At 53.6% G+C, this 70,310-nt stretch overlaps 2 long non-coding RNA genes and 1 pseudogene across 3 annotated transcripts; all 3 read left to right on the plus strand.

Annotated features, from left to right (window-relative positions):
- The first annotated feature begins 30,893 nt into the window (after positions 1-30,893).
- LOC115894024 lies at positions 30,894-32,132 on the plus strand (annotated as a pseudogene).
- A 31-nt stretch (positions 32,133-32,163) lies between these two features.
- LOC115894025 lies at positions 32,164-44,375 on the plus strand. The gene is made up of 7 exons (XR_004054079.1): positions 32,164-32,435; positions 32,565-32,806; positions 34,849-34,965; positions 35,887-36,091; positions 37,070-37,492; positions 37,625-38,069; positions 44,327-44,375. It is a non-coding gene; the product is annotated as an uncharacterized LOC115894025 (long non-coding RNA).
- Positions 44,376-44,948: 573 nt separating this feature from the next.
- On the plus strand, positions 44,949-50,864 carry LOC104660531. Of its 2 annotated transcripts, XR_004054081.1 has the most exons (4): positions 44,949-45,430; positions 45,503-45,743; positions 48,064-48,275; positions 50,498-50,864. It is a non-coding gene; the product is annotated as an uncharacterized LOC104660531 (long non-coding RNA). The 2 variants fall into 2 exon arrangements; XR_004054080.1 differs by lacking the exons at positions 48,064-48,275; positions 50,498-50,864 and having other exon boundaries at positions 45,503-46,182.
- Positions 50,865-70,310: the final 19,446 nt, after the last annotated feature.

A 70,310-nucleotide genomic window follows, 5' to 3' on the forward strand; every position in this document is an offset into this window, starting at 1 on the left:
TGGGAAGGCTGGGCGTGGACCAGAACTTTCCTCCACCTGGTTGCCAGCTAGTGGCGGTTGTGGGGTGAGGGGCTGTCCCAGGGGCCAAGCTCGGGGCCTTGACACTGTAAACAAGATTCCCAGCCTCAGTTTTCCCATCTGGGGAATGGCGGAATCAAGGCTGCTGCGGAGGCAGGAGGGCTGTCCTGTGAGCCAGAGAGCACTGGGGACCTGCCATTCTCTCACAGTCCCCTCACCTCTCCACGAGGGAGGACTCGTGGGAGCATCCCGGGAGGGGCTAGGGGTGGGCGCCAGAGAATCTGTCCAGGTCAGTTCCCTGACTAACCCTCCCCGGGGTCAGCGGCTTTTCCCTCCCCCAACCACTGTGCTGCCGGCCGCTCCCTCCTCTCTCCCGCCTTCTGACTGCCAGCTCCTCCCCGCAAAGGCCCCAGACCCCAGCTGCAGGGATTTTACAGCTTTGACCAGCAGCTCAGCCTCCCCCTGCTCCTCCTCCCTCCTCCCCCGCTTGCATCTCCCCCCTCCAGCCTCCTTCCCTCCTCCTCTCCATCTTTCCCCTCCATTCTCCTCCTCCCTCCCTCCTCCCTCCTCCTCCCCCGTCTCTCCTCCCCTCCCTTCCTGCCTCCGCCCTCCCGCTCCCTCCCTCCCGCTCTCCGGGGGAAGAAAGGTCACCGTGCAGCTGATTACTCAGAGCTCAGTTGCTGTAGCAACCGGCGGGGGAAGTGGGACAGGCTGGCTTTGAGGACGCGCGAGGTCGGCCGCGGGCGGCTGGAGCCGGCGCGGGCCTCTGTGCGCCGCGAGAGGGAGGCCGCCTGCAGCCCGGCTGCTCGGCCGCCGCGGGCCCGGCTCCGGGGGTTCAGTTTTAATGAAGAATCCCTGCTCCCTTCTCGCCCCCCTCCCGACTTCTGCCCACCTCCCTGGGGTCTGGAAGGAGAGGGTCGCCCCTCCCCGCTTTGGCTGCTAAACTCTCTGGCTGTCGCCACCGCCGCTGCCTGCGTTCTGCTGGCTTTCTTCCTCCTTGCCTGTCGGGGCTCAAGGGACAAGCCCTTTCCCTGGCGCGTGCCCGGTGAAACCCTCGCACCCTTCCCCACCCCCACAAGCTTTTGGCATTGGCCTGGGAGACCCCAGGCGTCTTCAACCCGGCCAGGGACAAGGGTCCGCGGAGGGTCTGGAGCCCCTCGTGGGCCTGGTGCCCATGGTGTGCCCACCCCTGCCCTCCAGGAGCCCCTGGGCCCTGGGAAGGCAGCACTCTGTTCAAGGAGGAAGCCAGACCCAGCTACAGGGAGGGGCCCCCGGCTGATGCAGAGAGGCCGGAACCCGCATCCCAGGCCCCGGCAGTCTGCTGGTTCCTTCTCCAAGGCCAGTGGAGAGAGGATCCCTGAAGCTTGGCAGTGACAGTCACAGGTTCTGGAGTGGGCTGGGCCTGGGTTCAAATCCCACACCCCAGTGGGACCCTCCTCTACCGCTGATAGGAATGAGAAGTGGTTCGACCACTTTTGGAAAATATTTGGCACCTTTTTAAAAAGTTGAACATACACTTACCACAGATCTGACCATAGCACTCCTGGGCATTTATCTCCAAGAAATGAAATCTCTGCCGGTGTGGTGGCTCAGGCCTGTAATCCCAGCACTGTGGGAGGCTGAGGCGGGTGGATCACGAGGTCAGGAGATTGAGACCATCCTGGCTAACACCGTGAAACTCCGTCTCTACTAAAAATACAAAAAATTAACCGGGCATGGTGGCGGGCACCTGTAGTCCCAGCTACTTGGGAGGCTGAGGCAGGAGAATGGTGTGAACCCGGGAGGCGGAGCTTGCAGTGAATGGAGATACTCCACTGCACCCCAGCCTAGGCGACAGGCTGGGCGTGATGGCTCACAGCCGTAACCTCAGCACTTTGGGAGGCCAAGGCAGGCAAATCACCTGAGGTCAGGAGTTCAAGACCAAGGGACGGTGAGACCCCATCTCTACAAAAAATACAAAAATTAGCCAGGCATGGTGGCATGTGTCTGTAATCCCAGCTACTTGGGAGGCTGAGACAGGAGAATCGCTTGAACCCAGGAGGTGGAGGTTGCAGTGAGCCGAGATCACGCCACTGCACTCCAGCCTGCACAGCAAAGGCGAAACTCCGTCTCAATTAAAAAAAAAAAAAAGAATTAACCAGTCATGGTGCACACCTGCAGTCCCAGCTACTCAGGAGGCCGAGGTAAGCGGATCGCTTGAGCCAGGGAGGTCGAGGCTGCAGTGAGCCATAATTGCGCCTCTGCACTCCAGCCTGGGTGACAGAGCGAGACCATGTCAAAAAAAAAAAAAAAAGAAAGAAAAAACAATGAAACTCACGTCCACACAAAGACTTGCACATGTTCACAGCAGCTTTATTTGTAAAAGGCGGAAACTGGAGACAACACAGTGTTGCTCCGTCTTGCTGGCAAAGGGAGCAACAAGTTGTGGCACATCCGTCCCATGGAAGGCGACTCAGCCACAGGAACAACTGTGCACACAGCATCACAGCACCATGACCGGGAGAGGAGCTGGCAGCCACCAGCACACACGTGAGGGATTCTGTTGGTGTGAGGTCCCGGAAGATGCATGCGAGTCGGTAATGACAGAAAGCAGCTCTGTGGTAGCCTGCAGATGCTGGGGGCCAGGAAAGACTGAAAATTGTCACCAGGAAACTTTTTCTTTCCTTCCTTCCTTCCTTCCTTCCTTCCTTCCTTCCTTCCTTCCTTCCTTCCTTCCTTCCTTCCTTCCTTCCTTCCTTCCTTCCTTCCTTCCTTCCTTCCCTCCCTCCCTCCCTCCTTCCTTCCCTCCTTCCTTCCTTTCAAGACAGGGTCTCAATGTCACCCATGCTGGAGTGCAGTGGCGCAGTCATAGCTCACTGTGCACCCTCCATCTCTTGGCTTCAGGTCTCAGCCTCCCAAGTAGCTGGGATCACAGACACATGCCACCATGCTTGGCTAATTTTTGTTTGTATGTATGTATGTATGTATCTATGTATTGTAGAGACGGGATCTCCCTATGTTGTCCAGGCTGGTCTCAAACTCCTGGCTTCGGATGATCCTCCTGCCTTGGCCTCCCAAAGCACTGAGATGACAGGGGTGAGCCACTGTGCCCAGCCAGCATGAGGAAACTTTTGCAGGGATAGGGGGCAATGGGGTGGGGTGGGGGTGGATGTGTTCACCGTCTTGATGGTAGGGATGGTTTTAGGGGTGTGCTACACCTATGCCAAAGCTCATCAAGCTGTGCGATTGAAATATGTGCAGTTATCTGGTGTCCGTTATGACTCAATACATTGAAAAAGCAAATTGCTGCTCTCCCATGTTGATGTTGGGTGGGTTTCCTCATTTCTCACTCAAGACAATGGAGGAAGGATGGTACCAGCCTCCTGGGTTGGCTCTGAGAATTCAGTTACACAGTATTGGTAGATTGTTCGGCTCCACCCTAGGCAAATCATGGGTGCCTGATCCAGGGCAGAGAACAGGACTGTAGGGCTGCAAGACAAAGCCGCTTCAGCTCAGCCTCCACCACTCCTTCACGGCCCCCCATCAGAAGGGGAGCCCCTGCTCTGTGCCAGGCCTGGCTACTCCCTGGGCAAATAAGGGGGGAACAAGCCCTAGCTCCATCCTCGTGGGCTGGCTGGAGTGACAGAGACAAACAGTGACAATTACGATATAAGGAAGAGTGTTCCAGGCATGTGCAAAGGGCCTGTGGCTGGTGGGACTATGGCATGTCCCCGAATCTATAGGAAGGGACTTCATGGCTGAAGTGGGGGCAGCACACAGGGCACAGACTGGCCCTGCCATGCAGCTTCTTGTGGGCCTTGCTCAGGGGCGAGCACGGAACTTTGTGAGGGTGCCAAGCCTCTGAACGCGGCTTGGAGGAGGCCGTGGCGTTGGCTCTGCATTGGTAGAAATTCCAGTGTCCGTCTTCACTGCCACTTACTTCCTGTAAGCCTCAGATTCCCTGTCTGGCAAATGGGGGTGAGGACTCGCGATGAGATCTGACACAGAGCTCAGTGCCTGGAGGTCTGGGTTGTGTCCAACTCCCTTGTGTCGGTCACGTTGTGTTATAGTTTTCAGCCTCTGGGGTAGCTTTTCCAACCCAACTGTGGGTTCCTGGGGGCAGTGCCTGCAGCCCCTCCTCTCTGAGCCCCTGCACTTGGCACAGAGGCACAGCCCAGAGACCCAAGAACTGTCTCAGGAGGTGAACCGAGTCCCCTGTGCAGCAGGAACAAAGCCCCTCCCTCCACAGGGTTCCCTGTCTGCTTGGAAGACAAAGAGATAACTTCTTCCACGGTGGGCAGGTGCAGATCCCAGGAGCTCTCCAGAGGTGTTGAGACCTTTATAACCTCCACCCTCAGCTCCTGGTTGGGGCCTCTCTCAAGTTTAGAGCCAGCGTGGGCTATTTTCTTGGTTTTCTGAGCTGTAATTATGAACAGCTTTGACCAGCCAGTTTTCAGCCTTTGCTCATTTGAGAATGAGCCTCAGCCTGACGTTGTAGCTCTCACCTGTAATCCCAGCACTTTGGGAGGCCAAGGGGGGAAGATCACCTGAGGCCAGGAGTTTGAAACCAGCTTGGCCAACATGGTGAAACCCTGTTTCCACTAAAAAAATAAATAAATTAGCCAGGCGTGGTGGCACATGCCTGTAATCCCAGCTACTTGGGAGGCTGAGGCAGGAGAATTGCTTGAACTCTAGAGGCAGAGGTTGCAGTTAGCAGAGATCACGCCACCACACTCCAGTCTGGGCAACAGAGCAAGACTCCATCTCAAAAAAAAAAAAAAAAAAAAAAAAAGAGGGAGAGAGAGAATGAAGCCTTGAAGAGGAGGGGATTTTCTGAAGCCCCAGAACCAGCTACCCAGATTGCCTTACAGACAATCCCATCCCTCACCAGAGCCAGCAAGGTGGGATGGGGTTGAACTAAGATTCCCACGGGGACCAGGCCAGGAGGGGCTTGGCCAGCTCCTACTCCATGCCGGAGAGGGGCATGACTGGGCCAGGTGACACGGCAGGACCAGCCCAGAGCCCACCTTGGGGTCACATCCCAGTGCTCATCTCACAGGGCTGGGCCAGGCTGCAGATGCTCTGGATTCCTTTCCTGTAGCTGAGGCTCACACCAGCGCCTCCCGGATTTGTGCCAGGGGAGGAGGATAAAGCACTAGGTTGAGACCCCGGCAGCATTTGCCAAGAAGGAGAGCTCTGGCCTTGGAGTGGCCGGGGTCTCCACGGCCCCCTTCCGAGCTCCCTTCACCAGCAGAGTGGCCATGCACCCTCCCCTCCCGCCAAAGCCACAGCCCTGACACCACTGAGCCTCTCAGACTCTCTCCAATGACATGGCTGAACCGGCCCACCCACGTGGCCAGCCCCGCGCCTGTGATTTCAGAGAGAAGCTTAACGGAGATCTCACCAAATTCCACCCCTCAGAGGCTGAGCCAAATGCCCATGCCCTGTGACCACGGCCATCTCACTGCCCCTCTCTGAATCTCCTCTTCTGAAAACTGCCTGCCGGCCGGGTGCAGTGACTCAAACCTGTAATCCCAGCACTTTAGGAGGCCGAGACGGGCCGATCACGAGGTCAGGAGATCAAGACCATCCTAGCTAACACAGTGAAACCCCGTCTCCACTAAAAAAATACAAAAAACTAGCCAGGCGAGGTGGCGGGCGCCTGTAGTCCCAGCTACTCGGGAGGCTGAGGCAGGAGAATGGCGTGAACCCGGGAGGCGGAGCTTGCAGTGAGCTGAGATCCGGCCACTGCACTCCAGCCTGGGTGACAGAGCGAGACTCTGTCTCAAAAAAAAAAAAAAGAAAGAAAAAGGAAACTGCCTGCCATCACACCAACCTGCCAGGCACTTTTGAGCAGCTGATTTCACAAATCTTAATTATTGTTAAGATGTCAGTTTTACAGAATAACAACTGAAGCCAGAGAGTCTAGGTGGAGCACCCAAAGCCACCCAGGTGGTGACCAGTGACTTGGGCAGCCAGAGGCCTGGGCTAGTGCCTGGATTCCCATCCCAGCTGCACTGTGACCCAGCGGCCTGGGGCAAGTCACCCACCCGCACAGCCTCGGTTTTCTCCTCTGTAAAGTGGGGGTGATAAGGGCACAGAATGAGCTTGAGCAGGTGTAGCTCTCAGCACAGGGTGTGGGGTTCTGTGGGCAGTGCTCTCCAGGCGCCTCCTCCGTTGGTGGTGATGGATGGAGATCTTGCATGGAACTGTGTTGGGAACATATAGATGAGAAATTCCATTTTGCTATGACAATGATAATTCAATGGCTCCCCGAATCTGAGGAATGTAGGTCCTGCCCACGCAGGAGCTGGGTCTCCAGTGTGAGCTCCAGGGTCCCTCCGTCTCTGCCCTCCACATGCAGCGCGGAGGTCTGAGCAGGGTTTGTTTTTCAGCAATCCCCCAACCCTTCCCTGGAGGCTTCTCCGATATCCACAACTCCTTGCTGAGCACCTACTGTGTGCCAGGCATGGAGAGGCACCAGAGGAGAAGACGGACCCAGTGTGGTCAGGGCTATAATGGAGGCACCAGGGTCTATGGGAGGCTGGAAGCAGCTCCTGACCTCGCCTATCGTTAGGGGGAGGAAGCACAAAAGGCTTCTAGAAGAGCAGGTCTAACCTGAGACTCAAAACTTCAATAGGAGTCAGCCAGGCTGAGGGTGTGGGAGGCTCTGGCAAGGGGCACACAGTGTGCACAAAGGCCTGGGGCGAGAAGAACAGGACTCATTAGAACAGGGCTTGCAGGCATGTTAGTTTCAATATCCCACGGGGTGGGAGGGGTCATGGGGAGCCATGGAAAGTTTTAGGCAGGAAGTGACATATTCAGAAGCACCTTCCTTAAAGACTGCTCTGGCTATCCTTAGGAAGAAGGATTGCAGGGCAAAGCAGAAGCAGGGAGACCACCATGGTGGCTGCTGCAGACATCCGGGTGATAATGGGGGTCTGGACCAGGGTGGCAAAAGGCGGGGAAAGGAAGTGGTTAAAAAGATGTAGGCCAGGCACGGTGGCTTACAACTGTAATCCCAGCACTTTGGGAGGCCGCGGCGAGAGGATTGCTTGAGCCCAGGAGTTCAAGACCAGCCTGGGCAACGTAGCAAAACCTTGTCTCTACAAAAAGTACAAAAATTAGCCAGGTGTGGTGGTGTGGTCCTGTAGTCCCAGCTACCTGGGAGGCTGAAATGGAAGCAATGCTTGAGCCCAGGGGGTTGAGGCTTTTGGGACCTGTGATGGTGCCACTGCACTCACTCCAGCCTGGGTGACAGAGTGAAACCCTGTCTGGAAAAAAAAAAAAAAAAAAGATATAGAGGGTAGATCTGACAGGACAAGGGGGTGAGGGCCAAAGAGAGGAGGCCATGGGCTGGATGGTGGGGCCATCTCTGAGTCAGCCCACAGAAGAGAAGTGGGTGGGGGGATTCTCCATGGCCCTGAGTCCCTACAGCTTTCCTGGGTGCCTCAGTACAGTCCTGCCCCTAGAACTGCCCTTCTTAGGCTGCACAGGGGAGCTGCGCTGGATGGAAAACCACAGGTCTGTGGCAAGCAGAGGCCTTGTGGGTAGACAGCTGACAGTCCTGGGGCCAAGTCCCAGGACATGGGGTCCTGCCTGCCGCCAGCAGAGGATGGAAGCCTGGGCCTGGACTTCCCACTTCCCGGATGAGGCATCTCAAGCTCCGCAGAGGAGGGCCTGGCCCCCGGCAGTGGGGGGGTGGGGGTTTCTCTCTCTGCCCCGCCTCCCCATTCTTGTTCCTTAGGTTTCCTCGTCTCTGCGACGGGCAGATGCAGATGGACAGGCTCGGCCAGAGGGCCTGGCAGCTGAGCAAACACTGCATGGGGACTTGATCAGTCACAGGAGAATGAGGGCGTGGAGGGTGGCAGAGGTCAGAGCCCACAGGCCCTAAGAGAGTCTGTAGACAAGAAGCGGAACGGCAGTCCTGGGGGCACCCAGTCTATGGCTGCTTCCTCACCCCAACCCCCTGCCCTCCTCACCTCCCCTGCTCCTTGGTTCCAAGTGCTGAAAAGTGAAGCTCCCAAAATGTGGGGTCCTCCATGACTCCCTCTCCCCACACCCAATCATAATCAAGTCCTGCTGCCTCTGCCACCAAATCTGTCCCCCTCTCTCCCCCCAGCCACACCCAAGTACAGCTGGACCATCTCTCCCAGGACGCCAGCCTCCCTGGGCCTCCTGCCTCCTTCTTCCCTCCCACCTTCTCAGTGCAGCCCAGGGAAGCCTAGGGACCCTTTAAAGATGTAGTCCCAGCTACTCCGGAGGCTGAGGCAGGAGAATGGCGTGAACCTGGGAGGCGGAGCTTGCAGTGAGCTGAGATCCGACCACTGCACTCCAGCCTGGGCGACAGAGCCAGACTGAGTCTCAAAAAAAATAAATAAATAAAAAAGAAGATGCACCGGGCTTGCGTCAGGCACCGGCCCCACCCGACTGCTTCGCCGAGGTCATCTCCCAGCACTGACCCGCTCCTCCCCACAGTCCCGGGCCTCCTTCTGTTTCCACAGATCCGCCCCTTCCTCTCCTCCAGTCTTGCACTTGCCGCTCCTGCCACTTGGGTGTCCCCAGCTCTTCCTAGGGCTGCCCCTACCTTCAGATCTCAGCTTGGATGTCACTTCCCCCAGGGAGGCCTTGGCCCAGGCCACGAGCTCTGCCTTCCGCCCATCATTGCAGCATTCAAAACACTTCTGAAACTTGAACTACTTGGGGCTGCCCTTCAGGAAGCTCCCTGAGGGCAGGCACTGGCCTCTCTAGCTCGATTGTGCACGATGTTGCTGGGTGCCTGAGTGAAGGGAGCACATAAATTGGTGGCCGCTGCCTTAGGGATGGAGAAGGCTCTGATTTTGCAGCCAGTGGATGGTCACAGAATGCAACACCAGTGGCACATGTGCAGGGTGTGGGTGTGTGTACGTGTGAATATATGTGTGCATGTGTGTGTGCAGTGTGCACCATGTGTGCAGGCGAGGAGTGCATGTGTGTGCGAGTGTGCCTGTGTGTCTTATGTAGGTGTGTGCACGGACAGTGTGCACCTGTGTGCGAGTGTGCGCGGTGTCTCTGCATGTGCACAGTGTACCTGTGTGTGTGCGTGTGGACTGTGTGCACTGGCATGACATTGTGTCCAGTGTGTGTGCACACGTGCACACATGTCTAGACTGCCTGAGTGCAGCCATGCGTCCTTTCCTGTGGGTAAGGGGGAGGAACCGGGGGACAGATCCTGGCATGGGGACAGAGTCACTGGCTGGTGAGATGTGCCAAGTCCTCCAGTCTGGAGGCCAACGTCCTAGCCCTGGCCCTTCCCTGCTGTGGGACCCTGGTCCTGGCCCTTTCTTCTCTGCGCCTCCACGGACCACAGGTTACCTGAAACTCACAGGTGAGCAGTGCACCTGATGAAAACTGCAGCTTCCCAGACAGCCCAGAGGCTCATTCTGCTGATGGGGAGGGGCCCAGGAATGCCAGGAATGGGCATTTAGCAACCCCTCCCCCTTCCCTATGCAATTGTGATATGCTCTTGGGAGCTGTGACACTTGGTGACCTGGCCCCTGTGAGCCTGTTTTCCCACCCACCAAGTGGGGATAAAAACAGGACTGCCCCAGGAGGTCACTGTGAGGGTCAGCCAGCTGGGGCTCCAGGAAGGCCTGATACACAGTAGGTGCTTCATCCCTGGGCACTGGCGTTGCTCCTGCTGTGCCCAGGGTTGGCGAGGCTGCCAAAGATGCTGGAAGGGTCTGCAACCACAGTAGGGTGGGTGGGGCTCTGGGGCCTCTGGATGGCAGGGACTCTTTTCCAGCACAAACTGCACCCCGCCAGGGATGCATAGTTTGGTACCTGCAGGGAGGGTGTGAGGTCGCGAGACCCAGAGCCACTCTCCTCCCCTGAGAACGTGGTCTCAGCCTCGCCACAGGGTGTGTGAAGCACCCCTGCTCCTCCAGGACCTGGAGGTCCTCCCATCCCACAGCTTGCTCCTGGGTCTGGGCATTGCAAGAGAGACGTGATATGGTTTGGGCAGGCACTCCTGCACAGAAGAAAAGAGACCCACAGACGGTGCTCCCTCTGACCAAGGTCACACAGCAAGTCCAGGCTGAGGCGAGGCAGGGCTTCTGGTCTCTGCCATTCGGTAGGACCCGAATCCGTGGGGGGGTGTGCGGGGAAAGGGGAGCAGTGGGGCTGCATGGGCTGGGGCGGGACAAGTCAGCCACAAGCACCTTGGAGAAAATGGACTCTTCATTCATTCATTCATTCATTCAACAATTATTCACTGGGAGGCTGAGGCAGGTGGATCACGTGAGGTCAGGAGCTTGAGACCAGCCTGGCCAACGTGGTGAAACCCCATCTCTACTAAAATACAAAAATAAGCCGGGTGTGGTGGTGCATCTGCAGTCCCAGCTACTCGGGAGGCTGAGGCAGGAGAATCGCTTGCACCCGGGAGGCATAGATTGCAGTGAGGTGAGATCGTGTCACTGCACTCCAGCCTGGGCGACAGAGCGAGACTCCATCTCAAACCAAACCAAAACAAACCAAACAAAAACACAAAAACAAAAACAAACACAAAAACAAAAACAATTGTTCCTAAAGGACCTGCTGTGAGGCAGTAAAGCCCAGGGGGCCAGAAGGTAGACACTAAGGATAGGGCTAGAAATCCAGGCAGGCAGGACAAGCACTCCCTGCAGGTGGTCCCTGGGTCACGGTTTTGTATTTTGTTTTGTTTTGTTTCTTTGAGATGGGATCTCACTCTGTCTCCCAGGCGGGAGTGCAGTGATGCAATCACAGTTCACGGCAGCCTTGACCTCCCCAGACTTAGGTGATCCTCCTACCTCTAGGTGCTGGGACTATAGGCATGTGCCACCGCGCCCAGCTAATTTTTGTATTTTTCATAGAGATGGGATTTCGCCATGTTGCCCAGGCTGGTTTTATTTTTTATTTTTTATTTTTATTTTTTTGAGACGGAGTCTCGCTCTGTCGCCCAGGCTGGAGTGCAGTGGCCGGATCTCAGCTCACTGCAAGCTCCACCTCCCGGATTTACGCCATTCTCCTGCCTCAGCCTCCCGAGTAGCTGGGACTACAGGCGCCCGCCACCTCGCCTGGCTAGTTTTTTGTATTTTCTTTTAGTAGAGACGGGGTTTCACCGTGTTAGCCAGGATGGTCTCCATCTCCTGACCTCGTGATCCGCCCATCTCGGCCTCCCAAAGTGCTGGGATTACAGGCTTGAGCCACCACGCCCGGCCCCAGGCTGGTTTTAAACTCCTAGGCGAAAGCAATCGGCCCTTGTCAGCCTCCCAAAGTGCTGGGATTACAGGTGTGAGCCACGGTGCTTGGCCTCCCTGGATCACTGGATAAGACACCTAAGTGTTTTTGTGCCTTGACTTGCTTATCTGTAAAGTGGGGGTAAGAACAGTCCCAGGTGCTGATGAGGGTTGTCACGCACATGGCATGAGGCCTGGCATAGACAAAATGCTGGCTGGAAGAGGCTGGTATTGCTGTACTATCAACAACGAGCACACGCTTGCAGGTTTCCGCAGTACGAGTCGCAGTGTGTGTAGGAAGGGGCATCAGATGCAGAGGAGGCACTGACAGAGGAGGGATCAAGTCCTCATAGGGAGGTTGAGGGGCACCTGAGCAGGGTGTTGAGGGCTCTATAGGAGTCCATCACACCAAGAACTGGGAGACACTCAGTCATTTGCAGTTCCCAAAAGGGCTTGAGGGAGCTGGCGCCAGCCTTGCTGAGACTCCAGGAGCCCTGGAGGGTGGGTGGAGAAGCCAATCTAGAAGTCCCTACAGCTGTCCTCTGAAGGACTTCCTGTGGCAGGTGGGCCTCCTGCTGCTTTCTCTGACTGTTTTCCACCCTCTGGAGGAAAGGAGGTGAACCACCCAGCCACCCGGCTGGAACTACTGAGGCAGACCCCGGAAAGGGCAAGTCTGCTATCTTGTGTAACCCAGCATCCTGAGGCCTGGAGGTCCCCCCATTCAGTCATCAGGGGACAGAACAGTGTGGGGGCTAAAGCCAGGCAAACAGGGTTCAAAACCCAGCTGTGGCATCTGCAAGCTGTGGGACTCTGGGCAATCTTCATCTCTCCGTGCCTCCCTGTTCTCATCTGTGAAATGGGAACGATTGCACCTGCTTCATAGGACCAAAGTGGGGATTCCATGGATTCACGCCTGACACAAAGAGCTCAGCCCAGCATCCCTAGCACATAGTAAGTGCTCAATAAATGCTAGCCCCTTCCCAGCATCGGCTGAACTCCTGTCCTGAGCTGGCTGTGGAGGTCCCATACAAGATAAAGAGAAGAGGTTTGTTGTATTTGGGGCTAAGGCTCTATTCACTTTCTGATCAACAATGTGTATTCTTACTGTTGCATCAACAGTATTAAATAAAAAAGAAAAAAATTAAAATGACAATGTGTATTCCATCTCCCATTAAACTGGGCCCCCTACACTTCTGGCCTCACCCTGCCTCTCTGCTGGGCCCAGAACCCCCTTCCTGCATCCAGGAAGCTCACTGTAGCGGTGTCCTGGCCACACCGCATCTTCTCACAGTCTTTGAGCTTGGAAGGCATTAGGGAATGTGGGATCCAGCCCCTCCGCAAGTACCCAGTATGGAACTGGGGCTTGGGAGTAAAGACACTCGCCAGAGGCTGGGACGTGAAGTCCAGCGCCCCTGTCCAGGTCCTTAGATTGCTATTGCTGTGGGAATTTTGAGAGGAGCCCCTTGGCGTGGGATAAGCTGCTGTCCCTTGGGCTGGAGCTCCATGAGGGCAGGGACCATGGCTGACTTGCTTACTTTGTGGCCCCCGGGCCCAGCACAGAGCCTGGAACCTGTGAATGAATAAATGAATGAGCGAATGAACAAATGTGGTCAGAATCCATCTGCCTCCCAGAGCAGGATTCCAAGTGAAGCCCATTTTGGGTACAGCTCCTGTGGGGTCACCAGCCCCAGCCCAGCAGACAGGGTTACCAATGGCTCAGAGGCTTCCAAGAGTCTTCTGACAAAAGGATCAAAGGAAGCAGATGACAGAAGGGCAGGAAATGGTTGCAGGGTGGGGTGGGGGTGCTGAGCCCCCTGCCCAAGCCAAGATGAAAGAGGTTCAGGAAAAGGACACAGATGGACCAGCCAGTGGGGGGATGGGGGTGACAGGATGCGGGCAGAGGGCTCAGTCACTTCCCTTTGCACAGAGGATAAACCGATGGCTTCCCCTCAGCCCAGGACCCTCCTTTCTGCCTCCAACACCAGCACCTAGTCCTGGGCCGGTCCCCTCGGGGACAATGTGAATTCACTGTGTGCATCAATGAATGAATGATTCAGTGGCTCATGCTGAATCCCAGCACTTTGGGAGGATTGCCTGAGGCCAGGATTTCAAGGCCAGCCTGGGCAACATAGCAAGACCCCTGCCTCTACAAAACATTTTAAAAAATATATTAGCTTGTCTGGGCACACTGGCTCACATCTGTAATCCCAGCATTTTCAAAGGCCAAGGCACGTGGATCACCTGAGGTCAGGAGTTCAAGACCAGCCTGACCAACATGGTGAAACCCCATCTCTACTAAATACAAAAAATTAGCTGGGTGTGGTGGCGAATGCCTCTAATCCCAGCTACTTGGGAGGCTGAGGCAGGAGAATTGCTTGAACCTCAGAGGTGGAGGTTGCAATGAGCCCGATCACACCATTGCACTCCAGCCTGGGTGACAGAGTGAAACTCTGTCTCAAAAAAAAAAAAAAAAAAAGGGAGGAAGGGAGGAAGGAAATAGAAATAACTTTTATCAGCCATTCCTGGCCTTTCCAATAGTCAGGCAGTGTGGGTCAGTCCAGTGGATTTTGACATGAAAGGGCAGACCAAACTCCTGTTGTTGTTTCAGGGAGAACAATAACAGTAACAATTGCCCAAATAAGACTCTTACTACAGCCAGAGGCTATTGAACAACTGCTAGATGCCCAGTGCTCAAAATATCTCTGTGTCATAGCCCCAATATCTCAACGACTCCTTGCCATTCTCTATGAGGGCACCGCTAACCCCATTTTACAGATGAGGCAACTGAGGCTAAGAGAAGAAGGATGCTGCTCTAGGTCACCCAGAAAGTAAATGACAGAGGTGGAGAGTCAAATTAATCTAGCCCTGAGTAAATGAATGAATGGCTAGGTGAACGAAAGACCCATTCCACAGCATTCACCGTGAATCTTTGCCACACCACGCCCTTCACTGGGCATGAGTTCTATGGCAACAAATGAAACAATCAGGCCGGGCGCGGTGGCTCAAGCCTGTAATCCCAGCACTTTGGGAGGCCGAGGCGGGCAGATCACGAGGTCAGGAGATCGAGACCCTCCTGGCTAACACGGTGAAACCCCTGTCTTTACTAAAAATACAAAAAATTAGCCGGGCGCGGTGGTGGGCGCCTGTAGTCCCAGCTACTCAGGAGGCTGAGGCAGGAGAATGGCGTGAACCCGTGAACCCGTGAACCCGGGAGGCGGAGCTTGCAGTGAGCCAAGATTGCGCCACCGCACTCCAGCCTGGGGGACAGAGCGAGACTCCGTCTCAAAAAAAAAAAAAAAAAAAAAAAAAAAACAAATGAAATAATCACAGTCCCTGCTGTCACAAGATTCCTTGCCTGGAGGGCAGCACTCCACCCAAATAATGAATTCATCATGATTTTGGAAAGTGTTGGGAAGAAGAAAGCCAGAGTGCATAGGGCATGCAGGGGACCCGCCCAGTCTTAGGGACTCAGAAAAGGCCTAGAGTAAACTGCCGGATGGGAGGGTGTTGCCTGCCGGGAGGTGTGTGCAGGAGGCAGAACGTCAAGGTCTGTGGCATGGGTTAGAAAAGCAAGTCATAGTCATGACTGGAGCAGGCACTGTCCTTTGAGCCATTTCTCCCCACAAGCACCTTGCATGGGTTATTTTATAAATCTTTACAATAAGATGGAGATGTGGTTCCCCATATCATTCCCACTATAACTGGAGAGACGGAGACTCACACAGCTGCTAAGAGGAAGAGCCAGGATCTAAGTCTATCTGATCTGGGGTCTCAGCTCCTGATCCTGAACCCAGTGTCCATAGGGCAGAGAGATCCTCTCTCTCAGCTCCCGGGTGAGCTGGCCCTGCTGGGACACTGTGTGTGTTGGAGGTCATGCTTCCCCTTCCTGTCACCCACCAGTTCTCCTTGGGCTGGGGGAGCTTCAGATGCAGAGGGGAAATTTTAGAGAGGAGCCATTTCTGAGCCCAAATTGGCTGGCACTGCCCTAGGAAGAGGTGGAACACAGACGCCTGCCTCCAGGCAGAACCCCATCGCTCCCCACTGGAGGCAGAAGTTGCTATGGTCCCTGGAAGCAGCCCTGGGGTGGGGGTGCTAGGCCCCCAATGTCACTTTTGTCTCTTCCTGGGCCACAAGTTCTGAAGACAAGGCTGCTTTCCTGTTTTTTCTTTGAAAGGAGGGCAGAGCTCTGAGGTCTTTGCTAGATTGGGTCGTGAGGTCCCAAGGGGTCGGACTGGGAGTTGCTGTTTCTTGGTGCTTCTCCTCATCACCTAGAGGGTGTAGGGCACTGGGTGGAGACCCCCACAAAGTAGCCAGAGCAGTCCCAGGGCTTGGTTTGCAGCCTCCCTTGGGAAAGAGCAGGCACTCGCCTGCAACATCAACACCAGCTCCTGTTCCCTGAGCATCCTCCACACACCTGGCCTGTGCTAGGTGCTTCCCAAAAGATCCCCATGAATCCTGTGGGACACATGCTGTGCTGCTTGGCTCTTGCCCAGTACCTATTTTGCCACCTCCCCTTTAGTAACAGAATGGCCCTCTCCCAGGTTGTAATGAGGCACACGACTGCCAGGCTAAGTACTACCTTTCCCAGCCTCCCTTGCAGCTAGGTGTGGTCATGTGATCGGCTCTGGCCAATGAAACACAAGCAATGAGCTATGCACTTTCCCGCCAGCCAGTAAAAGAAATTGGTAGCTTCTGGCCGGGCGCGGTGGCTCAAGCCTGTAATCCCAGCACTTTGGGAGGCCGAGGCGGGCGGATCACAAGGTCAGGAGATCGAGACCATCCTGGCTAACACGGTGAAACCCCGTCTCTACTAAAAAATACAAAAAACTAGCCGGGCGAGGTGGCGGGTGCCTGTAGTCCCAGCTACTCGGGAGGCTGAGCCAGGAGAATGGCGTGAACCCGGGAGGCGGAGCTTGCAGTGAGCTGAGATCTGGCCAGTGCACTCCAGCTTGGGTGACAGAGCGAGACTCCGTCTCAAAAAAAAAAAAAAAAAAAAAAAAGAAATTGGTAGCTTCTACCCCTTTGGTTCCCTAAACACACACACAGAGAATGGAGAGGAGGAGGGGCAGCCATCTTCAAGCTTGGGGACAGAAGCAATCCTCCAGGGATGAGAGAAAGAGAAGGAGCCTGGGCCCTGGACCACCTCCTGGGGCAGCCTCCCATCCCCTAGACTGAAAGGAGGAAACTCTCTGAAATGAGAGAAATCAGCTCCTCTCTCCTGTAGCCACTGTTACTCAGGTTCTGCTACAGCAGCTGGGCCAGCATCCTAACCCAGACCCCAAGCCTTCAAGAGGGAAGACTGTGGTTAGCTGGGAAGTGGTAAAGCCAAGACTTGAACCCAACTCTGAGAGGACTCGGTCCAGAACCTACAATCAAAGCTGCAGGGCTGAGCTACTGCACATAGCAGATGCTGTAAGCAGGATTTTCAGGTGGATCATGAGCAAATGAGTAAATGGCCCTACGTGCTTTCCCAGGGAAGATCTAACCCTGGAAGAACTGATTGTTTCTGGGCCCTAAATGCCACTTGGTTTCCCTGGTAGAAGCTTACTTCTAGTTTATATGCCCAGGATTCAAAGCTAACCACGGGGCTGGGCAAGGTGGCTCATGCCTGTAATCCTAACACTTTGGGAGGCGAAGCCAGACTGCTCGAGTTCAAGACCAGCCTGGGCAACATAGTTGAGATCCTGTCTTTTTTTTTCTTTTCTTTTTTTTCGAGACAGAGTTTCTCTCTTGTTGCCTAGGCTGGAGTGCAGAGGCGTGACCTCGGCTGCAACCTCCGCCTCCAGGGTTCAAGCGATTCTCCTGCCTCAGCCTCTCAAGTAGCTGGGATTACAGGCCTCTGCCACCATGCCCAGCTAATTTTTGTATTTTTAGTAGAGATGGGGTTTCACCATGTCAGTCAGGCTGGCTTGAACTCCTGATGTCAGGTGATCCACCCGCCTCAGCCTCCCAAAGTACTGGGATTACAGGCATGAGCCACCATGCCCGGCCAAGACTCTGTCTTTACAAAAAATTTTTTTCAGTTAGGTAATTTATTTATTTATTTATTTATTTATTTATTTTATTTATTTATTTCTTGTTTTGGAGACAGGGTCTCGCTCCTGTCCACCCAGGCTGGAGTACAGTGGGGCAATCTCGGCCCACTGCAACCTCCGCCTCCCGAGTTCAAGCGATTCTTGTGCCTCAGCCTCTCTAGTAGCTGAGATTACAGGGATGTGCCACCATATCCAGCTAATTTTTGTATTTTCAGTAGAGACGGGGTTTTGCCATGTTGGCCAGGCTGGTCTTGAACTCCTGACCTCAAGTGATCCACCCGCCTCAGCCTCCCAAAGTGCTGGCATTACAGGTGTGAGCCACCGTGCCCAGCCATAGCCAGGTAATTTAAAAGCAAGGTGGCACATACCTATAGTCCCACCTACTCAGGAGGCTAAGACAGGAAGATTGCTTGAATCCAGGATTTCAGCCTGCAGAGAGCCATGACTGTACCACTGCACTGCAGCCTGGGTAGCAGAGTGAGACCCTGTTCTCAAAAAATAAAAATAAAAAATAAAAAAAATAATAAAACCCAAAGATAGCCATGCTGACAATGTCTTGTGGTTTATAAAATGCTGATTCATGTCCACTGTCACCTTTGATCTTAACCCCTTCCCATGAGTCAGCAGGGGAGGCCCTGTTCTCATCTCCGTTTTACAGGAGAGAAAATTGCGGGTCACATTGCCTGGTGCACAGTGACCATTCCACACATGGCGGGTCTTCTTGTTCCTTTGAATAATGCTTTCTTAGTATTATGCTACTACTAACAATTTTTTTAAAACAGTGGAGGAATGAGATGTGGGAACGCAGAAGGAGAAGTCCACGTGGAGGACTCAGCAGAGCAGCAGCTGCTGGACTTGGCGTTGACGTCGAGGTGTCTCTTCCTTTCTCCGATGCCTGTTTTCCTGGTATAGAATGAGGAAGTTGAACAAGAAGGTCCTCTCTCCCCATCCCCATTCTGGGCTCTTCTTCTTTGTGTCCCTGGGATTGGGAGGGGCTGGGGTCCCTGGCCATCGGCCATCGAGGTCAGCAGCAGCTCCTAGCTGGAGGGCAGCGTGCCTCTCCTGGGCCCTCTGCCAGCATCTCCCAGCTCCCTTCCTGAGGCTGCCTCTGAGATGATACCTGCATAAGGATGAGGACAGCGTTAAGGACCCTCAGTCTTTGCTGAGGCATGAGCTGCAGAGACAGGTGATGAGCGACCTCAGGACCTCCACAGGCTGCAGTTTCCAGAGGCACTGGGGGATGTGACGTGGAAGCAGAGGCCTGCCTTCCTGTGCCCTGGGGCTTGGCATGTCGGCCCTCTGAGCCTCAGTGTCCTCATCTCTAAAACAGGAGTGATAGCACAAATAAACACCTTTCTCATAGGACTGCCATGTCCACTATACACATTTATACACATAAGCATTTAGAATACAGCCTTTCTTTCCCTTTTCCTCTCCCTGTATCTCTCCCTCTCTCTATCTTTTGTTTTGGTTTTTGTTTGTTTGTTTGTTGTTGTTGTTTTTGAGATAGGGTCTGGCTCTGTCGCACAGTCTGTAGTGCAGTGGCATGATCTCAGCTCACTGAAACCTCTGCCTCTCAGGTTCAAGCGATTCTCATGCCTCATCCTCCCAAGTAGCTGGGATTATAGACACGCGCCACCGCACTTGGCTAATTTTTATATTTTTAGTAGAGATGGGGTTTTACCACGTTGGCCAGGGTGGTCTCAAACTCCTGACCTCAAGTGATCCACCCGCCTCGGCCTCCCAAAGTGCTGGAATGACAGGAGTGAGCTACCACGCCTGGCCTAGAATACATCCTTTCTCAGTAAGCATGCAGTTAATGCTATGGAGAGTACAGTTATTGATTGCCGCTTATTAGAAATATTATTATTAATAACATTATGAAAGGTTACCAGACATTTACAAATGACTGCAAAAGAAAGGAGCGTATTTGAATTTCAAGAAACAATAGTGTGCCGTGCACGGTGGCTCAGGTCTGCAATTCCAACACTTAAGGAGGCCGAGTCGGGAGGATCGCTTGTGTTCAGGAGTTCAAGACCTGCCTGGGTAACATGGCAAGACCCCATGAGGGGTCAAGAGAGTGAGGCCAGCTGTGCTGGATCATACCTGTAATCCCGGCACTTTGGGAGGCCAAGGTGGAAAGATCATTTGAGCCCAGGAGTTTGAGACCAGCCTGGGCAACATGGCAAAAACCCGTCTCTACAGAAAATACAAAAATTAGCCAGTCATGGTGGAGTGCACCTGTAGTCTCACTACAGCTACTCAGGAGGCTGAGGTGGGAGGATTGCTTGAGCCTGGGTGGTTGAGACTGCAGTGAGCTGTGACTACACAGCTGCACTCCAGCCTGGGTGACAGAGCAAGACCCTATAGAAGGAAAGGAAAGAGAGAGAGAGAGAGGGAGGGAGTGGGGGAGGGAGGGAGAGAGGGAAGGAGGGAAGGAGAGGGAGATGAGAGAGATGAGAGAAGGAAGGAAGAAAGGAGGGAGGGAGGGAGGGAAGGAAGGGAAGAAGGAAGGGAGGGAGGGAGGAAGGGAGAGAGAGAAGCAGCAGTTTTGTTGGAAGACCAAGGGCTACGAGCCTGCTTCAGTCTCCCTGGGGGTATGTGGTTCCCAGTCTGGCCATCATAACCTGCCCCTTCTCTTTCTTAATTTATCCCCTCCGTCCCACATGAGCTGGTCAGTAATGTTAGAAATGGAAATTCCCAGAGTTTCAAAAGACCTCAAAGTGTCTTCAGCCACTTCTTCTCCTGAGGCATGGCTCTGTACTCCTAGACACACCACTCTCTATCCCTGCCTGTCCTTGATTACCTCCCCAGGCAGGGCACTCACTACTTACACGGCTGCCCTGACTATTGGATAGTTCATCTTGTGAAGCAAAACCGACCTCTCTTGGTAGCCTTCCGTGGTTCTGCCTTCTGGGTCCTCCCAGAACAAGTCCACACCCTCTGCCTCAGGCAGGTCCCCCAGCCTCAGAAGCAGTGGCCACTAAATCAGTTTCTCTCCATCTGAAACCTCCCCTGTGCCTTGCTCATCCTGGAGCAGGAAAGAGGCTACGTTTCCACAGAGCACTGGACCTGGGGAAGCGCCTTAACACAGCCCTACGGAGAAGCCCAGGGAGCCACGCTGGCCTGCAGCACCAGCCACCAGCTATGGAGCTTTCTTGCTGTCTAGTACAGAACCGCAGGCAGAGAAAAAGACAAAGATTTGCCTGAAGCAAATACATCAAATCCTTCCGCAAACACACATTCCCCCGAACACCGACTCCAAAGATACGGAGGAGAAGAAGCCTACTTGATTACATTTCTTTGGGGCCTGTCGCCTAATTTTGTTGCGCGTCTTAGCTTGAGGTCCCTGTAGTGACTCTGTAGCATGTTTAATTTCTCAAAGCCGCTCACAGGCTGGTGTGTAACTCTCATCTCTGGATGTTACCGAAGGACCCTTGCGAGTTACAGCCCTCAAATCGGTGGCCTTGTGGGCAGTTAAGGAAGGAAGGAGTTAAGGGTGAGTTCAGCTCCCATCCCAGCCTCCTCATTCCCCAGGACCATGTTCCTTCCACAAGTCACTTTGCTTCTCCAGGCCTCAGATTCCCATTTGTGAAATGGGGACAATAATTCTCCCTACTTCTCAGAATTTTTGTGAGTATCCTACGAGGTCAACTCTCTAAGGCCTCAGACCCAGTCCTGGGCAGGCAGTAGGTCTTTGATAAATGAAGTAATTTTTGTCGTCGTTTTTGAGTCTCACTCTGTCGCCCAGGCTGGAGTGCAGTGGCACGATCTTGGTTCAGTGCAACCTCCACCTCCCGGGTTCAAAAGATTCTCATGCCTCAGCCTCCAGAGTAGCTGGGATTACAGGCACCCGCCACCACGCCCAGCTAATTTTTGTGTTTTTAGTAGAGACGGGGTTTGCCATGTTGGCCAGGCTAGTCTTGAACTCCTGACCTCAAGTGACCCACCCACCTCAGCCTCCCAAAGTGCTGGGATTGCAGGTGAGAGCCACTGCGCCCGGCCTGATAAGTGAAATAATTTAATCTCAGCTGGAAGAGCTTGGGGAACTGGTGCAATCAGTCCAATTTAGGGGAGATACCTCCCTCTGGTGAGAGGGCCTTAGTCTAGACACAACCATTTGATCCTTTCTGGCCGTAGATCCGTGGTCTCGAACTTTACTATGCACCCAAGAGAGCTTGTAAAATGCCGAGTCCCCAGCCCTGTGCAGCACAGAGAGTCTGATTCAGTAGAATCTGAGGGTGGCCTGGGAATCTGCAGTTTAACAACATCCTGTTCCACAAGGTTGGGAATAGATGTTACTGCTACAGTCACTGTCGGCTCTATGCCTGTACTGCGTCAAGAGCTGGGAATACTGAGCCAAATAAAACAGATCCTGCCCCGAACGCCAGGGAGTCCACCGTGGAACAGGGGCACGCTCCCTCCAGGTCGGCGGGGGAGCTGGAGTTTTGAAGTGAGCAGGTTACCATTGCTGGAATCAAAAGTTTAGAAGAGACCTGCTTCCTAGAGCTGTGAGTGTTGTCACAAGACAGAGTCTCTGAGGCTTGAGCTTTGGGACATGGAGGCCTCAGGAGGGAGGGACACAGACTGTTCTGGAAGCAAAGGCTGTTCTGACTGACCCTGCCTGGGCTGGCATTCGTACTGAGGCAGCTAGTTCAGGGTGCTTGCTGCCTGTGGGGTAAGACCTGGGTTTGATCCCAGCTTGTCCTTTCTACCTGTGTGACCCTGGGCCAGCCTAAGCTTTGTTTCCACCTCTGCAAAGGGATGACAGTTGCATTGTCCATCTACAGAGGTGAGTTACCAAGAGGCTAATGAAGCTTTAGCTCCTAGGACTGTCATTTACCAAGGCCCTGGGCTTAACCGCCTATTCATAACTCTGCACTAGTCTTCTTTTTTTTTTTTTTTGAGACGGAGTCTTATTCTGTCGCCCAGGCTGGAGTGCAGTGGGCAGATCTCAGCTCACTGCAAGCTCCGCCTCCCGGGTTCACGCCATTCTCCTGCCTCAGCCTCCCGAGTAGCTGGGACTACAGGCGCCTGCCACCTCGCCCGGCTAGATTTTTGTATTTTTTAGTAGAGACGGGGTTTCACCGTGTTAGCCAGGATGGTCTCAATCTCCTGACCTTGTGATCCGCCCGCCTCGGCCTCCCAAAGTGCTGGGATTACAGGCTTGAGCCACCGCGCCCGGCTGCACTAGCCTTCTTAAAGTGGGTCCCCAAGATTGTAAAACCTTCAGGCCCCACAAAACCTGGATCTGCCCCATTCACCTAACAGGGTGATAGCAAGTTTTGGTGAAAGAAGGCAGGCACACCGCTAGGCAATCCTGGGTCGCAGATGGAAGCCTCCTTCACCTCTGAGTCTTGGAAGTAGAAGGCCTTGACACCCCAGACAGGGGGGACATTTGTCCAGGGAGGGCCAGCTGAGCCCCCACCCCTGTTCTGACTGTCCTGTAGCCCCTATGGCCTCAGGGCTCCAATCTCAGCCCAGACTAGAAGCAGGTTGGAAGGAGAATGGAGATGGGGATGTGAAGGGCAGACAGTGGGGAGAGGCAGCTGAGGTGGGGAGTGAAAGGACTAGATTGAGTCCCTCTGGCTGCCATATATATGCACGACCTTCTGCAGGGCTAGGCTGGTGAGAAGCCAGCTAGGAGTGAGCACCCTGAGCAGTGGCCTTGGGGTTGGCACTAGTTTTAATAACGACCTTCAAATGTGTGGGTCCCGGGGACAGGCAGATTATACGGGACCCAAAGTCGGGGCTACAAGCTGGGGAATACTGGGGAACTGGGCATGTTCCCCTCTATGTAAAGCTTCCCTTCAACCGCACCCTCTCTGCCCAAGCGCCCCGTCTCCCACGTCCTGAAGACCACTGGCAGATGAGGATGGAGGCTCCAAGAGCCCAAGCCGTTGCCTAAGGCCACACAGCAGGGGAGAAAAGGATACAAAACTGGATTTGGACCCAGTTGTACCTCGAAATTCTTTCCTGCGCCTAACCCCTCCCTAATACCGCCCTCTGCTGTGGGCTCAGTGGCACGTAGTGGGCTCGCAGTAAGGATGGGGATGAAGGAAGGAAGGAAGGGAAGAAATGCCTAGGCCAGACTCTTCCCACGCCCCCGTCTCCGCGGCCCGCTCTTCCCAGCCCCGCTGCCCGCCCCCATCTCCCCTCCCAATCTAACTGGGAGGTCTCCGAGTCGTCTCTCCCGCTTCCTCAGGTTCCCCCGCGCTCCTCCCGGAGCCCACCCCGAGGCAGCTTTCTCACAACGGGACCCTCCCCGGTCGGCGTGGGGACGTCTCCCGACCCGACCCCGAGGCCCGGCGGGAGATCCGCCACCGCGGCCGGGTGGTCTCCGCGTCGCACGGCCCCTCCCGGCCTCCCCCGCCCCCGCCCCCGCCCCGAGCGGCTACATAGTTGATTCGCCCATAAATAATTGATCGGGGTCGCGCGCGCGCCAGGTGTCCCTAGGACGGGCATCCCCGTTAGGGTTAGGGGCGCGGGGGGTCGGGGGCCGCAGGGCTGTGCGTGCCGGGGCGCACGGTTTTGCTCCGCGGGCCTCTCTCGCTCCCTCGCGCCGGCTTTTTCCCTTTTTCTCTTTCCTTTTTTTCTTTCCTGGAGCGGAGCCCGGCGCCAGGAGTCTGGAACCAGCTTGACAGGCTTTTGAGTTATGGAGGGGGGAGGGGGAGAGGCGGGCGGCGGGGAGGGGGAGGGGAGGGCGCCGCCGCGGCGTGAGGGCGGGGCTGGCTCCCCGGTTTGGAGACTCCCCCCGACTTTGGGGGCCGCCGGCGGCGGCCGGGGGAGGGGAGCGGGGGACCGCAATCGTTGGGGGAGTCACCCTGCGCGACCCGGCGGGCGAAACGGGCCGGGCTTCAGAGCCGTAGTAAAATGAGGCCCGAGGCGGGCAGGGGTGGACACGGCCTCGCGGCCACGACCTCCCCCGCCGAGCGAGGCATTCCTTTCCGCTGAACTGGGCGTCCTGGCCCGCGCCGCGCCCTGCACGCCTTGCGCCCGGCGATTGGGCCCAGGGCGGGGGAGCAGGGAGGCGGCCCCCGCCGGTCGCCGGCGCCCCCAGGCGCTGCTTCCCAGGAGCTCGACTCCCCGGGATGGAAGGGACTGACACCGAGTTAATGGGCGTGGGGCCTGAGCCCCTGAGGGTCGTCGCTGCCGGGGGTCGCTCAGCAGGGCCGACCTCTGCTGCCTGCCCGGGGTGTCTAATCCCCTCGCCGGGATCTGAGACTCGTCATTCACGCCCCTCCTCCCTGGCGACTTTGGGCCTGCTGACAGCCCCCCAACCCTCGCATAGCCAGGAGCACAGTAGGCGCCTTAGCCACTGGCAGAGCCACTGGCGCTCTGCCCGACGCCCCCAGCCCCGGGGCCGGGCGTGGGTGGAAGTGTCTGGAAGAGTGGGTTCACCAGGGCTGAGCACGTCAGCGGCCCCGCAGAGAGAATCCGGAGCCTGGGGTCTCTGGAGGGGGGACTCAGAGTATCTGAGGAGGAGACTCCTGGATGCTAACAGAGACCCCAGTCAGGAGCAGTCCGCGAGACGGTTAGTAACAGTGCTGGTCTTGCCCGGGCGCCGGAAGGTTCCGTGAGGCCCAGCAAGTCCTGACTTGGCACAGGGCCCAGCACATGGTAAGCGCTCGGTACTTCGTCACTGTTGTTTGATTTTATCATTTAGGAGGGGCTCACCCAGGCCTAGCAAACCCCCCCTCCCGGTGACCCAAGGGAAGTTCCAGAATGTTGAGCGGCTGAGTGGCCTGGCTCCTCCTCTCGACCCCACCGAGCCAAGTGTCGAAATCATCCCAGACGAAGCTGCTGAGCAGAAATTTCCAGTCTCCCTGGCAAAGCTGGGAAGATTTTGGGTGCGGCTCAGAGACGCAGCTGGGTCGGCTCTGTGGGGCCAGGGCTGGGGAGGGACCCCCAGATGTTCTATGAGACCCAAACAGCACCCCCAACTTGGGTTGGGGGCGTTGGGGGTCGAGCCTGGTCTCCTGCTGAGTCCCAGAGCTGATACAGCACAGGCTAAAGCCCATTGTCCTCGGTGGTCCACAGAGGCTCAGGGCAGGAGCCAGATCAGGGCTCAGGTGCTGGCGCCACGCCTCCTTTAGCCCCTACCCCGGATCTCAGTAAGCACCCACCCTTGGAATGCAGGATAGCAGGGTTGCTGTGAGGATGGAAGGAGGCTGTGCCCATGAACACTTAACACAGCTCCCTGCCTGGGGAAGGCACCCAGGAAATGCGGGCTGTTTGTCTTAGTGATGTCTCACTTAGAGCACTTGTGGCGACTCCCTGGCCCCTGAGGAACCCACCTTGCCAGTTCTTGGTCACAGGAGTACCAGCCCCTCCGCAAGGATGGTGGGTCTCATTGAGGTTTTCCCTATCCCGAGCAACCTAAAGAACTCACCGGGAACTTAGCAAACAGACCCTTGTTTTGTTCTCAGGGCCGTGTGGCCCTAGGTGAGCAACTCAACCTCTCTGAACCTGGTTCTCCTTCTCTGCAAAACAGAGACAATGGCCTGGAACCCTCTCCCGCTAGAGGGAAGTAGCATTGAAGGGGGAAGAGACAGTGGGAGCGTCCCAGCATTGCCCCAAACTGGACAGGTGACTTTGGAGAAGTCTGAATGAGACTAAGACAAAACTGAGTAACATCAGAGCTTGCTGGCTACTCTCTGCCCCGGGCCAGTGTTAGATGTTTCACATGCACTGTTATCACTGTTACTCACGAAGGGAGATTTTATTATTAACTTTATTTTCCAGATGAGGTAACTGAGGCTCAGAAAGGTTGATTCACTTTCTCAAGGACACACAGCTAGGAAATGATAGAGTCACGATTCAACCCTCATTTGCTGGCTGAGTCTGAATCTCTAAAGACAAAGTAGGCAGGGTGTAGTGGCTCATGCCTATAATCCCAGCACTTTGGTAAGCTGAGGCTGGAGGCTTACTTGAGCCCAGGCGTTTGAGACCAGCCTGGACAACGTGGCGAAACCTCATCTCTACAAAAATATGAAAATGCTCCACCATGTCTGGTGGAGTGCGCCTGTAGTCCCAGCTACTCAGGAGGCTGAGGTGGGAGGATCACCTGAGCCTAGGGAGGTCGAGGCTGCAGTGAACCATGATTGCGCCCCGTACTCCATACAGCCTGGGCAACAGAATAAGACTCTGCAAAAAAAAAAAAAAAAAAAAAATGAAGGAGGGAAGGAAGGGCAACTTTAATTTTTTTTTAATGTAACATTTTAAAGTGCCTACTATGTGCAGGGCATCAAGTTAGGTGGCAACAAAAATGAAGATGCCAGGACCCCAGCCTTTGAGATGCTCATAGCTGAGTGAGGACACAAGATTGGAGGAGGCGCTCCTGAGAGTTAGATATGCAAAGCAGCACCCTAGAGGTGTCCACCAGTCCTGAGGGCACCGGGAGAGAGAGAGGTGGGTTTTGGTGTAAGGGATGGGGAGGGAAGAGATCTGGGGGAGGAGGCACGGAGGCTGGGGGACAGCAAAGGCTGGTCTTGAGAAATCCCAGTGAAGGCAATGGGCCATTCCCAGAGGTCTGCACAGCAAAGCCAAAGGCATGGTGGCAGGAGAGGAGGCCATGATCTGAGGAAGGGCCCGCAGCCCAGCGTCAGGGAGGGTAATGGGGAGAGGAAGGAGAATGGTGTTGCCAAACCTGGGCCAGGCTGCAAAGTCTGGAGGAAGCTACCTTGCTTTATAAAAACGGGGAGCCATTGAAGGCCTTTGAGCAGATATGGATGTCATCCTATGGAAGTTTTACAAAGACAGCTCTGTAGGCAGAGAAATATCCTGGAAATGTACACGAAACCTAGAATGACAGCATCAGGATGTATTGCATGAACTTTTACAGTGCTTCCTTTAAAAAAAAAAAGGTTGTGTGTGTGTGTGTGTGTGTGTGTGTGTGTGTGTGTGTGTGTTTGCCATGTACAGGTATGACTATTCTAACAAAAGAAGGGAGGACATTTTCAAAAGACAGGAGCCAGGAGGCAAAGAGACACAGGCAGCAGAAGGGAGCCAGGAGCTGGTGGGCCAGGCTGCCCCTCTCACTGCGGCTGTGGCTGTTTGGGTGACGGGCCATCTGGCAGGTCTACACGGAGCCCAGCAGGCAGGTCCGGGGCCTCTGAGATCCCTCTCTTACCTAGAGCCTGAGCATTGCCTGACCCATGACAGTTTCAGGCTATTCCCCCTCCTCCCAGCAGTCTGTCCCTACCAGACTCCTCCCCATGGGTTAGACTGTGGGACACAGACTGATCCTTAAATCCCATTCTGGGCCAAATGGGGACAGTGATTCCAGAGGCCTCCCCATGTCCTTCAGGACAGATCACCCTATGAAAGAGCCCCAGCCACCGTGCTAGGTGCTGTATGGGCAGTGTCTCTTGATCTGAATATAAACCTGAAAAAGAAAAAAAGTTATTCTCCCAGTTTTGCAGATCAGGAAATAGAGGCCCTCACAGTGAGGAGGGAGGAGGATTCTCACCCAGGATGGACCCACCCAGGGGTGCGGACCGGACCATTAGGCTGTACTGTCTCAGGCCCTTTAGCAGAAAATCCATCCTCCCAGTCTCCCCAGGTCTCTTGCCTTTGGCCTGCTCTGGTTCCTGTTATAGAATGGGAGCTGCAAGTGGGCACCCCTCTGAGCTAGTCCCCCGTCCTTGGGCTGACTCTCCTAGGCAAACTCCTATTTACCCGGTGAAGGTAATTAAATGATCGCTTCCTCTCCCAAGTCCTCTGGCTGCATCTCTGTGTTCCTGTGGAGCTCCCAAAGGGAGGGGAGAAAAGGCTCAGGGGACATGGCTGGGACACGACTTCCAGCCCAGCCCTGTGTGGGCAGAGACGAGGGAACAGTCCGCCTATTCTCGGCTGGACGTGAGAGGGAGGATGGCCTTGGCTCAACCCAGGGCAAGGCAGGCTGACCAGCCTCTGGGGTTATTTAGATTGGCAGCCAGAGGGGGACAAGTTGCAGGAGAGAGAAGCAAAGATTCAGGCTGCCTAGTGTGGCCACCGCCCCGTCAACCCTAAGATGATCGCAGCCCCTTTCTGGCCACCGAATGTGGGCACCCCAGACCTCTGCGGCAAGGCTGGGTGAGAGCTGTCTTTTGTGTACAGGTGCCCCTAGTCCCCCACCCCTAGTGAGCATTGACACACAGAGGTGAACAGCCCCCTTGTGGGCCTGGAGGCGCCTAGGCCAGGTAGAGATGACCAGAGTGGGGAGCAGAGAATCCCCAGTGCCTAGCACAGTGACTGGCACTGAAGGATTTGTTGGATGAATGAATGATTGCCTGACCTCAGGCCCAGGGAGCAAGGTGTGGTGTGCAGGGTGGCTCCTGGGAGGCTTCAGGGATGGGGAGGGGACGGAAGGGGACTGGGAAAGCCACAAGAAGGCAGCCCCATCCGATGACTCACTTGGGAGGGAAACAGAAGGTGGGCTGTTTCTGGGGAAACACCCCCGCTGATGCCCGGGCACCCAGGAGCTTCCAGGTACCCCCAGATCACCCCAATGAGGACACTCCACAATTCCCCAGGAGGCATCACAGTGGGGCTGTTAAACCCAGGGACTTAGGATTCAGACACTTCTGGGCTCCAGTTCACCCCTCATTGGCTGGACCAGTTGCCTCAGTTTCCCCATCTGCACGGGGTACGGATAGGACCACGTGCTGCACAGGTTTGCTGGGAAGGACATATAAGAGGTGCCCGCTCAGCACATCCTGTCTGCCATTGTTACAAACAACAGCACAGGAGAGTGGGGAGCAGAGCCTGCCAAACGTAGGACCCTGGTCTCCCGCTCCCCTGTGCTGCTGACCTATGGGGTGGCTTTGGACAAGGCCCAGCCTCTCTCCAGGCCTTAGTTTCCCCATTTGTACAGTTAGGCCCTGCTAACTTGGACAGGCTTTGGCCCCTCTCCAAGCCCCACAGAGACATCAGAGACATGCACACGCGGCCCTGGGACTGCCGACAGACACACAGGCACGCATAGGCACGTACGCACAGGCACACAGACATAGGCACAGACTCACACTCGGCCCCCACCCTGCGCCCTCCCCACTCACAGTCGCTCACACTCAATGCTCACACACCATCCCGCTCCCCCAAATCTGCTGAGCACCAACGGTTGGTGCGAGCGGGGTTGGGAACGGGAAGAAAAAAGCCCAAGACTCAGCCCAGGAAGAGGGGTGCGGTGGGGGGAGGGCGGGCGAGGGAAATGACAGCCCGCGGTCCCCCTCGAGTCCTGGCTCATGAATATTAATGCGGCGGTAATTAAAATGCAGGCACGCAGCAGGATGGATGCGGCTGCCTCCGGAGCGCGGGGGAGCGCGGCGTCTTTGCAGGCGGGTGGAGCCCGCTCCTCGCCGGCGAAAAGCAGGGCCGGGCTCCGGGGCCTGGGTCCGGGGCGGGCGGGAGGGGGGACATTTTTCGTGGTTCCGAGCGTCCCGTCCCGGTGTTCCCGCCCCCGCCCCGCGGCCGCCCCTCCGCGCCCTATCCCGGGCCGGGCCGCCCGCCAGGCCGCTGTTTCCCGGAGCCGGCCCCCTCCCGCCCTCGCGGCCGGCTGATGTCATCTGCACACAACTTTCCGCTTCCCGGCCCGTCTCGGGGCCCTGAGTCATCGCCGCCCCCGGCCCCGACGCTGGCCTGCGGCGTCTGTTTGTGCAGAGCGAGGCCCCGCCGGCCGGGCCTGACGTCAGGCTGGCAGGGCCTGGAACGGCCCCGCGCCGCTGCCCCCTGGGGGCAGGACAACACCGCTGGGGGCCGAGGGCAGGGCTCGCCCTCGGAATCCGGCTTCGAAGCCGGCGCCACCTTGTGCCGGCCGCCTGACCTGGGGCAACTCTGTGCTTTCAACTCTCTGAACTTCGGTTTCCTCATCTGCCAGTTGACAGAGGCTCAGCAAATCTTCCTAGACTCACGGGGCGAATTGTACAGTTGGGTAAATCGAGGCCCACAGATGGGAAAAGGACAGTCTAAGGTCGTACAGCCACCCGGAATTACAATTCCTTTCTGCCGGGTCACACGCTGTCTTCCACGTGTTACCTAAGAGAGCTTTCCAGCCTGTGCTGAGAAAACTGCCCCACATCATCTGCAGCAGGACTGCGGGGCTGGAGCCCTGGTCAGGCCACTCTGCTTCTGGCCACAGTTTTCTCATCTCTAAAAAGGCGCAGTAACAATATAATGACCGTATGGAGTCCCCCAGGATACAGGGTCAAAGGAGAGCACAACCATCGCAGTTTCAAGCCCATGGGGCAGGTGAGTCACTATTGTCACTGCTGGGGTCACTGTTGAAGTCGCTAAGGTCACTGTTGAAGTCAGGTGAGAGGGCTCTCTTGGAGTCAGAACACCTGGGTTCAAATTCTGGCTCCTTTCCTCTGACCCCCCGTGGGACCCGGACCCGGACCCCTTCCACAGTCACTACCGTCACGGTCCCACCTTTCAAGGTCTTAAACACCCCTCCCTGTTTCTGGCAGGAGCTGTCCTCACTCCCTCTATGGCCTCTCCAGGCCCAGACTTCACCCTCAGGTCACCCTCACCCCTCGGTGCCCTCCAACCAATGGGCCTGGGAAGACGTGTTCATGCTGGAAATGCCTGCCCAGCCCTTGCCCAGTTATACAGAGCAAGTGCTCCAGAAATATCCTGAGCCCCAGTTTACTGAGGGGAAACTAAGAACCTTCCAGCTACAGCTCTTGGGCTGAGCAGGGATTAGGCTCAGGTCTGGGATCCCAGGCCCTGCAGCCTCCCAGAGGCTTGGTTGAAAGCTCTGGCTCTCACTCCCCAACCTCCACCCGGCACCTGCCCAGTCCAGGCTCACCCCCCACCCCTCCACCTGGTCAGTGGTGGCTTGGCCTCCTCTCAGCCCCTCCATCCCTCTTGGCTGTATACACCCTCAAGCTAACGGAACTCAAACTGGTGGAGGAACGCCTGCCCTGTCCCTCCCAGGCCCTGCCTCTCCCTCCCTGTCCCCAGCCTCACTGGACCACTTTCAAGTCCTCCAGTGCTCCAGGCTCCCTCTTCATGCCTCCAGGCCTTTGCACGTGCTGGTTCCTCTCCCATTTTCCTGGTTAACTCCTCCACCTCCATCCGAGCTAGGCTCTTCCCCTGGAGAGTGTCCCAGTTAGCACCACCCCACAACACACACACACACACCAGCATACATTCTCCACATCACAGGGACCACATCCCACACAGGCACGGACACACTACATGACACAGATCACAGGCACAAAGGTGCATGCTCTAGCGTGCATGCATGCACACACAGACACACACTCACACTCCGTATGCTGATACACTTATCCCCCCACCACAACATCACACAGACCATTCAACACACTCCTCACATCCTCTGGCCACACAGTAAACACACACAGACCACAGAGCTCATGTCTGGGCTGGCCTGGTGCCCTCCTCTGGGCTCCTGCCCCCAGCCTTGGCATTTACCCCCCCATTGAGGGCAGGGACCAATCCATCTCCATTTTCCTCCATTTCAGCTCAGGGCCCTGCACCAAGTCTCTCCCAGTTATTGCTTGGACCCGGACCCCTCCCACAGTCACCACTGTCACAGTCCCACCTCCTTCAAGGTCTCAAACACCCCTCCCCTGTTTCTGGCAGGAGCCGTCCTCACTCCCTCTATTGCGTCTCCTGGCCCAGACTTCCACCCTCAGGTCGCCCTCACCTGGGCATTGGGGTGCCACATACCCCACCCCAGGCCCTGGCCTCTGGAATGGTTGGTGACTTGAACTGGGCCAGAGGCTTACGCTCATGTCTGTCTGGAGCCTCAACTTTCTTCTCTGTAAAATGGGCTAACACTGAAAGCACCTTGCAGAATCTCAGCAGCGTCACAGTGGACATTGTTAGCACGGCCACTGGAGTCCTGCTGGGCTGAGTTTGTGGGTAACCCAAGTCTGAGCAGGTACAGTTCCTCCCTCAGGTGAGTGTTCTGCCACAAAGTGAGCATCCTGCTGCCCTTCCTGCAAATCAGGCCCCTGGGACACTTAGTGCCGAGCCTTGGGGGTGGGGTGTTTGGTCCGGGTTCCTGACAAGTGGCTGGGTTGTCTGTTCCCTCTCTTCAGGGGGAGCCTCCATGGGTGGCCTGGGCTCACATCGGCTTCTCCAGTCCAGCCGAGCACCCCACTGGCTGCCCAGCCTGTTGAGAGAACTTGCTGAGCAAGACATTGAGCCCCTCCTGGTGGGTGACCAGAATCAGGAGAAGACAGAGGGAAGGTGGCAGGCCCCGGGATGGAGGGAGGGCAGTTGAGCTGCCTGTCCTCATCCTCCCTGCCCTTTGGGTGTTAGAACCGTTCCCATGGCCCAGCAGGAACCCAGCGGCTCACCTGAACCTGGACTAAAGATGGAGCACTTTACCGCATATGCAGAGATGAGAAACAGAGGCCCGAGGAGGGAAGGGACTGGACACGGTGGAACAGCCACGGGCTGCGCCTGTGTTTCCATCCGCCTTCCTCCTGCCTGTGCTTGAGTCACGTGCTGGTGTGCAGGGAACAGGAAGACAGCCGCTGCCCTCACAGGCTCAGGGTCTAGCAGAGTCCACAGTGACCACAGGTGAATAAACAAAGGCAGTGAGACAGAGGTGGGTAAGGAGAGGTGCTGGGATGGGGAGCAAGGGAGCACCCATGCTCATGGGTATAAACACATGGACCCATATGCATGTCCCAGAGTTTTTTCCAGAACTTCTTTTTTTTTTTTCCCCCAAGACGGAGTCTTGTTCTATAGCCCAGACTGGAGCGCAGTGGCGCGACCTCGGCTCACGGCAACCTCCACCTCCTGGGTTCAAGCAATTCTCCTGCCTCAGTCTCCCGAGTAGCTGGGATTACAGGCACACACCACCATGCCTGGCTAATTTTTGTATTTTTAGTAGAGACAGGGTTTCACCATGTTGGCCAGGCTGGTGTCGAACTCCCGACCTCAGGTGATCCGCCCGCCTCGGCCTCCCACAGTGCTGGGATTATAGGTGTGAGCCACTGCACCTGACCCCTTCTAGAACTTCTCTGTTTACTCTCCCATCTACACTGAACACCTTTGCCCAAGGCTGGGGGCAGATTGGTTAAGAGCCAAATCTAGACTCCTTGCTGTGTGACCTCGGCCAGGTCACTGTTCCCCCCATGCCTCCCTGTCGTGTCCTCTTCTAAAAAATGGACAGCCCTCAGGACTGTCGCTGAAGGGTCCGTGACATGACTGTGAAGCTCTTGGTGTGGGGACCCAAGCTCAACCCTGCCCCAAGTACTGTCCCCCAACCCAACTGCAGTACTCGGCCCTCCTAAACTTCTAGCCTCTAGTCTCTGCCTGAACCCCAGCACCTGGCAGTTCAGCTCAGTTCATTTACATAGCCCAGCCTGGGTTCCTATGAGAAGAAGGTGGGTCACGATGACAAGACTGCTGGGGACGACTGGGTCCCTGGCCAGGTACTCAGATCTGCAGCCTAAATCACGACAAGCTGTTTCCCAGCCACCCAACTCTTGGGCATCCCTGCAGGACCTCCACAGGGAGTCCTTGGCTCCCTGAAGGATGGATGATCAGAGGAGCTGCCAGGCTGTCAGAGCTGGAAGGGACCTCAGGGATCGCCACTGTGGCCAACCCCCCACTGCACACACAGAAAAGCGGCAGCTCAGATCCAGACACAGTGGCTCACGCCTGTAATCCCAGCACTTTGGGAGGCCAAGGCAGGCGGATCACCTGAGGTCGGGAGTTCGAGACCAGCCTGGCCAACACGGAGAAACCCCGTCTCTACTAAAAAATACAAAATTGGCCGGGCGCGGTGGCTCAAGCCTGTAATCCCAGCACTTTGGGAGGCCGAGACGGGCGGATCACGAGGTCAGGAGATCGAGACCATCCTGGCTAACACGGTGAAACCCCGTCTCTACTAAATGCAAAAAAAAAACTAGCCGGGCGAGGTGGCGGGCGCCTGTAGTCCCAGCTACTCCGGAGGCTGAGGCAGGAGAATGGCGTGAACCCGGGAGGCGGAGCTTGCAGTGAGCTGAGATCCGGCCACTGCACTCCAGACCGGGCGACAGAGCAAGACTCTGTCTCAAAAAAAAAAAAAAAAAAAAAAAAAAAAAAAAAAAAATACAAAATTAGCCAGGTGTGGTGGCACATGCCTGTAGTCCCAGCTACTCAGGAGGCTGAGGCAGGAGAATCACTTGAACCCAGGAGGCAGACGTTGCAGTGAGCCAAGCTCACGCCACTGCACTCCAGCCTTGGCAAAAAGGGCGAAACTCCATCTAAAAAAAAAAAAAAAATGAAAGAAAAGAAAAGCTGCAGCTCAGAGAAGTGGAGACACTGGTGCCCAGGGACCCACAGCAAGGCCATGGCCCAGCTGGGGCTAGATGGGAAGACGTGGTTCAGCATTGGAACTCCACGGCCTGGGTTCAAATCAGGGTCTGTCACTGGGCAGCTGTGAGTCTAAGTCTCTGAACTTCTCTGTGCCTTAGTGTCCTCATTCTGTAGAGTGGAGATAGTAACCATTCCTATTTCTAAGTCTGTTGTGAGAAATAAGTGAACTAATACATATAATATGCTTAAAAGCAGAGCCCGGGACACAGTGAGCATACAATAGACATTAGCTGCCATGGTCTCTTGATTTCAAGCCCAGTGCAGGTGCATGTGACTCCTGAAACTTCAGTGACTCTGCTCTGTGCCAGATACTGAAGATGGAGCAGCAAATAGCACTGACCCAACCTGCCCTCCTGTTGCCTACAGGCCAGGTAGGAAACACACTGGAAACTGGTAACTCCATGTGCTCATCGCCATGTGGTTTCTGCTGGTCTGGGGAGCCAGGGACAAAGAGCAGAAAACATGGTTCCAGGTAGAGGGGGTAGTGCGCATGAAGACCGTGAGGCAGAAATGACGCAAAACTGAATTGGAGAGAAGGCCCAAATGGCTAGAACTCAGAATCCAAGGAGAGGAGAAGGGAAGAGAGGAGGGACATCCAGAGCCTGGGGAATGATATGTAGAGAGCCCGGGAACCAGCGCTGGTTAGAGAGGGAAGGAAGCCCGAAGCCTGCACCTTTGCATTTTAGAGAGATCTGATTGGCTGACCTGAGGAGGGCAGATAGGAGGTTAGGGTGGCAGAGGGGGGCGGGGTGGGGGGGTATGGCAGATAGTTGGGGCTAGGAGCCCAGGGAGCAGGCAGGGCGTGGAGCAGCCGGATAAGGGGGATAAGGGTGGGGGGCAGTGGGGACAGGGTAAAGGGAGCTGACTCATTGAAGTGGGAAGCTCCCCAGGGTTGGCATTTGGCTGGGGTGTGGGGGATCTGGCTGGGGCGGGGGTACATGGCTGGAGGTGACCGTCAAGAGCAAGTTCAAGGAGGGAGGGAGACCCCATGTCCAGCTCTGACCACCCCAGCTGCTGCAGCACCCGGGGGCCCTCGGCCCACAGACTTGAGCCCTGTGCTTTTTGAGAGCAGCACTCCTGGACCAGGGAGACATTTCCAGCTGGAGCCATGGGCCCCTTGACCATGATCTGGCATCTGGGGCCCTGGAGTTCCCTGTTCAATGACCCCAGCCTGCGTCCTGGGTGCCTTCTCCTGAGGGTTGTCTGAGCCACCCGTTTGGGCACCCCTAAGCCGCAGGAGTGACCAGGAGGTGGCTGTTGGCAGGGGGTGTGGACAGAACATGTGCTTACAGCCTGGAGTGCCTACACCTGAACATGCACAGCCCCTCAGGGAAAAGAACAAAACCTGAGGCAAAAAGGAAAGAAGAGTGTGAAGCTGGAGAGGCCAGAGGCTGAGAGGCTGGCTCCCCACCCCCACCCTCCCACCTGCTACAGCTCCTCCTGCGGTCTCCGTCTCCGAGGAGCCTGAGAATTCTAAACACAAACCCAGCCTTCCAGGTGTGTTTGTCCTTATGAAGGTGTATTTGTCAAGGAAGGAGGACAGAACATTTTTTTTTTTTTTTTTGAGATGGAGTTTCGCTTTTGTTGCCCAGGCTGGAGTGAAGTGTGCGATCTTGGCTCACTGCAACCTCCACCTCCCTGGTTCAAGCGATTCTCCTGCCTCAGCTTCCCGAGTAGCTGGGATTACAGACATGCACCACCATGCCCGGCTAATTTTGTATTTTTAGTAGAGACGAGGTTTCTCCATGTTGGTCAGGCTGGTCTCGAACTCCCGACCTCAGGTGATTTGCCCACCTCGGCCTCCCAAAGTGATGGGATTACAGGCGTGAGCCGCCGTACCCGGCAACAGAACATATTTTATTTAGCAGTTTGTTAGCTTGATTTATAACTTGTGAATACCTAGACATGAGGTATGTGGGCCTCGGCTTGCACTCCTGCCCCAGGCTGACCCCTGGTGCTGCCCAGAGAGAAGCCGACTCCCTGGGCTGACCCCTAACCAGCAGGCTGACTCCCAGGGGATCCTGCAGGCTTCTTGAGAGCTTCCTCCTACATGCACCCTCATAGGACTCAGTCCAGCCCCCTGCCTTTGTCTGAGGGTCCTCCTGCCTCCCTATTTAGAGGGTTCAACTCCAGCCCCTCCCTGCCCTCACCCTTCTTCCTGTCCCTTGTCCCTGGAGGTCCTGGGCTTTCCAGCTTGTCACTGGTTTTATTTGGCCACAGTGGCATGTGTCACGAGCTGACCAGCTGGGTATGAGTCCTGTCCCTCCTTCGGGAGAGATGGAGAGCTCCTAGAAGCAGCACCTCCCAGCAGAAGCAGAATCTTGCCCTGGCGGGGAGTACAGCTCAGAACTCGAAACTCGGGATCAAATCCCAGCTCTGTGACTTTCTTGATGGGTGACCTTGGGAGGCAGCTTTGCTGCTCTGAGCCCTGTTTCCTCCTCGGAAAACCCGTAATAATAACTGTACCTCTTGCAGTGAGGAGACAAGGTGGAATGGAACGCAGAGCCCACGTGTGCCTGGCACTTGGCAAGTACACCGGGAAGGATTGGGAAGGGCAGGAGTTACATCATTCACCTCTGTTTACAGCTAAGCAAACTAGCGGAGGCTCAGCGAGGTGAAGTCAGTCCCCAAGGTCACACAGCCGGCCGCGGGGCAGGGGCCCAAGACGTAGTTGTCTGACCTGTGCTCTAACCACTGTACTCTCTGGCCTCCAGACGGCTCCCACATTACCTTTCCCTGTTCTCCGTGGCCCTCCAGCGCCTGAAAGCCGCTTGGGGGCCGCGGAGGCAGTTGGCATGGCCAGGGCAGAGTCCGCGGGGCGGAAAGGGTTAAGGGGCTCCGCCGCATTGGGCCGTCCTTCAAGGGGGGAACCAGCGAATGAGAGCGCGCCGCGATGAGGTAATGCCGAGACCACGCGGAGTGGGCGGGACTGGCGGGGAACCCGCAGAGCTCCGCGCTTCTTCTCTCCCCACCTACCTCTCACCTTTGACCTTGATGTACCCCGCCCCTCCCCCAACCTTACCCCTGCAGAAACGCCTGAACTGAAAGTCTCGGCTCCAGGGCCGCGGGCATCCCTTAGTCTGGGACAGGAACCGAGAGACGTCCCGGCCTCAGTCACACCTTCTGGGCCTCAGTTTCCCTTTCTGCAAGGAGAGTGGGTGATCGCTAAAGACCCTACCAGCTGTGGACGTCCTTGGATCCCAGGACAGTTTTCAGCCCTTCCTTGCCCTTGGCCCGAACTTTAACGGTCCCAGCCCCGGCTCCCTTCAGGCGGTGCCCAGTGCCAGGGACCTAGAAGTCCCCCGGGCCACAGGGAGGGAGCCTCACCGGCCCAGCCACGCCCTCCATGTGGCCCGGACCCATCCCTTGGGTATCGCACCTGGCGCGCCCACCGATGCCACCAAGCTCTGCTAGCTGCACCAGCAGCAGGACCTGCCGGCGTGGCGGTCAGAGGTCAACATTCATCCCACCGCCAGTAAGAATCGAAGGCCTACCGCGTGCCGCTCAGGGCTTCGTCCTGAGCTGTGTCCCGGGGCCGCCTCTCCCGCCACCCCTCCCCGCGGGCCTGCAGGGAGCCCGTCCGCCCCGTTCGCGCGGTCCGGACACGAAGCGGTTAACGCCTTTCCAGCCGAGCTGGCACCGCGCGGCCGGGCTTATTAGTCAGCTCGCGGGGAGGCGGCGAGGGGAGGGGAGGGGCTCGAGTGGAGAACCGCAGAAAGCTATTCTCAGGGGCTCCCGAGTGTGGGGAGGGCGGCTCAGCAGGAGCTGCTGTTTCCCAGAAAGTTGATTATTTTTAACCCAGGAAGAAGAAAGGAAGGAGGCGAGGGAGAAGGACTCAGAGAAAAGAGGAGAGGAAAAGAGAGGAGAGGAGAGGAGAGAAGTGGGGGCGGGGGAGGTCCGGGAAGGGGAATGGGGAGAGGGGAGGGAACGGGAAAGAGAGTAGGAGAGGAGGGGAGAAGGAGGGGAGCCAGCGGGGTGATGGAGGGAGAGAGAAAGGCAGAGCCCAGTTGGAGCTGGAGAAGCCAGCTGGCAGGGCTTGGGGAGGAGGAATGGATGCCGAGCGGGCACTGCCACCTTTCCCGTACCGCTGGGGCTCCGTGGGGCTCCATCCTGGCCTCCTGGTGCCCCAGCTGAGAGCAGCCCTCCAGCATCATCAAGCAGGCCCCAGGGGTGGGCGCACTGGGCTTGGGGAAGTGGAGGGCAGCTACAGCCCTGTCCTGGGGGCTCTCCAGCCAATATGTCCTTGCCCTTGGGGTGACCACTGGGACACAGGGCTTGGGAGCCCTAGGGGAGGGGCAAGGAAGGAGGCCTCCTCCCCTGATACCCCAGGGTCTCTTCAGGGAGGGTTTCCTGGAGGAGAGGGTGGGAGGGACTGGGGCTCCCTTTTTCCTGCCTCTGGGTGGAGCCAGGCTGAAAACCAAACCCACAGAGGGCCCCACGAGGGTGCTGGGGGCACAGTCACAAACAAGACAGCCACAGCCAGACCCCCACAGAGCAGTCCTGCAGGAGAGATGGTAGCTGCACAAATCGGGATGAATAAGGCATTAAAGAATGACAAGGGGGTAGCGGGCAGGGAGTGTTGGTCCCCTGGGCCTGGCCTCCGCAGAGGTCGCGGAAGACCTGCCCGAAGAGGGTGCCTGAGGACCAGGGTGGCTGATGAGGGGAGGAGACACTGGGGGAGGCGAAAGGGACAGGGGTGGTCTGGATGGGGACCCCCAGGCCACAGACCTAAGAGCTTGAGAGGGGATCAGTATGACCAGAGGCAGGGAGGGGGACATTTGGCCTGAGATCAGCCCTTGTCTTGTGGTGGCCGGAAGCTTGGGCAGGGTTTTATAGAGACAAGAGACTAGATCGCCAAAGCTTACTCAGAATGGTAGGGACAAGAGTGGACACAGAAGCCAGTTGGGAGTGTTGCACTGAGATCCAGGGGAGATGGTGGCAGCCGGCTGAGACAGTGTGGGAGGTACAGGGGACAGGGCATGGTGTGGCATGGCTAGAGGGTGAAGGAGGCCAAGGAGGGGTTGGGGAGGCTCCTTGCACCCTGGCATGTGCAGTGGGTGGATGCTGGTGCTGTCCCCGAGGCAGAGGACAGCATGGGGGAGCAGGTTCATGGGAGACCAGGCATTTGTTTTGGGACATGGTGGGGGCAGCCAGGAACAGTGTGCCAGAGGGAGGAACAGCTTGAGCAAAGGCACAGAGAGGAGACAGGCAAAGAGAACCACATGTGGCATGGTGGGACATGCCGGAATCTTCCAGAGAGGTGGGCCTCTGATGTAAATAGACAAGTCTGCCCTGGATCTGCAGGCAGTGGACAGCTACGGGCGTGTGGGAGCAGGGGAGGGGAAGGGAGCTTCCAGCTCTAGACACAGTCATGGTGCCCAGCAGCCGAGGACGCAGGCTGGTGGGGGGGGGGTGGAATGTCACTGGGACAGGTGGCAGGGCCCTAGCTCTGGGACAGCATGTGTGAGAGCGAGTGTAAGAGTGTGAGATGTGTATGAGTGTGTGTATATGAATGTGTGAGTGTATGAGTGTGTGAGAGTGTATATGTGTGTGTATATGAGTGTATATGTGTGTGTGTGAATGTGTGTGTGTATATGTGAGTGTGCATGAGTGTATAAGTGACTGTGAGTGAGTGTGTGTGAGACTGAGTGAGTGTCCTTTGCACTAAGTGCCCTGTGCTCCACTTGAGGCACAACCCTAGGACACCTCTAACCTCTCCAGGACCAGGGAATGGCCCAGCCAGGCCAGACCAGGAAATGATGGATGGAGGAGGGCCTAGGCTGCTGCTCTGAAAATCCACCCCCAACCCTGGTCACTCTGGAACCCTGGAGCAGCATCTGAGCCCCTTCCCAAGGAGCCCAGTGACTGGAGGGCAGCATCCAGGGTCACCCGTGCAGCATCCAGGGCCACCCGCCTACTTCTTACACAGGACCTGGTCTGTCCTGTCGCAGGATGGAGCTTGGGGTTCCTGAGCTTGGATCTGCCTGTAATACCAGGGCCAGTGGCTCAGCCGAGGTCAGTTTCAGACAGTGGCTAGGGTAGTGGCCTGGGCTGTGGCAGGAGGATGAAGGTCTAGACAGTCACAGAGACCCTGGGAGGCCCAGAGAAAGTGGATGCCAGAGAGGAACCCAAAGTCCCAGAAACTGCAAAAAAATGCCAGGGAGCGGAGGAGAGAGAAAAAGGCCATGCAGCAGCCCTGAGCCTGGGAGTATGCACCACAGTTTGTCTGTGGGTCTGTTGAGTTTGGCCCAATGGCTCTGCGCTGACTCTGCAGCCACAAAAACTTAGGGCCTGGAAGGTCCCATCCAGCACATGAAGGACTCTTCCTGGGATGGAAGCAAAGAGGAAAAAAGGAAGTACTGAGTCCACACATAGAGGACAAGGGGCTCCGATCCTCCATGGCTCTGAACCTACCTGCGACTCCCGGACCACACAAGACGATGGCATTCCCACCTCCAGCAATGCAACAGAAAGTCACAGTTAAGGGACAAACCTGAATCCAAACCCGTTGCTGACTGGCAAATGTCTCTGGCCTCTGTCTACCTCAGTTTCTTCACCTGCAAAATGGGGATGATAATAATGGTTCCTCTGTCCTCAGGGGCAGAGAAACAATGGAAGCAAGCCCCTTAGTTAAGGAAGTAGCCTGTCCTGGGTCCCTTGGGGCCCTGAAATGTCCCCAACAGTATAAGCGCATGAGTCCTCCAAGATGGAAGATAATTAGACTTACCACGATCTAACCATGGGCCAGTGCTTTTCTTTATTTATTTATTTGAGACAGAGTCTTGCTCTGTCACCCAGGCTGGAGTGTAATGGCACGATCTCAGCTCACTGCAACCTCCACCTCCCAGGTTCAAGCCATTCTAATGCCTCAACCTCCCAAGTAACTGGGATTACAGGTGCACGCCACCATGCCCAGCTAATTTTTTTTTCTTTTTTTGAGATGGAGTTTCGCTCTTGTTGCCCAGGGTAGAGTGCAATGGCACCATCTCAGCTCACCGTAACCTCTGCCTTCCAGGTTCAAGCGATTCTCCTGCCTCAGCCTCCTGAGTAGCTGGGATTACAGGCATGTGCCACCATGCCTGGCTAATTTTATATTTTTAGTAGAGACGTGGTTTCTCCATGTTGGTCAGGCTGGTCTCGAACTCCTGACTTCAGGTGATTTGCCTGACTTGGTCTCCCAAAGTGCTGGGATTACAGGCGTGAGCCACCATGCCTAGCCGATTTTTGGTATTTTTATTAGAGATAGGGTTTCACTGTGTTGTCCAGGCTGGTCTCAAACTCCTGACATTAAGTGATCTGCCTGTCTCAGCCTCCCAAAGTACTGGGATTACAAGCGTGAGCCACCGTGCCTGGCCCAGGCAGTGTTCTTTTTCCTGTTTTGCAGACAAGAAGACCAAGGCTCAGAGAAATCTGTAGTCGGCCCAGAGCTATATATACAGCAGGAAGGTGGGGGAATTGCGATTCAAACTCTCGGGCCTGCTGTCTCCCTGGGAATTCGGTTCTCACTGCCTCCATATAAAGAAATACACGTGCAGGAAGCAGCCCAGAGCACCCTCCTCTCCCTCCCGAAAACCCACACAGTGATCCTGGCCAAGCCCCCTGGGTCCAGGAGGAGCCATGTCCCCATTAGGCATCTCTGAGCTGTGCTGTCACGTTGGGGTCCCCCCCGCAGGGCTGGTGGAACACAAAGAGGGGTGGCCAAGGCAGAGAAAGAACCCGACAGGCCAGGAGCCGGCTTTTCTCCCTGCTTTCTTCCTCCCTTGCTTCTTTGTTAAGCTCCCTTTCAGCTGAACCGGCGGAGCCTGGGTGTTCCGAGCTGACAATAATTGCTGCGTCTAGACAGTGTCTGGTATGAGGCCTCCCTCTCCGCGCCTCGCCGGCCTCCCCGAGGCTCCTATTCCCAGCCCTGCTGGCCCCTGCTCTGCGCCCTCCGTTTCCCACACCCCTGCCCCTCTCTGGCTGCCCAGGGTGCCCTGTCCTGCCTCCCTCCTGCTCTAGGCCTCCCTCGAATTTTCAACCCTTGCATCTCTTCCTCCCTCCCCAGCCGCACCCCAGGCACTGGCCCCATTCCCTCCCACAGCCTGAAATTCAGGGAACAAAGGTGGTTTTGCATCTGGCTGTGGCTGGGAGACCTTCGAAGGAGACTGAGCCAGGCAAACCCTCCCCTCCTAGCTCTTGGCCCTCCAGGAGCCGGAGACTCACATTGTTGGCTTCCAGGCTGATCTGGGAAGTTCTGGGATTGATACTTGAAACAGCCTTAAGGCTCCTTCCCTCATCTTCCTATCTGACCTGGAAGGGAACCCAGAGAAATCAACGCAGAAAAGACTTAGGACAGATACAAGGAAGAACTTCCTGGTGACTCTGACTGGCAGACATGAATGGAATGGTTTTAAGAGTTTCAGGGGACAGGAATTCAGGCTTCACAAGGTCTAAGAGCTCCTCCTGCCTGGCTCAGATCTGCAGCTCTGGAAGGTTCCCCAGAAGCCAGAGTCTCCTCACTGGTATCAGATGCTCAGGGTGACCCGATATAATAACAACCACAGCCAGCATTTGCCCGGCCCTTTCCTTGCATCAGGCGCTGTGCAAACTCTGCATGCATATCAATGGATATCATCCTCTCCAGGACCCTGAGAGACAGAATAAGCTTATGATTAGTTCCGTTTTACAGAGGAGGAAAACTGAGACACAGAGGGGTTAAGTAACTTGCCCAAAGTTACCCAGCCAGGAGAGGAGAAGCCAAGAATTGAAGCCACAGAGGTTGACTCCAGAGCTCCAATAACGACTGATGATAGGAACACGAAATACTGAAAATCATCATCCCGGGACTGGGATGAGCCCTTGGCGTCTAGTGTTTCCTTGCATCTCACGAGGCTGTTAAGATCCAGGGTTATGCCCACTGTATAGATGAAAAGAGAAGAGCCTGGGGCTGCAGGCTGTGACCAGATGGTGACCTAACTCCATGTCCGAAAGGCCGAGCAATCCAGGCTACTGGACTGGACTCACCATGGAGTGGGAGCTCCATACACGTGCGGGACCATTTCCCACTCCTTCCTTCTGGGCTTTCTTGGGCACCTCCTGCCCTGATCAAGCTGAGAGAGATAGAGGCCAATGTGGGTGCAGCTCTGTCCTCAGGAGACCGTGGCTTACAGGAGACTGGCAAAGCAGCCAGCTTCAATCTGGAGGAGGAACTGTGATGATACAAGGGATATGGGACCTCTGGGAGCCAACAGGAAGGACCCTAAATCCAAGAGGGCTTCCTAGAGGAGGTGGAACCAACATGGCTTCCTGACAGATGAGTAAAAGTTTGGCGGGCCAAGAGGGGAGAGAAAAGTGTTCCAGGAAGAGGAAATCCGCACGTAAGAAGGTCTCGAAGTGAGAGAACAGGGTAATCCAGAAGAACTAGAGAAACTTAAGCAGCTGTGTCAGGTCAAACAGTGGATGGGAATCACAAGGCTGGAGCCCAGCTGATCAGGAAGGCCGTTGAGTGCCAGGTTGAGAGCTGGGACTTATCCCCAGGCAGGGAGGCCTATTGGGAGACTGCTCTGAGAGTCCAGGCAAGTGGGGCTGTGTGGACTGAGAGGATGTGGAATGGAGTGGGGCCGGAGGACTGGAGAGGCCCTCAAGCGTTGTAAAAAGAGAGTCTCCTCTTGATGTGGATCTGGCCTGCAAGTGTGATGCTGTTCCAGACACAGAGAACAGCATGGACAAAGGCTTTCTTTTCTTTTTTTTCAGACGGAGTCTTGCTCTGTTGCCAGGCTGGAGTTCAGTGGCATGATCTCGGCTCACGACAACCTCCTCCTCCCAGGTTCAAGCGATTCTCCTGCCTCAGCCTCCCAAATAGCTGGGATTACAGACATGTGTGCCACCAGGCCCTGTTTTTTTTTTTTTTTTTTTTTTTTTTTTTTTGAGATGGAGTCTTGCTCTGTCGCCCAGGCTGGAGTGCAGTGGCCTGATCTCAGCTCACTGCAAGCTCCGCCTCCCATGTTCACGCCATTCTCCTGCCTCAGCCTCCCAAGTAGCTAGAACTATAGGCACCCGCCACCACATCTGGCTAATTTTTTGTATTTTTTTAGTAGAGACAGGGTTTCACTGTGTTAGCCAGGATGGTCTTGATCTCCTGACCTCGTGATCTGCCTGCCTCGGCCTCCCAAAGTGCTGTGATTACAGGCGTGAGCCACCACGCCTGGCCAAGTTTTGTATTTTTAGTAGAGACAGGGTTTCACCATGTTGGCCAGGTTGGTGTCAAACTCCTGACCTCAGGTGATTGTCAGCCTTGGCCTCCCAAAGTGCTGGGATTACAGGTGTGAGCCACTGCACCCGGCCAGACAAAGGCTTTCAACTGGTGGGCAGCCTGGTGTGCTATGGGAGGAGGAGGACACCCTGGAAAGACAGTAGGGTCAGGCACTGAACTACCTTTGGAAGCAAGTAGGAGCAACATCGAAGGTTTGCTGGCTGAGGAAGGAGGATTAATTGGAATGATTAATCTGGAAGCTCTGTAAGATGGATTAGATGGGCAAATTGGAGGCAGGAAGGCTGGGAGGAGGCTGCTGCTACGTGATTTTTCTTCCCCAACAGGTTCCCAGTTCCTGATTTCTGGCCACCCCACTCTTACGGTGAGTCATTTTGTTTGTGTTTTTTAGAAGCGAGGTCTCACTGTGTTACCCGGGCTGGAGTGCAGTGGCTACTTACAGGCATGATCATAGCACACTGCAGCCTCGAACTCCTGGACTAAAGCAGTTCTCCTGCCTCAGCCTCCAGAGCAGCTGGGACTGCAGACACGCACCACAGACAGAGCCCAGCCTGAGTCATTCTGATTCTGTAACTGGCTTCCTCTCGGTGAGCTGGCTCACACCCTCCACCCCCAGCTGGAGAAGGAAAGAGGATGCTCACCGTTCATTTCTCATGCAGGCCATCGATGGAAATGTCAGATACTGCGAGTCCACGCCTGAACACCTCTGGGGTCCGCTCTGGGACTGACACTGGCAGATTCATCGATGAGCTCCCGCCTGCTACCTCTGGGCCTGCATTGCGGTGATACGGCCAAGGGCCTGGGTCTTCAATTCTCCAGACTTGCCGAATGCACAGCGCAGGCCTCCTCGGCAACTGCAGACAAGCAGAGGCAGCAGCACCTGGGCTCTGCCTGTGCCTGGTACAGTGAGGCGAGGGTGGGGGTAGGAATGAGGGTCCTCTCTGTGCAAGGGGGGAAGATAGAAGAACAAAATTTCACCCTAACGTAGTGTCTTTAGACCATGAAATGCTGTGCTCCTGTTAGTCTGATATCAGGGGTTTGCAGCCTGGCAAAGGAAAAGAAAAACAGGCTGAGGCAAGTGATAGAAGACAGGCAGGGATGCCACAATCATAACCATGGCAAAGACCAGGATCAAACAGGCCCTCCATCTCTGACCCCAAATCCCTGGGCAGATGGTTCCAGAACTCAGAATTTTCCCAGTTTTAGAAAGATGGGGCCAGGTGCAGTGGCTCACGTCTATAATCCCAGCACTTTGGGAGGACGAGGTGAGTGGATCACCTGAGGTCAGGAGTTCGAGACCAGCCTGGCCAACATGGTGAAACCCTGTCTCTACTAAAAATATAAAAATCTACAAAAAAAAAAAAAAACTTAGCCGAGTGTGGTGGTGCATGCCTGTAATCCCAGCTACTTGGGAGGCTGAGGCAGGAGAATTCTTTGAACCTGGGAGGCGGAGGTTGCAGTGAGCCAAGATCAAGCCACTGCACTCCAGTCCGGGCGACAGAGCAAGAGTCCATTCCCCCTCCCCCAAAAAAGAAAGATGATGTGATACACATCGCATATTTCCTGACACTCCCAACCAAACACATTTATGCAACTGTTGCAAAGTAGACAAGGAAAGATTCTAAATAGGCTCTGAATCTCAATTTTCTCATCCATGCAATGGGGCAATGGTGGTATGCACCTCCCAGGGCTGTTCGGAGAATCTGATGCCTCCCATTGCACTGGTGAGCCTGGCACAGGCACAGGTCCCACCCCAGGCCCTTTGGACTGTCTGTTCCTTTGGTCTGGAACATTCGTCCCGATACCTCCTGAGAGGGCTCCCTCACCTCCTTCAGGGCACTGCCCAAATGCTACCTCCTCACAGAGGCTTTCCCTGACCACCCCGTCTCATTCCTCTTCCTGCATAACCTCTGTCACCTGACATTTTATATCATCAATTACTCATTTATTAATTTCCTGCTCTCCCGCAGTAGCACCCGAGCTCTGTGAGGGGAAGACTCTGTTCTGTTGTGGGCTGTGCCCCCAACACCTCGGACAGCGCCTGCACAGGCGGGCATTTTTGTTGGATGAAGGATTTTCTGTTAAATGTGTCTGGCACACACACACACACACACACACACACACACACACACACACACAGCCCAGCAGGTACGATGGTGATTATTAGGTGCTCTATTATTGTTATTAGTATCTGTTGAGAAAGACCCTGAGCTTGGTTCTCCAGCCTGTGAAATGGGCAACCTGGGCACTGAGGCACCAGCCTTGGGAAGCCAGTAGGGGGTCCCTACAGGAGAGACAAAGAACAATGCCTGCCCCCCGGGGGAGCCTGCGCCCCTCACAGGAGAGAGAAGCGGGTGGGGGGGGGGTGGAGCAGAGGGAGCTTGCAGCCCCACACGCAGGGCTGCCAGAAGGCCATACATAATTCATTGCCAAATGGGGCTGCGGGTGGCTCTCCGCGGCGTGCGCTGGGGGCTCACTCTGCGCCTGGCACTTTGCTGACTGTGCCTCGCACATCGCCTCATTGCATCTTCATGGGTTTGCAGGGTGTGACCCTTCCCCATGTTTTACCCAAGGGGATCCTGAGGCTCAGAGGATGGGGCCACCGTGCTAGTCACACAGCCTCTCTGTGGCAAAGCTGGGCCTCGGATCAGCAGATTCGGCCCCCGGCGGCCCCCATTCACTGCCTCTCTGTTGAGGGAAGAGACGGGCCTGGGGAGTGGGTGGGAGGCACAAAGGAGACCCCACTCCGAGACAGGCTGCAGAACAGGGAGCTGGGTCTCAGCAGGGCTGGGGAAGGCTCTAGCCCCAGCCCTCCACCCAACCCCCTGCCCTCCTCTCCTGGAGGAGATGCTCCCCAAATCAGCCATCATGAGCACTGGCTCTGGGGGGCGGGGCTGGGAGCAGTTTGCTCATCTGTGAAATGGGAGTAACAGAAGCCGTCCCTGGGACTATGAGATCAAGGTGCTCAAGAAAAGTGGTGTCTGCTGAGGGGAAGAGCCAATCCCAAAAGCTTGCATACACTCTCATTCTGTTTATTGGTTTGTTTTTGTTTTTGAGACAGGGTCTCATCCTGTCACCCAGGCTGCAGTGCAGTGGTGCAATCTCGGCTCACTGCAACCTCCACCTCCTGGGCTCAAGTGATCCTCCCATCTCAGACCCCAAGAAGCTGGGGCTACAGGCATGTGCCACCGTGTCCGGCTAATTTTTGTGTTTTTTGTAGAGACAGGGTTCCACCATGTTGCCCAGGCTGGTCTCAAACTCCTGAGTTCAGGTGATCCACGTGCCTCAGCCTGCGATAAAATTGCACAGAAGTAAATACACATGCATGCGTATAAGGAAAACCGGGGAAACCTGAGCAAGAACAGTCACACCCCGGCTGTGATGGCGTCCAGTAGTTCTGTGAGATGTTACCACTGGGGAAACTGAGTGAAGGTGGGTACCTGGGATATCCCTCCCTCCTTTCTTTCTTTTCTTTCTTTCTTTCTTTCTTTCTTTCTTTCTTTCTTTCTTTCTTTCTTTCTTTCTTTCTTTCTTTTCTTTCTTCTTTATTCGGGGGAGCTGGGGGTTCGGGTCCTGGAAGGGAAGGCTTCCCTTCTAAGGAAGTGCCGTCCTTCTTCCTTTCTTAGAACTTCCCTTCCCTCTACTTTACCCCAAACTACCCTCCATCCCTCTCCTCCCTCCCTCCCCTCCTCCCCTCTCCCCTCCTTTCACTCTCCTCTCCCTCCTCTCCTTTTCCTTTCCTTGCCTTGTACATGGTAGTAATGAGTTACCCTCTTGGTGCCCAGGCTGGGAGTGCAATAGCCAATCTTCTCCATCTCAGGCTTTGCCTCAAACCTCATCTCCCGGGGTTACAGCGATTACTCTTGCCTCAGGCATGAAGTCACCACGCCTGGCCTAATTTTTGAATTTTTAGTATACACGGGGTTTCCTCCATGTTGTGGTCAGGGCTGATCTCTCGAACTCCCGACCTTGGGTGATCCACCTGCCTCGGCCTCCCAAAGTGCTGGGATTACAGGCGTGAGCCACTGTGCCCAGCCTCTCTGTTTTATTTCTTTTTCTTTTTTTTTTTTTTTTTGAGACGGAGTCTCGCTCTGTCGCCCGGGCTGGAGTGCAGTGTCCGGTTCTCAGCTCACTGCAAGCTCCGCCTCCCGGGTTTATGCCATTCTCCTGCCTCAGCCTCCGAGTAGCTGGGACTACAGGCGCCCGCCACCTCGCCCGGCGAGTTTTTTTTTTTTTGTATTTTTAGTAGAGACGGGGTTTCACCGTGTTAGCCAGGATGGTCTCGATCTCCTGACCTTGTGATCCGCCCATCTCGGCCTCCCAAAGTACTGGGATTACAGGCTTGAGCCACCGCGCCCGGCTATTTTATTTCTTATAACTGGACAGGAATCTACAATGATCGTAACAAAAATTTCAATTAAGGCCACTCTAGGCAAACGGGCTGTGGGGTAGCCCTGCTTCACAAGGAGCTGTCAAAAAAATGTTTTTTATTTAAAATATTTTTCAATTAAAAAATGTTATCTTCCTCTGCCTAGAAAGGGTTAAGTGAGTCACTGCAGTTAGCTCCCCTTCCCCCACAACCACCTAGACCAGGCCAGGGACCACCAGGCAGTTGCCTGGCAGCTGGAGTTTTCCTCCGCTGCGGACTGTACTTCTTGCCTCACTCTGAATGTCTCCAGTCTTTATTCCAGAATGTTCTGGTCCTCTCCCACTTTTCCAAGGACAGGAATTCCCTAGTGGGGCTCCAGAAGAGGGTCTGGAGGAGAATAAGGAAGACCCTTGTCATCCATTGGCCACAGGCTGGGAAATCTCGGTCCCAGTCCCAGCCCAGCCTCAACATTAGGCTGTCAGTCTGGAGTCTGAGAGCCACGCCCCCACCCCCTTGGTCCTTCACCTCCAGGAGAGTTGGGGATACTGGAAAGAATGTTGAGTGAGGCCGGGCGCGGTGGCTCACGCCTGTAATCCCAGCACTTTGGGAGGCCGAGGAGGGCAGATCACGAGATCAGGAGATCGAGACCATCCTGGCTAACTCGGTGAAACCCCCTCTCTACTTAAAATACAAAAAATTAGGCGGGCGTGGTGGCAGGCACCTGTGGTCCCAGCTACTCGGGAAGGCAGGAGAATGGCGTGAACCCGGCAGGCAGAGCTTGCAGTGAGCTGAGATTGTGCCACTGCACTCCAGCCTGGGCAACAGAGCAAGACTCCGTCTCAAAAAAAAAAAAAAAGAATGTTGAGTGTCACAGCCCTTCCCAGTGGCTTATGCCTGAAATCCCAGCCCTTTGGGAGACTGAGGCAGGTGAATTGCTTGAAGCCAAGAGTTCAAGACCAGCCTGGCCAATGTGTTGAAACCCCGACTCTACTAAAAATACAAAAATTAGCTGGGTGTGGTGGCACACACCTGTAGTCCCAGCTACTCAGGAGGCTGAGGCAGGAGAATTGCTTCAACCTGAGAGGCGGAGGTTTCAGTGAGCTGAGATCGCACCATTGCACTCAAAAAATAATTAATTAATTTAGTTTAAAAAAGAATGTTGAGTGTCCGGCAATCTGGGTAGAACCCATTGTGTTTCTACAGGATAGAATCTGTTGTGTTCTCTAGCGGAACTTCCAGGTCACCTTCACAGTGTGACTCTAGACAATCCCTGTCCCCTCTTCAGTTCTTAGATGCCCCATATGAAGAATGAAAGAATTGGCCACGATGATCCTTTAGGGTATTCCAGGATGATGACAAAGGGGACCAGGCTCTTCTGCTGCTGGCCAAAGAGGACTTTACTTCCCATTCCGTGTGGTTGAACAAGAATTGCTGGGCTCCAGTCCTGCCTTTGGTCCTTCCCTACATGTGACCTTGGGCCCTCTCTGCCTTTCAGCATCAAGACAGTGAGAGAGTTACACAAGCTCAGGTTAGTAAGTCATTCAACAAACATTAATGAACACTTATCAAATACTGCATGCTGGAGTGGACACTGGAGAAAAAGGTGAGGAGAAGGCCGGGCGCAGTGGCTCATGCTTATAATTCCAGCACTTTGAGGGGCTGAGGCGGGTGGAACACCTGTGGTCAGGAGTTTGAGACCAGCCTGGCCAACGTGGCAAAACCCTGTCTCTACTAAAAATACAAAAATCAGCCTGGCGTGGTGGTGCATAATCTGTAGTCCCAGCTACTCAGGAGGCTGAGCAGATGAATCGCTTGAACCTGGGAGGTGGAGGCTGCAGTGGACCGAGACTGCACCTCAGCACTCTGGCCTGGGCAACAGAGTGAGACTCTGTCTCAAATAAATAAATAAATAAATAAGGTGAGGAGAAAAAAATACCATCTGTCTTCACAGAACTTATTGTTTGGGAGGGGAGAATCCCACAAATAAATTAAACATCTCAGCTGAGATGATCCAAAGAAGCAAAGTGCCCAGCTGGGATGGCGGTTTCAGAGGCCGTAGTGGGAGCTTCCCAGAGAAGGGATGATTGAGCTGAGTGAAATCTAAGCAAAAGGGGTGGTCGGAGCAGCAGCTGCTCCAAAACAGGAGCTGAGGGCTTATGTGGAGAGAGAAGACTTGGAGAGACCATGCCCAGAACGAGGCAGCGATTCAGTGAACAGCGCAGGGGAGCAGGTCTGAGGCGGCCAGCTGCCAGGGGAAGGAGTCTCGTCTCCATCCTAGACAAAAAAAGGAATCTTTTGAGATGCGTTAAGCAGGGGAGTCACAGATTGAATTTGTGCTTTGAGAATCTCCTCCTGCTTACCAAGAGAAGAAGGGCATCTCATGGGCCCTCATTGTTGCCTTAAATTATTTTTATTGTGTGTTACTTAAACATGTGCAAGCATAAAATGAGTTATAAACTCCTTGTAGTTCATATACAAGCATAAAACCAAGACAAATTGACCCATCACATACAAAATCAATTCAAATCAGATTAATTTTATGTGACATGTTATTATGCCTTTTGTTTGAAACCCTGCCACCACCCACAGTGCAATTACGGCCCAACCACTGTGGTGTTCTGAATTTGTGGGACAGAGAAGATTGGCTTTTAAACACGTGCATGCATGCATTTGCGTGTGCGCACACACCCACATCCCAAATGATCCTTTCCCACTATATATAAAGAACTCCTACAAATCAAAAAGAAAAAGGCAGACAATTCAAGAGAAAAATGGGGGAGGGCTTGCATTAAAGTGCTTCATAACAAGAGTACTTAGGGGGCCAACAAATACACAAAAAGCTGCCAGCTTCATGACTCATGGGGTGTCTTGGTCAGTTCAGGATACTGTAACAAAATACCTTAGACTGGGAAATTTATAAACAGCAGAATTTATTGCTCACAGTCCTGGAGGCCTGGGAAGTAAGTTCAAGATCAAGGCAGAAGCAGATCCGGTGCCTGGACCCATTCCCTGCTTCAAACATGGCACCTTCTTGCTATATCCTCACATGGTGGAAGGGGGAAGACAGTTCCCTGGAACCTCTTTTGTAAGGGCTGCAATCCAATTCACGAGGATAGAGCCCTCATGACCTAATCACCTTTCAAAGATCCCCACCTTCAAACACCATCTCCTTGGTGATTAGGTTTTTTTTTTGAGATGGACTCTCGCTGTGTCGCTCAGGTTGGAATGCAGTGGTGTGATCTTGGTTCACTGCTACCTCTGTCTCCTAGGTTCAAGTGATTATCCTGTCTCAGCCTCCCGAGTAGCTGGGCACCACCACACCCGGCTAATTTTCGTATTTTTAGTAGAGACAGGGTTTCACCATGTTGGTCAGGCTAGTCTCGAACTCCTGACCTCGTGATCCACCCGCCTCGGCCTCCCAAAGTGCTGGGATTAGAGACGTGAGCCGCCACACCCAGCCAATTAGGTCTTAACATATGAACTTTGGGAGAAACTCACATATTCGGACATTAGCAAGGAGAATACAAAACCATAGTGAGCTATCGCTTCAGACACTAGAAAAGTTTAAGTGAAAAAGACTGACAGTACCAAGTGTTGATGAGGATGTGGAGCAACCAGAACTCTCAGACATTGCTGATGGGAATCTAAATTAGCACAATCACTATGAAAGCATCCGTAAGGTCTAATCGTGTTGAACACACCCTGCCCTCTGACCCAGCATTTCCACTCCTGGGCATACAGGCAAAAGAAATGCATCCATGTGTTCATCAAAAGATGTAACCTGTGCCAGGTGAGGTGGTTCATGCCTATAATCCCAGCACACTGGGAGCCCAGGGAGGGAGAATTGCTTGAGCCCAGAAGGTCGAGAGCAGCATAGGCAACAAGGCAAAACCCCGTCTCTATTTAAAAAGTAGCCAGGCATGGTGGCATATCCCTGTAGTCCCAGCTACTCAGGAGGCCAAGGCACGCGGATTGATTGAACCCAGAAGGTGGAGACTGCAGTGAACTGTGATCTCACCACTGCACTCCAGCCTGGGTGACAGAGCAAGATCCTGACTTAATAAACAAAACAAAAAAAAGACAGACATAACCTGGAATATTCACACCAACACTATTCATGATAGCCCTAAACTGGGAAGAATCTGAATATCCTCCAACTTTAGAACAGATGCAGAAATTATAGACTATTCATTCGTACAGTGGATGACTGATGAGCTTTAAGAATAAACAAACCGTACACAACAATATAGACAAATCTACAACCATAATGTGCAAAATAGTTCACTTATATAAAGGGCAAAAACAGGTGAAACTACTCCACGGTGTTAGAAATAGGGGTAGAGGTTACCCTCATTGCGGCAGGAGGGTTAGTGATAGGGGATCTGGAAGAGGAGGAGACCAATGGACTGAACACCTGAGCTGGAAACAGCAATTTGTTCCTCAAAGTTCTGAACCCAACTGTTGTCCAGCATGGAGTCTGTCTGGAGTGGTCAGATGTGGGGCCTCTCACAGGGGAATGAGAAGTGCCCCTCAGGGTCCCATGACCCCCTTTCCTTGCCCACACAACCACCAACTGGCAAGTGGTAACCCAGGACCTGTAGCCCCCACTGGGCTGACATAGAGCATAATGCAAGCTTCTCCTGCTCCAGGCCCTGGACACTGCTTTGCCCCACACATACAGCCCCCTGACCAAAAGCTTGGTGCTCTGGCTTGACTAGAGGGAGCTAGGCTCCAGGAATAAATGAGGAGCTGGGCTTCCATGCTAGAGAACAAGAGCTTCTCCGGGAAAAGGGGCTTCCTCTGAAGCTCTGGGGCACTGGGAGATGAATGGGCAGACCTCTGGCCTCAGCTTCCAGGGAAGGGGAGGATGTGGGCCAACATGAGGTGGCTACACTGGCCACAAGCTGATGACCCTAGCCAGCCTCAGGATGTCTCAGCTCTAGGCATGGTTTTTCATTTTGTTTTGTCTTGTTTTGTTTTTGAGATGGCACCTCGCTCTGTCGCCCAGGCTGGAGTGAAGTGGTATCGTCATGGCTCACCACAACCTCCACCTCCTGGATTCAAGCGATTCTCCTGCCTCAGCCTCCTGAGTAGCTGGGATTACAGGTGTGCGCCACCACGCCCAGCTAATTTTTGTAGTTATAGCAGAGACAGGGTTTCACCATGTTAGCCAGGCTGGTCTTGAACTCCTGACATCAAGTGATCTGCCTGCCTCAGCCTCCCAAAGTGCAGGGATTACAGGCTTGAGCCACCACACCCGGCCTAGGCATGGTTTTGACAATCTGTCTGTTTGTGCCCTGGCTCCTTCTTCAACTCCTCTTTGGAGGATGCAAAGGAGGAGGAGTCATTTCACTGTTTCTGAAAAGTAGACATATAACCTACATGCAACTGCCAGGTGATAAGGGCCCCATCTATCTGGCATGACGTTGGTGGTCCACAAAGGCTGATGAGGTAAATGCCCTGCTCTGGGCTGTACACTGTGTGGGTGGCTAACTGGGGCCTCCCCACAGAGCTCACAGACAGGTGTGAAGGAAAGCAGGACTCTTAGAATATCCCAGAGTTTTCACTGAAGAAGCCTCCAGTGTGGGCCACTGTGCTCAGTGCTTTGATGCACAGTCTCATTTAATTCTCACCATTTACAGGCAATTCAGCCAAGATCCTTTTTAATCAAGTCTGGCAATATCTGCCTTTCAATGGCAGCACCTAGTCCTTTCATATGTAATATACTTTTCATTAGGGGTGGGTTTAAGTCTCATGCTCTTGCTATTTGTTATCTATTTGTCCCCCTCTCTTTTGTTCCTCCTTTATTGCCTTCTGTTTGGTTGAGACTTTATAAAACATTTTATTCCATCTTCGCTACTTACTTTTTAGTCTACGCCTCTTTATATTTTTGGTTGCTGTAGTGGGGGTTACAATGTGTATTCTTCAATATTCAGTCTACTGTCCAATAACATTACATCACTTCATGTATAATGTAAGAACTTCACAAAAATATAATGCCAGGACTGGATGTGGTGGCTCACGCCTATAACCCCAGAACTTTGGGAGGCCAAGGCTGGTGGATCACCTGAGGTTGGGAGTTTGAGACCAGCCTGACCAACATGGAGAAACCCCGTCTCTACTAAAAATACAAAATTAGCCAGGTGTGGTGGCTCATGCCTGTAAACCCAGCTACTTGGGAGGCTGAGGCAGGAAAGTTGCTTGAACCCGGGAGGTGGAGGTTGTGGTGAGCTGAGATCATGCCATTGCACCCCAACCTGGGCAACAAGAGTGAAACTCTGTCTCAATCAATCAACAAAATTTCACATGTATATATGTGTGTGTGTGTGTGTGTGTGTGTGTATATATATGGAATGCAATCACATTTTTTCCAGCCTTTTGTGTTATTGTGGTCATATGCTTTATTTTTGTATGTCTTATAGATCCCAGAATGCATTATTATTTTTGCTTTAAATGGTGGATTAATTTTTAGAGAATTTAAGAAAAGAAAAACAGTCTTTTGGACTGCTGGCCACAAATCTTCTGTTTTATTTATCCCCAAATGGTTTTATTTTTCCATTTTGAGAGATATTTTCACTGATACCATTCAAAGTTAACAGATTTATTCTTTTTTTTTTGAGACGGAGTCTCGCTCTGTCACCCAGGCTGGAGTGCTGTGGCCGGATCTCAGCTCACTGCAAGCTCTGCCTCCCGGGTTCATGCCATTCTCCTGCCTCGGCCTCCCAGGTAGCTGGGACTACAGGCGCCGCCACCTCGCCCAGCTAGTTTTTTGTAGTTTTTTTTTTTTTTAGTAGAGACGGGGTTTCACCGTGTTAGCCAGGATGGTCTCGATCTCCTGACCTCGTGATCCGCCCGTCTCGGCCTCCCAAAGTGCTGGGATTACAGGCTTGAGCCACCTCGCCCGGCCAACAGATTTATTCTTTCATCACTTTTCAGATGCTGTTCCATTGTTTGCTGACTTGCATTGTTTCTGTGAGAAGTCTGCAGTCTTTTGCAGTATTGTTTTCCTATGTATAATTGTCTCCTCCCACCCTACTCACCCCAGCTGCTTTCCACATTCTCTCTGATTTTCAGTAGTCTGCCCATGATGTGTCTAAATAGGACTTTCTTTGCATTCATTCTGGCTGGGACTCACTGAACTTTCTGAATCTGTAGATTAATTTTCTCTTTTCAATCAACCTTGGAATATTTTCAGCGTAATTTTTTTTCTGTCTTATTCTCTCTCTTTTCTCCTTGGAAATGCCAATTAAATGTATGTTAGACTGCTTTATCCTGCCCCACAGCTTACTGAGGCTGCATTTTTCAATCACTTTTCTCTTTGTGCTTCTGATGGCACTGGGGGCCCATCTGGAGTGGCCACTGCCATCACACTGGCTGCAGTGGGGAGGTGCAGCCAGGGCTGCCATGCCATGGAGCCAGTGGGAACTGGAGACAGGTGGGAGACACACCTCTTCTGAGCTGGTGGGGCAGGAGCTCCCTGGATGCAGCCACAGCCACTCAAGTTATGCCTGTGGACCTGGGCCTCCCACGGCATGATGCAAGCAGAAGCCCCACCCCACTAGGCACAGCTGCCACCCAAGTTGTGGCTGCAGACTCAGGTCTCCCTGGGCTCCTGGTAGGGGCAGGAGCAGGCAGGAGCCCTGCCCTTCCAGGCGCAGCTGCCACCACCCACATTGCAGCTGCAGACCCAAGCCTCCCAATCCATGGAGCGGGCAGAAGCCTTGTGCACCCCACCCTGCCCCATGCAGCTGCAGGGCACAAACATGCTCAGGTCAGTGCTGACACGCCAGCCCAAGCCACTTCGGCCCCCTCCAGACTCTGGGCACCAACGAGCATAGGCGGGAAGCTGAAGGGTGCTGAGAGCAGCAGGGCCCTGGCTTGCAGATGCCCCTTGGCACCTATAGCCTGGGTGCCATGAATGGCAGCAGGAGGCAGACAGGTTCCTAGGCAGAAGGGGGTGGGTCTCTGGTGAGGTCCCACCTTCAGGACAGGGAAGGCCTGAAGGCTGGGGGCTGGGCTGCCAGTCCTACAGGCTGAAGTGGGAAACTTGTGGTGCCTTTTCTGAGCCTGCCCATGGCCGCCCATGGACCAATCCGTGTGTACTTCCTACCCTCTGAGGCCCATAAAAGCCCTGGGCTCAGTCAGAGCTGAGCAGAGGTCAGGAAAGCCAGCTGCAGAGAGGAGCTACCCACTCCAGGGCCTCCTCTGAGCTATGCTGTTGGTAAAGCTCCTTTTCACCTTGCCCTCCCTCCACTTCATTCTTCCTAGACCCAGGACAAGAACTTGGGACCAGCCGAATGGTAAGGCTGAAAGATGTGTAACACAAACAAGGCTGAAACATACCCATTGTGAGTGAAGAGAAGTAGAGAAGAGCCACAGCCCTTCAGGGTGCCCAGACCTGAGACCTCCCCAAGCCAGGGCTGTGACCCCCTCTTTGGGGCCCTGCAGTTCCTGGAGTCTCCAAGCTTCTGGGCACCACCATGTTTCCCAGTGGCAGCCTTGAAAGATGCTTGCAGAGTGTCTGATCCAGTCACTGCCTCGCAGAGAGCCAGCACTGATGCTGGCACCTGGAGCTGCCCACCCCACTGCAGCAGCCAGCATGCCTGACTGTGTGCAGTGGCCGGACCCCATGCTTGTTTGCTCACATACCCCTGGCCACTCCACGCCTGGCTCACCCTTGGCAGACATGAGATCCAGGCTGGTAGTGTGAGCTGAGTGCAACCTGCCAGGTCAAGTGGATGGAACGAGCCTAGTGGGCCTGAGCAAATCTCAGGCAAAGGTGCCACAGTCCACAGAGGTTTCCAGCTAAAAAAGTGACACCCCAAAGATCTTGCAACACTTTCATGTAGATAATTTCTACTGACCTGTCTTTACATGTATTGGCCTTCTTAAAATTGGGTCTAATATGTTATTGTTTTTTTTAGACAAGCTCTCACTTGGTCACCCAGACTACAGTATAGTGACATGATCACAACTCACTGCAGCCTCAAACTCCTGAGCTTAAGCGATCCTCCTGCCTCAACCTCCCAGGTAGCTGGGACTGTGGACACATGCCATCATGCCTGGCTAATTTTTGCATTTTTTGTAGAGATGGGGTTTTGCTATGTTGCCCAGGCTGGTCTTGAACTCCTGGTCTCAAGTAATCCTCCTGCCTTAGCTTAGTGCTGAGATTACAGATATAAACCACTGTGCTCAGACAAGTCCAACATGCTTTAGTCTCATCGAATGAACATTCAATTTTAGACATTGTATTTTTTAGTTTAAATTTTAATCTGATTCTCGCTTTTTAAAAAATAGTTGCTATGTCTCCCCACCACACACACCTTTTTTTTGAGATAGAGTCTCATTCTGTTGCCCAGGGTGTGCAGTGGCATGATCCTGGCTCACTGCAACATCTGTCTCCTAGGTTCAAGCGATTCTGTTGCCTTAGCCTCCCTCCTGCAACTACAGGTGCATACCACCACTCCTGACTACTTTTTTGTATTTTTAATAGAGACAGGGCATGTTGGCCAGGCTGGTCTCGAACTCCTGGCCTCAAGTGATCCATCTGCCTCAGCCTCCCAATGTGTCAAGATTACAGGCATGAGCCACCATGCCCAGGCTTGTTATGGGTTTAATTACATCCACCCCCTTCCAACAATATGTTGTATTCCTAACTCCCAATACCTCAGAATGTGACGTCATTTAGAAATGGAGTCATTGCTGATGTAATTACTTAAGATGAGGTCATAGTGGAGTAAGGTAGGCCCTTGGCCCTTAATGAAATATGACAGGTGTCTTTTTTTTTTTTTTTTTTTGAGACAAGTTCTCACTGTTGTCTAGGCTGGACTGCAATGGTGCAGTCTTGGCTCACTGCAGCCTCTGCCTCCCAGGCTCAAGCAATCCTCCCATCTCAGCCTCCTGAGTAGCTGGGACTACAGGCGTGCACCACTGTACCCAGCTATTTTTTGTATTTTTAGTAGAGACAGGGTTTCGCCATGTTGCCTGGGCTGGTCTTGAACTCCTGGGCTCAAGTAATCCACCTGCCTCATCATCCCAAAGTGCTGGGGTTACAGGCATGAGCCACCATGTCTGGCCAGACTGGTGTCCTTATAAGAAAAGAGAGGAGGCCAGGCACAGTGGCTCGTCTATAATCCCAACACTTTGGAAGGCCAAGACAGACAAAGCACTTGAGGCCAGGAGTTCAAAACCAGCCTGAGCAACATGGCAAAACCCTGTCTCTACTAAAAATACAAAAATTATCTGGGTATGGTGATGCATGCCTATAATCCCAGCTAGTCCAGCTACTCCAGAGACTGAGGCAGGAGAACAGCTTGAACCCAGGAGAGGAAGGTTGCAGTGAACTGAGATCATGCCACTGTACTACAGCCTGGGCAACAAAGACTCTGTCTCAAAAAAAAAAAAAAAAAAAAAAAAAAAAAAAAAAAAAAAACAAGAAAGAAAAGAAGACAGAAGCTGGGAGTGGTGGCTTACCTGTAATCTTAGCACTTTGGGAGGCTGAGGCAGGTGGATCACTGGAGCCCAGGAGTTCAAGACCAGCCTTGGCAACACGGTGAAATCCTGTCTCTACCAAAATACAAAAATCAAGCCAGTCTCATAACCCAGCCTTAAAATAAACAAACAAATAAATAGATCAAAATTTTAAAAGAAATAGGAAGAGAGAGACCTAGGAAGAATGCCTTGTTATGAGGAAGGAAGAGATTGTAGTGATGCATCTATACGTCAAGGAATGTCAACAACTGCTGGCTTTCACTAGAAGCTACAGAGAGGCATGGAACAGATTCTTCCTGAAAGCTGTCAGGAGAAATCCACCCTGCTCATACCTGAATTTCATACTTTTAGCCTCTGTAACTATCAAAGAGAACATTTCTTTTGTTTTATGCCACTCAATTTGTGCTACTTTGTTCTAGTGGCCCTAGGAAACTAATACACTCCTGAAATTTCTCTTGTCTTTATTGACTATAATTGCCTTTGCTTTTCCTTACAGATTCATTTTACATTGTTACTTTTTCCTTTTCTCTTCTTTCTTTCCTTCTTTTCTTTTCCCCTTCCTTCCTTCCTTCCTTCCTTCCTTTTTTCTTTCTTTCTTCTCTTTCTTTCCCTTTCTCTCTCACGTGCGCTCTCTCTTTTTTTTGATTTTCTTCATCCAGGCTGGAGGGCAGTGATGCAATTATATAGCTCACTGCAGCCTCAAACTCCTGGGCTCAAGCAATCTTCCCGCCCTAGCTCCCCAAGTAGCTAGAACAACAGGCATGTGTCACCACATTCAGCTAATTTTTTAAAAATTTATTTATTTTTTTAAATTTTTTTGAGATGGAGTCTCACTCTGTTGCCCAGGGTGGATTGCAGTGGTGTGATCTCATCTCACTGCAACCTCTGCCTCCCAGATTCAAGCGATTCTTCTGCCTCAGTCTCCCGAGTAGCTGGGACTACAGGCGCCCACCACTGCACCTGGCTAATTTTTGTATTTTTAGTAGAGACAGGGTTTCACCGTATTGGCCAGGCTGGTCTTGAACCCCTGACCTCATGATCTGCCCACCTCAGCCTCCCAAAGTGCTGGGATTACAGGTGTGAGCCACCGCACCTGGCCTCAGCTATTTTTTAAATTTGTTTGCAGGATGGGGTCTCACTATGTTGCCCAGGTTTGTCTTGAACTCCTGGCTTCAAGCAGTCTTTCCACTTTGGCCTCCCAAAGTGCTGGGATTATAGGCATGAGCCACTGTGCCCAGCCTTCTTGTAGATTATAATAAAGAAGTGTATTACAATGATTTAAAGTCTGCCTATGGGCCGGGCGCGGTGGCTTAAGCCTGTAATCCCAGCACTTTGGGAGGCCGAGATGGGCGGATCACGAGGTCAGGAGATCGAGACCATCCTGGCTAACACGGTGAAACCCCGTCTCTACTAAAAAATACAAAAAACTAGCCGGGCGAAGTGGCGGGCGCCTGTAGTCCCAGCTACTCGGGAGGCTGAGGCAGGAGAATGGCATAAACCCAGGAGGCAGAGCTTGCAGTGAGCTGAGATCCGGCCACTGCACTCCAGCCTGGGCGACAGAGCAAGACTCTGTCTCAAAAAAATAAATAAATAAATAAATAAATAAATAAAATAAAAAAAAATAAAGTCTGCCTATGAATTCCAACATCTACACCTGTTTCTATTTTTTTAAATCTTAATTATGTGTCCCATTTTTCTGTTTCTCTACATATCTAGTCATTTTTTATTTTATGCTGGACATTGTAAATAATACAGTATAGAGATTCTGGATTGTGTTGTCTTTCTCTGAAGAATTTTGCATATTGCTCTGTTTAGTTGCTGACCATTCACCTTGATTTGGTGGAGGCTTGATTTTTTTTTTTTTTTTTGAGGCGGAGTCTCGCTCTGTTGCCCGGGCTGGAGTGCAGTGGCCGGATCTCAGCTCACTGCAATTCCGCCTCCCGGGTTCCCGCCATTCTCCTGCCTCAGCCTCCTGAGTAGCTGGGACTACAGGCGCCCGCCACCTCGCCCGGCTAGTTTTTTTGTATTTTTAGTAGAGACGGGGTTTCACTGTGTTCGCCAGGATGGTCTCGATCTCCTGACCTCGTGATCCGCCCGTCTCGGCCTCCCAAAGTGCTGTGATTACAGGCGTGAGCCACCGCGCCCGGCCGGAGGCTTGATTTTAAACTTTGTTGGAGTAGGTTTGTTTTACTGTTTCTTCCTAAGTCATGCTCTCCCGGGATCTCAATGAGAAAGCCTGGTGTGTTTACCAAGTCCCACTAACTTGGTGAGATTTGAACTGGAAAATCCATCTCCCAAATATCAAACAGCTATAGGAACCTATGCTCCTCTCTTTTAGTCTTCCATCTGTGTCTTCCCCTAGGCTTCCTGGAGTCATCCCCCACGCCAGAGTCAGCCGAGGATTTAAGGGGAGTCTTCTCCTTCTGTGGCTCTCTTTTCTGGGATATTTTTTCTCTCTCTCCATTTCCAGTTGCTCTGGAAGCCCTGAACTCCAACTGTGTAGTCTGGAGCCAATAAGACTTCTGTTTTCTGCTTAATTTCTGTTTGTTTGTTTGTTTGTTTTGTTTTGTTTTGTTCTGTTTTGAGATGGAGTCTCGCTCTGTTGCCCAGGCTGGAGGGCAGTGGTGTGATCTCGGCTCACCACAACCTCCGCCTCTTGGGTTCAAGCGATTCTCCTGCCTCAGCCTCCTGAGTAGCTGGGATTACAGGCATGCACCACCATGCCCAGCTAATTTTGTATTTTTAGTACAGATGGGGTTTCTCCATGTTGGTCACGCTGGTCTCGAACTCCCAACCTCAGGTGATCCGCCTGCCTCAGCCTCCCAAAGTGCTGGGATTACAGGCATGAGCCACCACACCCGGCTAAACAAATTATTTTATATATTTTTTCAGACTTTATAATTGTCAGCAGCAGAAAGTTTATCTGACGCAAGCTACTCCTCCACTACCAGCAAGTCTGCTTCGTAAATCACCACACCATACTACCTAAGACTTAGAACTTAGGGCTCATGTTCAGTCTGGTTTTAGACTTATCATTGGAAGTGATATGACTTAGTGGAAAGTACAGGCCCTTTTGTTGGGGTCTGGAGCCAGCCAACCCTGATATTGAGCCTTCACCCTGACCCTTCACTGTGTGACCCGAGCAAGCCTCTTTACCTCACTGAGCCTCGGTGGCCTTATCCATGTAATGGGAATCACCCTGTCTTGCAGGATGAGGAATGGAAGGAAGCCCAGTGAAAACCCAGCACATCATTAAGAGTGAATTACAGACCGGCCGCAGTGGCTCACGCCTGTAATTCTGGCACTTTGGGAGGCCAAGGCAGTAGATCACTTGAGGTCAGGAGTTTGAGACCATCCTGGCCAACATGGTGAAACCCCGTCTCTACTAAATATACAAAACTTAGCCAGGCATGGTGGCGGGCACCTGTAATCCCAGCTACTAGGGAGGCTGAAGCAGGAGAATTGCCTGAACCCGGGAGGTGGAGGTTGCAGTGAGCCAAGATTGCACGATTACACTCCAGCCTGGACAACAAGAAAGAAACTCTGTCTCAAAAGAAAACAAAAAAAAAAAAAAATGAATTACACAGTTCTTTTCTCAAGTAAAGATCCCCAAATGATATGACAGTAGGCTAGACCCAATGCTGGCTTTGAGTAAGATCCCACCTTACTCTAGTGACATGCTTTGACATACAAGCTGATGTCCACAAGTCTGGTTTTAGTTTTCTTTTTTTTTTTTTTTTTTGAGATAGAGTCTCACTCTGTCGCCCAGGCTGGAGTGCAGTGGTGTGATCTCGGCTCACTGCAAGCTTCGCCTCCCGGGTTCACGCCATTCTCCTGCCTCAGCCTCCCGAGTAGCTGGGACTACAGGTGCCCGCCACCGCACCTGGCTAATTTTTTGTATTTTTAGTAGAGACGGGGTTTCACCATGGTCTCGATCTCCTGACCTTGTGATCCGCCAGCCTCGGCCTCCCAAAGTGCTGGGATTACAGGCGTGAGCCACTGCGCCCGGCTGGTTTTAGTTTTCACTGTCATGTCAGGGGTGTACCTGCTGAATGCAGGGACCTGCACTCCCTGGGATGGCCCAGACTGTGCCTCCTGGGCAGCAGAATGTCACCAGTTAGAGCATTCGTGTCTGGGGCAAAATCAATTCCTGATTAATTGGAAGGGGTTAGCTTGGGTGACACTCACTCAACACGCTTTCAACAACAATCCAAATAGGAAGAAATCAAAGCACCTGGTATTGATGGGGACAGTTCCTCTCTGAAGCGGCAGAGGTCACTGACACAGCGGCCAAAACAAGCACCTTGGTAGAGGGGACTGTTGTCCTCAGGCAGAGCTGTAGGAGCCAGTGCTATGTGTGGCCTTGGGCGAATTCCCACACCTCTCTGGGGCTCCTCCCGTCTCTTGCACAGAGATGATTTGATTTGTTTTGCTCTGTTTTGTATTTGTTTTTGTTTTTGTTTTGTTTTGAGACAGAGTCTCGTTCTGTCGCCCGGGCTGGAGTGCAATGGCACAATCTCCGATCACTGCAACTTCTGCCTCCTGGGTTCAAGCAATTCTCCTGCCTTAGCCTCCCGAGTAGCTGGGATTACAGGCACCTGCAACCATGCCCAGCTAATTTTTGTATTTTTAGTATAAACGGGCTTTCATCATGTCGGCCAGGCTGACCTCAAGTGATCTGCCCGCCTCAGCCTCCCAAAGCGCTGGGATTACAGAAGTGAGCCACCGTGTCCAGTAGAGAGATTATTTCTAAGGGCTCTCCCAGCATGGGATCAGAAATCAGGAGCCCTGACCCCTGACCATAGTCCTGCCTCCCACATGGTAAGTGGGATTGGGCACCTCAGTGAGTCTCTGCATCAGTGTCTCCATCTGTAACACAGGGGCACATGCCATATCTCAGAAATAATACGGTGCCTGAAACCCAGAATAACAAACACACAGTGCACCCAGCGATCCACGGCCTTGAACCTCACTGGGCAAACTCGACAGTCTTAAAGGCAACTAGGGGAAATGGAGCCAGCTCCCCTTGGGGAAAAAAATGAGAGCTTTCAAAGAGAGACAAATAACTTGCAATTTAAATGCATAAGAGACCAGGCTGTGCCATCACATATGCAGATAGATGCAAATGATATGCAAATAGCTCAAGTAAGCCTGAGTTTGCCAATGTCCTTTGCCAAGCAGCCAGTTATGGGGTTCAGCCAGGTCTGATCTGTGCCAGAAGCTCACATCTGGGGCCCAGAGGCCTTGGGTGAATGTTCAACGGCACCTCTTCCAGGAAGCCTTCCAAGACCCAGCAGTTCTCGACCCCCTCTCTACTCTCCCCAGGACTTGGAGTCTGCCTCTGAATCATCTTCAGGGGTGGTTCCTTCTCCACCTCTGTGAGCTCCCAAGGGTAGGGACTCCCTCTTGTTCACCACCACACCTACAACTGGTACAAAACCTGGCAGTGAGTAGGCACCAGGCCTATAGGCCAAGTGGACACGGGAAGGCAGGATGAGTGGATGAGTTCATTTCTCTTTTTCTTGCTTACGGCTTCTTCTTCTTCTTCTTCTTCTTCTTCTTCTTCTTCTTCTTCTTCTTCTTCTTCTTCTTTTTTTTTTTTGAAACAGAGTCTTACTCTGTTGCCCAGGCTAGAGTGCAATGGTGCAATCTCGGCTCACTGCAACCTCCACCTCCCAGATACAAGCGATTCTCCTGCCTCAGCCTCCTGAGTAGCTGGGATTACATGAGTGCCCCACCACGACCGGCTAATTTTTTTAGTTTTAGTAAAGACGGGGTTTCACTGTGTTGGCCAGGCTGGTCTCAAACTCCTGACCTCAAGTGATCCGCCTGCCTCGGCCTCCCAAAGTGCTGGGATTACAGGGGTGAACCACCTTACCCGGCTAGGTGGATGAATTCATCTTTAAGTCCTCCATTCAGGACAAGGCTGAGCCCTCTTCAGGGCCTTCAGCTGTCCTGTCACCCAATAATGAGTGACTTTCAGCATCAGTCCCTCGTTACCAATGAAGATGCAAGGGCTGAAGTTTGCAAGTGACTTATGTAATTAATATATGAAGTAGGAAAGGCTCCCTTCAGTTGATATCATGACTTCCTTACCCTTTTCTTTTTCTTTTTTTTTTTTTTTGAGACGGAGTCTCGCTCTGTCGCCCAGGCTGGAGTGCAGTGGCCGGATCTCAGCTCACTGCAAGCTCTGCCTCCCGGGTTTACGCCATTCTCCTGCCTCAGCCTCCCGAGTAGCTGGGACTGCAGATGCCCGCCACCTCGCCTGGCTAGTTTTTTTGTATTTTTTTTAGTAGAGACGGGGTTTCACCATGTTAGCCAGGATGGTCTCCATCTCCTGACCTCGTGATCTGCCCGTCTCGGCCTCCCAAAGTGCTGGGATTACAGGCTTGAGCCACCGCGCCCGGCCTGACTTCCTTACCCTTTTCTTCATTCTCACATCCTTTCTGGGGTGGGCCAGGGCCTGATGCAGACGAGGTGTACAGTAAATATTGATTGACAAACGAATGAACAGATGAACCCATGAATGAATGAGCGCATAAATGAACAAATAAGCAAGATTTCTGCTAGCTTGCCAGAAATTGCTCATATCTCTGGAAACTGCCAGAATCGCCAGAAGCCGCAGCCCATTCTATCTACGCCACATCCCTTAAGTTCTGCTACTGAATTTTTTTTTTTTTTTTTTTTTTTTTTTGAGACAAAGTCTTGCTCTGTCATCCAGGCTGGAGTACAGTGGCATGATCTCAGTTCACTGCAGCCTCTGCCTCCTGGGTTCCAGCGATTCTCCTGTCTCAGCCTCCCAAATAGCTAGGATTACAGGCATGCGCGACCACACCCGGCTATTTTTTGCATTTTTAGTAGAGACAGGGTTTCACCATGTTGGCCAGGCTGGTCTCGAACTCCTGACCTCAGGTGATCCGCCCACCTTGACCGGCTGCTACTGGTCTTTATTTGTTGTAGCCATTATGAGTGCTTTTTGGTGTCTGTGAACTTCAAGACTGTGGCAGACACTGTTTGTGCCACATCACATCCCCTCGGGGCTGCAGCACCGGTTCCACCTCCTGCTGGCCAGGGGGCCACCTCCCACAGGTCCCTCCTGCCTTGGGGTGAAGGCTCCTGGAGCAAACTTCTGCAATGGAGGGGAGGAAGCAGGATACCCTCACCTGGAATCTTCCAGAAGACCATTCTGGGAGGCATTCTGTTTGCTTCCAGAATTCCCAGAGGCATCCAGCCTCCCCTCCCAGACAGCAGCCATCTCAGACACACACACCTCCATCTCTCCTCCTCCCCTGCCACACTCTCCTGCCTCCTGGCATCACCCCCAAGTCCTTAATGCAGGCTTTGTTTCAAGGGAACCCAAATTAGGACAGAGGTACAAAGAAATGTCACATAGCTGTGCCTCTCACAAATATGGTATAAATGCAAAGGTGGAAAATAGATTGAGAATGGCTCGCGTTCACAACCAAAGTGAACCATTTCATTCAGAAGCCAGTGTTGAGTGGTGCTGAACAAGAGCTCATTCATTCATTCATTCTTGGCCACCTGCTCCGTGCTGGGTACCGAGGCCATCACACAAAGCCCTACCCTCATGGCCTCCCAGCCTGGTGGTGAAGACAGAGACTGGGCGAATCATTACTCGGGGAATCGTTTCATTATGGACGGGTGATTGGCTGAGCACCCTGCATGTCGGTGGTTTCTTTGAACCTCAGACCACTCGGCTCCTCTGGGGGCCCAACTGTGCCCATTTATGAGTGAGAAAACTAGGGCCCGGAGTGCAGGGGCCTGTTGTCATAGGAAGGTCAGACAGGTCAAAAGTGGTGGAGCTGAGGCCTGAACCCACAGCATCTAATTCGGAGCCGGCAGAGGCCCCTTGGCCCTCGGATCTGCCGAGGAGTCACCTGGCCTGAGTGCTAGACAAATGTAAGACACGTAGCCATCTTAAATGTTCTGGTAGCTACATTAAAACAAAATAAAAAGAAACTGGGGCAGGGCGCAGTGGCTCACGCCTGTAATCCCAGCACCTTGGGAGGCTAAAGTGGGTGGATCACAAGGTCAGGAGATCGAGACCATCCTGGCTAACTCGGTGAAACCCCGTCTCTACTAAAAATACAAAAAACTAGTAGCCGGGCGAGGTGGCAGGCGTTTGTAGTCCCAGCTACTCGGGAGGCTGAGGCAGGAGAATGGCGTGAACCTGAGAGGCGGAGCTTGCAGTGAGCTGAGATCCGGCCACTGCACTCCAGTCTAGGCGACAGAGCGAGACTCCGTCTCAAAAAAAAAAAACACCAAATAAAAACAAACTGGGGCCAGGCATGGTGGCTCATGCCTGTAATCCCAGCACTTTGGGAGGCCAAGACAGGCAGATCACTTGAGGCCAGGAGTTCGAGACGAGCCTGGCCAACATGGAGAAACCCCGTCTCTATTAAAAAATATAAAAATTAGCCAGGCGTGGTGGTGCGTGCCTATAGCCCCAGTTACTTGGGAAGACTGAGGCAGGAGAATCACTTGAACCCGGGAGGTGGAGGTTGCAGTTGCAGTGAGCAGAGGTTGCAGTGAGCCGAGATCATGGCACTTCACTCCAGCCTGAACAACAGAGTGAGACTGTCTCAAAAAAAAAAAGAAACTGGCAGAATTCCTTCTCATAATATTTGTATTTAACCCAATAGATCCAAAATATTATCACTTTGACAGATAATTAATATTTAAGATTATTAATGAGATATTTACTTTTTTTCCCCATACGAAGTCTTTGCATCTTTGTGCATTTCACATTCAAGGCACATAGCAGTTTAGGCTAGCCACATTTCGAGTGCCCTGCGTGCAGGACAGTGCAGCCCTGGCCTCCACTGTGTCGTCACCGCTTGCCTTGTGACCTTGAGCAAGTCCTTTCTCATCTCAGTCTCCGTGAGCTCCTCCCGGTGTGTCGTGGTCAGACAGCTATCACGGAGGGAAAGTGCTTTGTAACCTCACTGTGCGCCGGTCACTGTTAACCTTCCTTCCAGTCATGTGCCCTGGCCGCCAAGGGACCCACACAGACAGAGCTGTCGAACTTGCATCTCTTGCTTTTGAGGGGGCACAGGTTTGGGGAGACAGACATCTGGTTCCCATTGTGGAAACAGATCTCTCTTCCCAAGCTTGGGCTCTGGAACTCCACCCCGGAGAGGGAGAGGGGCGGGGCAGGGGAGGAGCCAGTGACCAAGTCTTTCCCTGCCCTTTTGGTTTTTTTTAGGCTTAATTTTTTTTTTTTTTGGAGCAGCTTTAGGTTCACAGCAAAATTGAGAAGAAGGTGTTGAGACATTCCATATGTCCCTTGCCCCCACAATGCATAGCCTCCCATTATCAATGTCCCCACCAGATGTGTTACAATTGAGAACGCACACTGACACATCATTATCACCCAACATTCTCTGCCCTTTTTTTAGTGTGTCAAAACAGGTGAGGCTCTCTCACCTCGTCAAAGGCCTGCTCCTTCTCACCCTCCCCCAGGCTGAGCTCTTACGAGAGCTAATTAGAGTCCATTTTAACCCAAATGACCTGTCACCTCCCTATTAAAATGCCAGAGGACAGTTCTGCTCCTGCAGTATCTGGGACCATCTGGGACAGGGGAGTGAGGTTAAGGCTGGGTTTAGTGAGGGCCTGAAACGGCTGCTTCAACATTGTAAAGTGCAAAGTTGGTGCTTGGAGCTGGTGCAGTGGGAACGCGGCTTGCTCGCTTGCGCATTAGACACACATCTCCCCAGCGCCTAGAATGTTTATGCAGCTTCTGTGAGGATGCTGGAGATACAGAAAGGAGAGGAGGCCGGCCTCGCCCCCAGGGAGTGCAAGTCTGGTGCAGGAGAGAAGACAGCAAGCAAACAGCCACAGTGAAGTCCGAGGGCCTGCAGGGGATGCGTGGGCGATGTGTGTGGGTGGGCGTTCAGCCTGGGCCAGAGGGTGGGAGCAGGAAGTTCAAAGCAGGGTGGCATGGAGCCTCTGATCAGATGTGTGGCTGGAGGGCAGAATGCCGGGGAGACTGGCCAGCCGTGAGATGGGACCCGAGGCAGGTTGGGTCCAGGCCACGGTGGGCCTTGAATACCAGCTTCAAGAGTATGAACATGGTCCTTTGTTCTCCAAGACTCCTGTTCCAAACAGCAGGACTGCTTGGCACAACTGCCAATTAGGTAGAAATGGGGCAATTCCATTCCATTTCCCCAATATTCATGGACTACTATTGATGGTCTGCTGTGGGGAATACAGAGATGCAAAAAGCATTTTTATTTTTATTTTTTATTTTTTGAGACAGTCTTGCTCTGTTGCTCAGGCTGGAGTACAGTGGTGTGATCTCAGCTCACAGCAACCACTGCCTCCCAGGTTCAAGTGATTCTCCTGCCTCGGCCTCCTGAGTAACTGGGACTACAAGCACATGCCACCACGCCAGGCTAATTTTTGTAACAAAAAGCATTTTTAAGGAAACCAAAAAATAGCCAAACAAAACCCTGGACTTCCATTTCCAGCCATATTGCAGACTAGACCGCAGAAAACCCTCTTGCTACAACATACTACTTGGAAATGGTGGCCAAAATGTAACAACTATCCTTTTAAATGCATGGCTGAGCTTGCAAGAAAGGAAA

The sequence above is a fragment of the Rhinopithecus roxellana genome, chromosome 16, assembly GCF_007565055.1.
Source record: "Rhinopithecus roxellana isolate Shanxi Qingling chromosome 16, ASM756505v1, whole genome shotgun sequence".
Lineage (NCBI taxonomy): Eukaryota > Metazoa > Chordata > Mammalia > Primates > Cercopithecidae > Rhinopithecus > Rhinopithecus roxellana.